Here is a 71300-nt window from a genome sequence, read left to right on the forward strand (position 1 = left end):
AGATCCACATGAAGGAGTTCCAGGGGCCTTGAAGTAGATACTATGTTCTTGGGTGGGTGCTTTGATTGATGTTGCTTCCCAGCTATGCATGCACTACACACACGATCTTTCTCAAAAGAGACATTGGTTAGTCCAAGGATGTGATTCCCCTTTAAGAGATCTTGAAGATTTCTCATGCCGACATGGGCTAGCCGGCGATGCCATAGCCACCCCTTGTCAGCCTTGGCCATTAGACAAGTTGCATGGAATGTGCTCTCTTTCGAGAAATCAACCGTGTAAAGGTTGCCATGCAACTCTCCAACAAAAGCCACTTCGAGAGTATCTCTCTTAAAGACTTTCACATCCGTTAGTCCAAAAAGTGTATCATAACCAACAGAAGCCAATTGGCGAATAGAAAGCAAATGGTATTTAAGGGATTGGACAAGCATAACATTTGCAAGAGACATGTCGTTTGTGATAGCCACCTTGCCCAACCCGAGTACCTATCCTTTTGAACCTCCACCAAACATAATGCTCATGAATGGTTGAATAGCTTCCATGAAATCGTAGAGCAATTTGCTATCTCCGGTCATATGATTTGTACATCCACTATCAATCACCCATTTCACTCCATCGGAGAAGCTTACCTACACACAATTAGGACTTGGTTAGAGGCACCCATTTTACAATGGGACCTCTCAAGTTAGTTACAAGGGTCTTAGGGACCCAAATAGCATAGAACCAGAATGCATTTCGAGGACCAACAAATTTTGCAAAAACTTCTCCATCCTTAGTCTTACGAAGTACATAGGAAGGAGGCATGAACTCTTTAGGCTTGTTGAGAGTGGGCATGCCCCTTGTGGCCTTCCCACTCACAACCTTACCTTTCTCCTTGTGCCCTTCTCTTACAAATGTTCCATTTAGAGGAGTTGTGCACTTTTGGGAGGACGTCTTCTTCTTGCTTGTGCTCGGGTCAAACCCAAGTCCCTCTCTGGCAAACACCTCATTGTGTTGGCTCAAAATCTCATCAAGGTTCTTTTTCCTTTGAGCACATGTCATGAGACCTTTCTCAATTTGAGCCTTGAGAAAACGATTTTCCTCAAGAATAGATGCTAGATCACTACTAGAGTTAGTAGCACAAGCATCAACATTTATAATAGGGGAAGAGTAAGCCTTGGCTAAAGTTTCAAGATAAGTAAGTTTGAGCGTCTCAAAACTCTTTCTAAGAACGGTGAGCTCTCCTTCCTTAGTCTTGAGAGACACGGATAGAAGCTCACAATCCTTAGATAGAGAAGCATGAGACTTCACAAGCTTACTTTTATCATTCATTAACTCTTCGCAAGAGTCAATAGCCTTTTTCAAGGAGGCAAGATCATTTGTGTGAACATCAATATTTGCACCAATTTTTAAGCATAGTTCATCATTTCGTGCTTCCTCATATTGGACTTTCCGCTCAAGGATTTCACACTTTTCCTTTTCCTCGGTGACGAGGGTTTCGAGTTCCTTAATGGTGATGGTGTGCTTACTCACCATCTCCATAAGCATACGAAACATAGTGAGTTTCTTTCCTTTGAGGGAGCACATGAACTTATTAAGTTTAGCAGTCATAGGATCATCTAGATCATCATCCTCATAACTATCCTCCGCATCAAGGTACTCATCACTAGAAGTAGAAGGTGTGAAAAGAGGAGGATTTGATCGTGGAGTTACCTTGACCTTGTCAGAAGAGTTTTGGTCCTCTCCTTCTTCAACCATGGCCTTTGCCATTAGGCACTTGTGAGTGTTGCCCTTGTAATCTTTCATGTAGTTGTAGGTGACCACGTCACCACTCTTGTTTACTAACCTCAACGTGTTTTGAGAGTCTTGAGCAACTCCGGCAACACCACTAACATCATCCGGATCAAATTCTTCTTGAGCAACCATTGTCATCCCATCTCTCTTCTTAAGCTTGGAGTTCAAAGGATTTGGCAACTTCTTCTTGGGAAGGGTCTTGGGAAACCTTGGTTTATCTTCTCTCTTCTCATAAGGGCACTCGTTGGAGAAGTGATTGGTTTCTTCACAATTGTAGCATTTTCTTACTTTCTTCTTTTGAAATCTTCCCTTGAATTTTCCAGCGCTTAACTTTTTGACAAAAAGAGCCATGTCTTCATACAAAGGGCCCTCATTGGATTCAATCTCATTACCATCTTCATCATCCTCATCTTCTTCTTCTTCTTCCCTTTGCTCATCTTCACATACTTGCTTGGCCTTCAATGCAAGATTGATCTTTGATGATGGTGAACCATGCATGGCAAGGTGTTTTGTGGCATTGGCCTTTGACTCTTCAAATAGTTGGAAGGTGGATATGATGTCATCTATAGTCATTTCCTTGAAGGTATGGTGTTGTCTTATGTCCCACACCATTTGATGATGATATGGAGCAAGAGCATGAAGCAACTTATCCACAAGAAACCTCTTAGTCATATTGAATCCATCTTGTGTCTTGTCACACTCACATGACTCAATATCCGCAGTGAGAGTCATGAGACGCTCAAGGAGTTGATTGGGGGTTTCACCTTTTTCCATACAAAAGTTTTGCAATTGCCCCTTGGCAATTTCATATTGAGCACTCCGGAGGGTAGAAGTGCCAGTCCTAGATCGTATAATACTTTCCCATAGTTCCTTGGCACTTCTGATGTGTATGAACGGTCTCCTTTGCTTTTCATCCATACCCCTCCTTATACACATGATTGCCATGTCATTGAGGTTCTTGTCATATATTTCTCTTGGTGTGGGGTTCTTTGGATCAACCACATGGTAGCCATACTCTATAATCTCCAGCATCTCATCGTTTCCATGTCGAAGATGATCCCGCATAGCAACTTTCCACAAAGCAAAATCGGAAGTAGCAGAAAGTAAAGGAGGTTTGCCTTGAGGATTATATCTTGGTTTCTCAACCTGAGGTCTTGCATAAAGCCAAGGAACACTGGCGTGTTCATTGCTAGGAGGTTGTTGACCAAGTGATGATGTAGGCACGGTTGGCCTCAAACCCACACCACTTGAGTGTGGTGCAAGCACCGCGGACAACGTGGCTAATCTCAGTTGGACCAAGGCCTCAAGAGAAGCATAATGCTCCTCTTTTTGCTTAGCAAGGGCCCGTTCTAGATCCTGAGACGTAAAGGACTTGACTTCATAGGAAACCTCGCCTTTATCCTTAGGATCTACAACCAGGGGGGTCCCATCTGGGTTCATCTCGCTCTAGGGCGGTTAAGCCACAAGAATAGAGCACGAGGCTCTGATACCAATTGAAAGGATCGAGATGGACCTAGAGGGGGGGTGAATAGGTACAATTACAAATTTTAATTGTTACTTGGCAATTTTAGGCAATAATGCGGAATATGAAGATGAGCCTAACAATTGTACGTGAGCACAAAGTACTAAGCAAACAACACAAACACGTAAGTAGGCAGGCACAATATAATGTACGTAAGTGTAACGAGACAAGTAACCACAAGTAGAGAGTTAGGGTTAGGAATAACCGCAACTCCGGGAGACGAGGATGTATGCCGATGTTCACTTCCTTGGAGGGAAGCTAGTCACCTTTAGAGGGGTGGATGTTACCACGAAGGCACACCTATGCCACGAAGGCTCACCCTATTCTCCCTTTGAGACAACACCACGGAGGCGTTTCTCAACCACTAGTGGTAGACCTTGGGGTGGTCTCCAAACCCTCACAAACTTTTCCGAGGGTAATCACAAAGTTTGATTCCTCTTCGAATGACTCCTACCGCCTCGCCCCTGGCCCATGACCATTAGTCCCGGTTTGTGCCACAAACCGGGACTAAAGGGTTGGTCCTTGTTGCGCTCAGAGTTTAGTCCCACCTCGCCAACCGAAGGGCGCTCACACCGGTTTATAAACCCATCCCTCTCTGCCTTGTTGAGCTCCTCTCAAAATGAAAATAGATGCCCCTATACAGGGAATTTGACCTAAATTCATAGTGAATTTCTCTGAAATTCATAAAAATTTATTATGAATTTAGGTTGAATTTTCTCTATAGGCGCATCTATGTTCATTTTTTTAGTAAAGTTAATCACAAACTTGTGATTCACACAAATTTCAAAGAATTCAAATTTGAAAACTAATGGCACTAACAGAAAGTTTATAATTTTTCTAAAACTAATGGCACTAACAGAAAGTTTATAATTTTGCTGACCTAAAAGCAAAAAGAATTAAAAAATAAAGCAAAAAACAAAAGAAAATAAATAATGCAGAAAACAAAACAAAAAACTGGAAACAAAATAAAAATAGCGACAATAAGTATTTTATTGTAAGTAGAAACAAAATAAAATAAATAAAGCAACAAATAAAACAAAAAACAAAAAAGTGTTTTCAAATTTGAAAACTAATGGCACTAAAAGAAAGTTTATAATTTTTCTAAAACTAAAAGCAAAAAAGAATTAAAAAATAAAGCAAAAAACAAAAGAAAATAAATAATGCAGAAAACAAAACAAAAAAACTAGAAACAAAATAAAAATAGCAACAATAAGTATTCTATTGTAAGTAGAAACAAAATAAAATAAATAAAGCAACAAAGAAAACAAAAAACAAAAAAGTATTTTCAAATTTGAAAACTAATGGCACTAACAGAAAGTTCATAATTTTTCTAAAACTGAAAGCAAAAAAGAATTAAAAAATAAAGCAAAAAAAAAGAAAATAAATAATGCAGAAAACAAAACAAAAAACTGGAAAAAATAATAAAAATAGCAATAATAAGTATTTTGTTGTAAGTAGAAACAAAATAAAATAAATAAAGCAAGAAAGAAAACAAAAAAACAAAAAAAGTGTTTTCAAATTGGAAAACTAATGGCACTAACAGAAAGTTTATAATTTTTCTAAAATTAAAAGCAAAAAAGAATTAAAAAATAAAGCAAAAAACAAAATAAAATAAATAATGCAGAAAACAAAACAAAAAAACTGGAAAATAAATAAAAATAGCAACAATAAGTAAAGAAAACAAAAAAACAAAAAAAGTGCCTCCTACTGGGCCCCCACGGCCTGAATACGACTAGAAATCCAACAATGGGCCAGGACTCAGGCCCGTAGTAAGCCCAGTAGGCCCACAGGCACATAGAGACAGATTAGGCCCGAAAGCCTGCTTTAAAGAGGAGCTCGAGAGGGTTGGTGCATCGCATCTTATAAACAGGTGTGGTTCTCTCTCAACTAGCGAGGTGGGACTAAACTCCCACCACCACGCCGTTGTGCAAGGCCCATTGGTCCCAGTTGGTGGCACCAACCGGGACTAAAGGGGTGCATTAGTCCTGGTTCGTGGCACCAACCGGGACAAATGCCCCCTTTAGTCCCGGTTGGTGCCACCAACCGGGACCAAAGGCCACCGCTTCCCCCCGGTTGGTGCCACGAACCGGGACCAAAGGCTTGGGTATATAAGCAACACTTGCCAAAAATTCCATTCAGTTCCTCATTCTCCCCGCCGCCGACGCCGCCCTCTGCCCCGACGTCCAGCTCCTCGTCATCGTCGCCCGCTCCCGTCATCGCCGCCCCCGTCGTCCCCGCGCCCCGCGCCGCCAAGACACCATCGCCGCGCCCCACGCCGCCCCGATGTCGCCCGCGCCCCGCGCCGCCCCGAGCCCGCCGTCCTCATCGCCGGACTCCAGCCATCACTGCCGCCCTTGAAGTGAGCCCCCCCCCTTTCCCATGGTCCCGAGCGCCCCTTGCTCTGCCCCTGCTCCATGGTCGCCGCCGGCCCCGACGCATTAAAGAGCAGAAGGAGAGAAGGAGAGGAGAGGAGAAGTAGAGAAGAACAGAAGGAGAGGAGAGGCAAAATTTCAAAATTTTTGGAATGGTTTAGGAAAATTTAGAATATGCTAAATATGTCAAAAATGTTTTTTTGTTCGTAGAAAGTTTTTTGTTCATATATAGAAAGTTTTTATATATGACTATGGATATATGAGCAATGATGATCCATGGATGTATGCATTGATATATATATGAGAAAGGATGTTCATAGAATATTTACCAAGTATATATGTATTTTTTTCATAGCATTTTTTTCCATTTATATATGTATGTGGCTATAGATGGATATATATGAGAAATGATGATCTATGGATGATGCATTTTTTTTTCAATGATGATCCATAGATGGATGTATGTATGTATAGATGTATGTATGTGGATACATGAGGGGGGTCGATATACCCCCTCTCCGATAGCATTTCCTTCTTCATATGTTGAGTTGGTTGATTTAGGTTAGTGCATTTTAGGTTAGTTGATTTATAGTGCATTTTAGGTTAGTCGTTGTTAGTGCATTTTAGGTTAGTAAATTTTAGGTTAGTCTCTATTTCTTCTTCTTCGAGCATTTTTGTGCCTTTTAGGTTAGTAAATTTTTTCTGTTGTAATTTAGTTCGATGAATGTTTTTTGTTAAAACTCGTATTAAGTTTGTTCGATGAATGTTTCATGGGAGGGAGGGAGTAAAAACTCATCAGACATGAGGGGGAGGAGTCCCCCTCCGGTTCCTAACTCTCTCGGGAATTCAACATGAGGGGGGGGGGGTCGATACCCCTCCCCGATAACTTCGACATGAGGGGGGGTTGATATACCCCCTCCTCGATAACATTTTTTCCATGTATAAGCAACACTTGGGAAATATGTCAAAAATGTTTTCTTGTTCATAGAAAGTTTTTTGTTCATATATAGAAAGTTTTTATATATGACAATGGATATATGTGCGTATGTCGTGTCGATATAAACTCCCGATAACTTCAACACGTGGGGGGGGGGTCGATCGATATACCCCTCCCGATAACTTCAACACGTGGGGGGGTCGATATACCCCCTCCCCGTTACTATTATTTTCCCATGTACGTATGTCGTTGTTGTCGATATAAACCCCTCCCGATAACTTCAACACGTGGGGGGGGGTCGATATACCCCCTCCTTGACACTACAAGAAATCTGTTAATCGATGACGGATTTTTGGTGACGTTCTAGAAATCTGTCACGGAAACCATCACCAATTAGCAAGATGCATTTGGGCCCAAGTAGGGCAGCCCCCTCATGACAGACGTGGAAGTACCGTCACGAAAAATGTCATGGATCGACCAATCGGGACTAGTTAATTTTTCCTTTATACAACATCATGACCTTGCTCCTATTGATGTGGCGTCACCATTTGAGTTATATTGTAATTTTAATATGTAATAATGTTAAACAAGAAAGAATCGTAATGAGATTAAATAGCACCAATTTGAATATATTAGTATGGAAGACACACGTGAGGACAACATGAAGCTCGGCCAGTATCAAAAGGGTAAAGATACCAAATTACCAGATAATACATGTATTCCAGAAATTTTAAATGCTGTATAAAATCCTAGTACCCCTTAAAAAAAGTTTGAAATAGGTTTGAAGGAATGCGCGCGGAGAATAAAACATTCAAGTCGTCTATTAGCGCTGTGAAAAAAATCGGAGCCAGCCCATTTATATACACCTCGCGCCTCCCCACCGCAAAAACCCTATCCACCCACAGGGGCCGCCACCTCTCCCACTCTCCTCCGGCTCTCGATTTAGATTCGCCACCCACCGGCGCCCTCACATCTCATCGCCGGTGTCCCCCAAGCCACCGTCCTCCCACCGTCTCCGTCTCCCCCTCCCTTCCCTCCCCTCCCCTCCTCAGAGAGGAGTGGGAGATCGACCAGCCATGGCGGCGGCCTGGCGGCAGCCAGATCTGCGATGGCCGCAGGCACCTCTCCCTCCTCGCAAAGTCTATAGGCTTTGCCGGTGTGGGACATGAGGATTTCTTCCTCACGTTGCTTCTGCTCGGTCGTGCGTGAGGAGGTGCGATGGACGCTGATGTAAAGCTCCGCTGCTCTGCCCCCCATCCAGATCGGCCCCCTTATCTCTTCTTCTCTTTGATCTGCCCTTCTTCCATTTCCTTCCCTGAGGCATGCATTTTATCTTGTTTCTCTTCCTCACACAGGCACCTGCACCACGAACTCTATGCAAGGAGAGGAGTGGGGGTGCTGCAAGGAGGAAAGGGAAGAACGGGATGCACCTGAGGAGCGAGGGTTTGCCATCTTGGTTCCTGCTCGACCATGTTGCTTATCGTATGCCTCTGCTACTTTCCCTCTTTACAATTGCATGCCTCTGTTTGCTGCTAAAACAACAACCTAGGCCACCAATCGCTTGTTGTTTTGTTAAAATCTTTAGATCTGTATGCCTCTATTTTAGTACTTACTATAGTAATTGGATCTGGTTGAACTGAAAATGGCGTTGGGGACATCAATTGGTCATTTGGGTTCTCTGGTTGTATTACAATTGGGACTGAAATGGACACATTTTTTTTGCTTGTAGGATGGTGAGAAGAAGGAAGGTGCTGCAAGTGCCAGGGGAAGGGGTCGGATGCTGCTGAAACCCTTGCTGTGAGGGTCTCTGTATAGTTTTGCACTCAATACTCTACTTACTTTCTGAGAAATACCATGCATAACCGAGTAGCTAATTCTGTTTTTTTAATTAGACCAAGCACCTACGGGTGAGGGTGAAATGGACGTGAACCTTCAGAAATCAAATGTTTGGCGCCGGCGCGGCTCCGGCGCCTGCTGGATGGTGCTCCTGGAACAAGACGGCGCGGAGGCCCTCCTCTCGCAGGATGTGCTGACGCGGCGCACGCAGCAACATGTTTGGGACGAGCGCGAGCGCGATGGCCTTGTCCCACGATGACGGCGGCGAACATCGGTGCTCCTTCTCGTCCTCTATCTCCAAGGACGCGCGCTGGTACAGCTCGGGCAACCCTGCCCCGAACGCCGACCACCCATCTGGCAATGTACAGGTCGTCCTCACGTGTGTGGATTCGCCTCCTGCTAGACTGAACACTTGCAATGTGGACATGGTGATCCTCCTTTTCCCTCCCCCCTCTACCCAAAATCTGGATGGCATTTACATCTGTACATACATACATATGTTTTAATTTTGACTGAAACAATCTGGATGGCGCCTACATCTGTAGATAAATGTGAATAAGAACCATGCTTTGGTTCAGTTTGTACGTATCAATTTGGTTTAACTTTGACTGAAAATATATATGAATAAATTTTGGTTTCTAGGCCCTTGTAATGATGGGCTTACTGTTCGACAGTGTTCATTTCTTCAGTTATCCTTGTTAGTCGTGACCCCTTTAGCTAATCTGTTTGGAACAGGTGGGTGGTACATTTGCATGTTGTTTGATCGAAAGGCGGAACCGTTAGTATTATCATGTTTGCTTTCCTTGGGAATGATTCAGCTCTAGGAGCAAATTATTAGTTTACTGTTTATAATTTGTATCATTTTGTAAATTATCATTCCCTGGCTCATTTTAATTTTTTTGCATTCCCTGGCTCATTTTAATTTTGTTCCTGTGGTGGAGTATAAATGTTGTTGTTTTGCCTGTTAATTTAGTTGACTTTCTCCTGAAATCTAGCCAAACGCAGAAACAAACACACTGGCGTATCTGTACCGACAAGGTCTCTTTTCACACCATCTAGTCCAAAACCAAAAGCTATTGTATTCTCTGATGAACTTCAAGGCAACGAAAATGCAGCAGATATATGCAAGCTTCCTTGGGTACCTGCACAAGATATACATGACACGCAAGCAGAGCCATATTAATATAGGTACAGCGTACACTACACCTTTACACTAAGTATTTACTTTGGGCAGCTTATCATCCATATTCTTGCAGCTTTATGTTCCATCTAATATGTATAGATATCAATGTGTATTCGTAACCAGACGTGTCATTAGCTAGTTTAAATCCTCACAGTAGGCAATATAACTTGCCAGCACATGCCAATTTGTTTACTTAACCATACCTTAAAATGGGTCAGCTTTTGTTCTACACCAGACAACCACGTAACCAAAATCTATTCCACAGCAGCAACAAGTCTGTTCCGTGCTACCAAAAGTAGGTTACTTTTAGAGATGTGCATGCGAACTTGTTCACTCAACAACCATTTATCTAGGTACCGGCAATAAATGCACTTTGTGAGAAATTCCAGTTACGGGATTATGCTCATGTCACAAGCATACTAAGGGGTTCTCTACAACCGATTATCTTCAGCACGGAGCCAAAGAGGGCCAAGCTAGGGTCGTGTTCACTACATCAACACTTGTAATATTTCCCTATACGTAAATTCAATTGTTATTAAGTTATATCATCTTCCCAAAATTGTTACAATCATCTTCAGCACAGAGTATATAATATTTTTGTAGATCTGTCGGTCAGGTTTATAACATGGTTGTCCGTACAAAATTGTTGTAACTTCTCATCAGTATTTCTACGTACAATTTTCTAAATCTCTTTGTTCTTCCAACGTACATACAACTGAAACTTGATAAAATGACACCCCTTTGGTTGGTTCTAACAAAATTACTCATATCTAAAAATGTCTAATGTTTGTTCTATTTTTGGACAGATATATTAATCCTACTTGTTGCTGCCTATCACAATTGGCACTAAGATGATAGTTGCCATGAAGAGCGTCGATTTCAAGAAATTGAATAAGAAACTTTTATATACTTTGTTGAAGTAAATTGGATTGTCCTGGTCCTAACCTTGCTATGTGTTGTATTTTGTCAATTCATGTTGTAAATTACCATTTCATGGAGGATTTTGTGAACTGCTATGTTGTATGTACTGGTGGATGGCTGCATAAATACAACATGATTTGTGTCTTTTATGGCACTTTGAAATATTTTTTCTTCATCCAAGTTGGCACTATGATCTATGTAATGTATTATACTAGAAAAAAATGCATTGGCTTGAAATTGCATAGAAAGAAATGGCCTAATGTGCTCAACCATGACGAATTTTGTGACGGAAAATAGTATCCACGTAGGCAGCCACGTCATTTGAATTGGTCAATCAAAAATCCTATGTGGTGTTAGTCGGTGACGGTCAAAAATCCTATGTGGTGTTAGTCGGTGACGGTATGTTCCGTCACAATGGATTGGGCCTGGGCGGGCCTGAGGCAGATCCATGACGGACAAGAATCGTCATGTAAGGTACGCTGTCAAATTATGACGCGATATACATGACGGATTGCAAGTCCGTCATGGATGGTAACCCATGACAGTTTTCCAATCATCCATGACGGATCAGAACTGTCACGTATTAACAGATTTCTTGTAGTGCGATAATATTATTTTCCCATGTACGTATGTCGTCATTGTCGATATAAACCCCTCCCGATAACTTCAACACATGGGGGGGTCGATATACCCCCTCCCGATAACTTCAACACATGGGGGGGGGGGGTCGATATACCCCCTCCCCGATAACATTATTTTCCCGTGTATGTATCTCGTCGTTGTCGATATTACCCCCTTGAAGCGTTGTCGAGGCCACCCCAAACCCTAGAGAAGCAGCGTCGAGGCCACTAATTAATATGATTCCTTACTGTGATTAGCTAGCTAGTTCTATGTTTGCCACTAATATATCCATATCTGTCATGTTTGAATAATAATTGCCATATTGTAAATATTTGTAGAAACTATGGACACCCCCCGAGACGACGCAACAGAAGCGATGTTGGGGGAGATAATCACACATGGAAGTGATGCCATCTTATCGTTTTTGAACGACACCGATGGTCTGGAAGGACATGGTGAAGAAGCAGGCTATTATGATGGCTCCTTTGACCCAATGCCGGTGCAAGAAGGAGACCATAAGAACGGCTCCGGTGACCCAATAACGGTGCAAGAAGGAGACCATGATGATGGCACCAGTGACCGAACCGAGTCTGGCCAGGTATATATATTAGTTAAGCCTATGCTGACTAGCTAATTGATGCATTCATTGTTTTGGTATATGTACACATATTAATTAACTCTCGTCTTTCTTTTTTTTCTAGCCCTCCGGATCAAGCACAACTTCGGTAAGGAGACAAGGCCCGAAGAAAAAGTTGAGCTCGGATGAAAGGTTTGAGATCACAGCAATCGCGCGCGACGGTGAACCGATTGAACCCATCCGGACAAAGAACGCATTTGCTGCTCAGTGCAGGGTTCTTGTTAGGGACAAGATCCTGATCAGCATCCACCAATGGTATAAGCCTAAGGAGGAAGACCCTTAGGTGTCTTATGTCAATGATATGCAGAAAGATGATCTTTGGACTGAGCTGAAGGCAAATTTCACCCTACCGCCAGAGGAGGATCCGGAGAAGCCAGTTAAAGAGCAATTAATCAAGTCTTGCGCTCTTAAGAAGATGGCAGGCCTATTAAGGAGGTGGAGGAAAGAGTTGGAAAAGTTTGTCGACAAAGAAGAGACACCAGAATTCATCGGCAAATATGAGAAGATCGGAGATCACTGGCCTGCATTTGTGGCCCACAAGACATCGGAAAAGAGTAAGAAGATGTCGGCGACAAACAAGCAAAATGCTGCGAAGAAGAAGTTTCACCATCGCACGGGGTCAGGTGGCTACCTCAAAGCCCGGCCTAAGTGGTCCAAGGCTGAGAATGATCTGCTTGATAAAGGGATCGAACCAGAGACAATGAACTGGCCAGACCGTTGCCGGACTTGGTTCTTCGGGGCTGGCGGAATCTTGGACCCTGTATCAGGGAAGTGTCGTTGGACGGACGAGCAACTGAAAATACCAGTCAACAGGCTTCAGCACTATATCGATGCAGCGCAGCAAGGGACGTTCGTTCCAAACAGGGAGAAGGACGAGCTTACAATGGCCCTCGGGAATCCTGAGCACCCTAGACGGACACGAGGCACGTCAGGCTCCATTCCGTGGAAGGTTGGTTTTCCGGACGCAGGCGGTTACAAATGCCATGAGAGGAGGAAGAAAGTGGAGCATAGCCAACTGGAGGCGCTGCACGCAAGGGTACAAGGGCTAGAGGAACGAGAAGCAGATCGCAGCAAACGACCTGCCGAAGCTTCCCCCGAAGCTACCCCGCTATCTCAGCAGAGAAGCAGCGTGGCTTCCACCAAGATGCTTCAGCCGGAGCATGTCTTGACGGCTCCTTCTAGCTACCCCGTGGATTTTATCATGGAGTCTCAAAATTGCCACCTTATGACGCAATGGCAGAACTTAAAAGTCAAGGCGGCTATCAGCCAAGTTCGACCTTCTGAACCCGACGCAACTTTTCACTGTCGTCCGATTCCAGAAGGATATGCTAGGGTGACGGTGGACGAAATAACAGAGGGATTTGAGGACCTCCAGCTTGACCACCCTACCGGTGAAGGGGAGACTCGGCTGGGTTTTGCTCTGAAGACTCCATGCCTATGGCGGAAGGAGTTCATCAAGCTTCCGAACTGGACGCCTCCTCCTCCTCCTCCGGCGAGTCAGGGCACTCCGCCTCCTCCACCGCCTCCTCCTCCGGTGAGTGACGATCAGGGCACTCGGCCTCCTTCTCCGGTGCGTGGCGGCACTCTGCCTCTTTCTCCGCCTGCGCTGGCGCACCCGAGCAGCCAGCAGCCTCCTCCTTCTCCGCCTCGCCAGCAAGGGCGGAAGAGACCCGCCGCTGCCCCGGCTGCTCCGGCACGTCGTAGTCCTTCTCCTCCACCTCGTAAGCAAGCACGAAAGAAGACAGATGCCACAGCCGCTCCGTCTGCTCTGGCGTCTAGCAGTACAGCCAGCAGAGGCGGGAGGCAATACAGATACGGTCCTTCTCTCAAGTCTCTAGAGAAGTTACAGTACGAGAGGACCGAGGAGGAAAACGCGAAGATCATGCAGACCGAAGCGAAAGACTTCTTTGAAGGGTTGAAAGCAAAGAGACATCCACCTCTGGAGGAGAAGGTAGATCCGGTGAAAGCAAAGCGCACTAACGATGCCCTGAGGAAACCACCAAAGTCTCCGCCAAAAAACAACTATGAAAGCATTACTTCAAAGACATATCTCGAAGCTAACCGGTCGGGAAGTACTGTCAGTGATAAAAGGTTAAAAGAACAAGCAGCTGGGAAAAAAATTGCCCAGCTCGGCGAACAAGCAAAGCAATCGTGCCCCCCACTCAATGTGTCTAGCGACATCGTCGCTAATGCTCCGGGGACGGTGCCCGGTTATAACAATCTTGGAGATTACCTGCCTGATGATGTACATTTTGATTTCTTGGAGGTGGACGAACACATTTACGAGTACGGGAAGCCTCTCGTCAAAGATGAAAAATCTCTAACAACGATGATGCGAAGATTCCATAATTGGTACATGAAAACCTGCAGAGAGTCTGGGGGGACGAATACTTTGTATCTGAGAATTAAAGAGGAGCACGACCTCGTTGGAACTGATCTGTTGCCTGTTCCATTTGAGGAGTACTTCGAGTTCCTCAATCAAAAGGCCCTCGATAAATTAACGGTCTTTTGCTACTGTCTGTAAGTACTATTTCTGTCATTAAGTCTCTATATATAGCTAGGCTCTTTCATTGCATGTATTTATAATTAATTATCCTCACTATATTATGCAGATTGAAGATCGTCGAGTGCAAAAAACAAGAAATGTATGATATTGGGTTCATTAACACAAATATCATTGATGAAATTCAGGTTAAAAAGCACGCCGAAGAGGCCGAGGCCAACTTGCTACAATCGTTGATCAAAAATCAAAACAAAGATTTAATACTCTTTCCTTACAACTTCAAGTGAGTGTTACTCTCGTGTGCATATTCAGTTTCCCTTATTACTCGAGCGAGGTTATAGTAATGTAATTGATGAGTTATGCATGCGTGCGCAGCTTCCACTATGTTCTTCTGGAGATTAAGCTTGAGCGGGGAGTAGTAACCGTCTTAGACTCGAGACGAAAAGATTCTGAAACCTATGCGGACATGACTAAATTGCTCAACAAGTAAGTTCAATCCATCATTATCGCACCATATCGGCAACTTTTTGTTCATTTCCTGATATCTCAAGTAATAATAATTATTTTTTTTGTCTTGTAGGGTTTGGAAACAGTTCACCGCAGAAGCTCCGGGACTGCCGAAGGAGCTGCGATATACATACCCGAAATTAAGTACTACTAACTAGCTAGCTAGTTGCGCGCATCTCCCATCGATTTTATAGTTATACTTTCATCAATGCCATTTATAATGCTTCATTATCAGTTTGATTGATCTCTATTTCTCGTAAAGTGCTTGTGGCAGGAAGAAGGGAATAATTTCTGTGGATACTACGTGTGCGAGTTCATCTACAACGCGACTTTGAAAAATAAGCGGGGCTACTCTAAAAGACAATATGAAGTGCGTAAGCAATAATATTCACAATTTCATTTTATTACACCATCATTTCTGTTGAGTTTCATTCATATATGTATTAACCCCCTTCTTCAAATTAGACGTGGCAGATGCGGAATGAACTCCTAAAACAAGATCGCATGAAAGCAATTCAAGAGGAATTTGCGGGATTCTTTCTTGACCACGTCATCAATAAAGCTGGAGAATACCATGTGGAAGTTGATTTCAAATGCTAGGGGATTGTAAGAGATCTTACATATTATATATGTATGTAGCCAGTAGCGTCGGATAGATAATACGAAAACTTGTTGTTCGACCAATCTCTCGGAGAAGGAGAGGTCGATCGATCACTTCTCTCGGTATGCATGACGAACTTCTGTACTTAATGGTTCCCTTCATTTTCTTACTAGCTAGTGTGTCGAGGGCCTCTCTATGTACAGTACGTAGCGTCGACCAAGCACAGACATAAGAGAGGACACTTCTCTCTATTAATTAGCTAGCTAACATAATATATGAAACATCTAAATTAACCCCCCAAAACCCCCAACCCCCCCTCCCCCCCTTCAAAAAAAACAAAAACCCCAGCCACTGAAATGCTGACGTGTGGATGCCTTTTGGTCCCGGTTGGTGCCACCAACCGGGACCAAAGGCCCTCCTGCCTGGGCTCGGCGCACCGGCCACGTGGAGGCCCATCTGTCCCGGTTCGTGTTAGAACCAGGACTAAAGGTCTAGGGCATTAGTAACGACCCTTTAGTCTCGGTTCAAGAACCAGGACAAAAGGCCCTTACCAACCGGGACTAATAGGGGTTTTTCTACTAGTGCTTTGGCAGAGTTAGGCATGGCTGTATAAGTTCCTCCCTGGCGAGAGGAAGTATTACATGGAAATCATAGCTGCTATTTGTTGGGGGATTTGGTGCACTCGCAACAAGGTCACGTTTGAGAAGCGTGTTGTTCGTACACCTGTTTTCACTATGTGCTCTTTCATGATGTATTGATCAGGTTTGATGAAAGGAGATGACAAGGCGAAATTCCAGGCTGGGGTGCAGATGATGGAGTGGCGTCTCTTGCTGATCGATCTAATTCACGTGGCAGACTCGCGCTGGAGCAGGGGAGCTGAAGTTTTGAGCTAGATGTGTGTGCTAGCTTTTTGGTTTGCTAGGTACTCACTGGGGTTTGATGCCCGCTCAGGTTAATTTGTCTCCTGTTGGGTGGTGTCAGTAGTTGCCTTATTTTGGTCCGTCTCTTGGATATATTTTGGTGCTTGATGGTTAGTGCCAGTAGGTTTTCGCTCCATGGTGGGCACTTCGTTTCAGCAGTGCTCGCAGTAGGTTTCCTGCTGGTGCTCCAACTCGCTACCCCCTTTCTGCCTCATGTTGCTTTGACTCTAGTAGCCATTTGGTGCGGTTTTAGTCCAGTAAAACAGACTGCTACTGTTGTATTTCCATTAAGCAATTAATGGAAAGGGGTGTAAGCCCGGTTGGATGATCATGTGCAAAAAAAGAACAATCACAATTTAAAATTTTATTTGTTCTCTTGCTCCTGTAGGGCCAAAACGCCGTGCCCTCACCAATTCGTCAATAAATGACCAGTCGGATGAACTGAATCACCAATCAGTCGAAACCTAATCAAAATTGGAAAAATGATTGGTAGATGGTTATTTGTTTGTTTGGAAACTGAAAAAAAAATAAGCAGAGAGATGAGGAAAAAATTAAATAGCAAGATGATGACGAACCTCACCTTACAGAAGGTCGCGTGAAGATTTGTGACTGCGTAAGAGACTGAAGGGTTCAAACATGATGACCGGGCTTGAGAGCAGCATGCTTTTCGCTGGGGTTGATCGTGACTGCCACGGTGTTCCTGCAACACCTCTCTTCTGTTCTCGCAAAAAACACAGTAAATCTTTTGACACGAACGAAACATGATCTCGGCATCAACATTGCGCCTATCGGTGTATCACTGCCATGACTATTGCATTATAAAGGATCTTAGTATGTACGTAAGAAATATTGAAACAACAATTGAATTCTCGGTGTGTCCAAGCGAGTTAGCTACTGTAGCATCTTCAGAGACAATAACAGTAGCTTATTGCAACTAGGTCCATTTCATTTTCGTGGCGTCTTCACAAACAGGAAAGGGCAAAGCAAATTTACTTGGGTCTTGAACTTCTTGGACTGAGTCCAGCACTCCAGCTCCACACTCTCACGCATGAAGCCTTCACCAAAAATGTCTTATTGGTTCGTACATGCAAAAAGTGTAAAAATCTAGGATTGATCATGAATCCTGAACTTGCGATGCTCAAGAAATCTCAGTTTATTTACAGCAAGCCTACAAGACATATTAGTCATTACAAACAAGCTTACAAGATAGTACACTGATTGACTTCGTAAACAAAAGTAAAGAGCTAGCGAAGCTGCTTGGGTCTTGAACTTGTTGGGCCCGGCCACTACTCCCCTGCCATGTTGGCTTGCCTGCCCCTCTGGCCTCTTTAGTCATCGTCGTCGTCGAAAGCACTCGGAGGCAGCGTGAACATCTTCATACACTTTGGATCAGCAACGCCCTAAAGAAATAAATACACAAGAAACCATTTACAACCAACCAAGCAGCATTTCTGTTGGTCCAACTAACGTCATAGTTCCAAAGAAATGCCATTACCGTCAAACTAAATCTTATCTTTTCTTTCTTAGCTTCCATCTGCAAAAGAGGGTGAAACACGTGTATAGTTAACAGCAAAGCAACAAGAATGATAAAGGCTCGGCCAAAAAAATAACCATCGTATAGTTCATACATCTTCGTCGTCCGAGTCGCTGCTCCAGCCTACATAACAATGTCCAAAGGGTGAACCCACCTTCAAGTGACCAGCAAGGTATTCACCCGCACTGTTTGGGGTGCTTCAGATTGACATCCCCATCCTTGGTACAACCATAGCAGTGTCCTTTATTAACAAACACAAGAAAAGAGTTAACTGCAAGGTAACCAACAAGCAGGCACCAATACTACATCATAATTGCTGACTATTATCAGTACTAAAGTACTATAGCCAGACACACACATTTATGGGTATATGTAAGAGATGCGCTCAAGTTGGTGCCACACCCACAAAACAATACTCAAAATCTAAGAAAAAGGTAGATTGTACCATTATCGGTAGATTCAATCACGCGGAAGCAGCTGACCAACATTTCCTCTTCTTTTCCTTGTCGCACACATTTGACTTCCGCAAAGAAAAGGTTTTCGATGCGACAGTTAGAATCACCAGCTCCTTTAGTCATAGTGAAATTGAGATGATAATAGTTTATACGCCTCTCACAAATTGTTTTGCAGTGCACAACATCTTTAAGTTCATATGCAAGATCCTATCGTATAAAGCATAGGTCAGATCAACAACTATTGGATGGATAAAACAATGGGAGAGAGGAAGAGAGAGAGCACCCCTAAAAGACTATGATCCTCATTATGCTTGTCCACCAAAGCTTGAAGTAATCGGCGCATTCGATTATGAACTTGCTGGATCATATACGATCTTGAACGCTTCTTCCTTCTGCCATCAGGCCAATAAAGAGCTTTTTCTATAGAAATCTCTAGTGAAGGAACCCCACCTTGATTCATTAACCTAATTTAGATCGGAGCATTGTATATGGTCAATAGCTTGTACTTTCTCAAAAGTGGACAATAAGATGTTATACCGGACTACGATGAAGGTTGCACACTGGCAAGCCAAGAACAGAAACAGAACAAAACAGGATTGTTCACAAGCCTATAAGTTCTCGGACCACATGCTTTAGAAAAAGCTATCGCTTCTTTGATTTCAGATTGCACACTGTTTTGACTAGTTACTAGAGCGCTATCACAATTAATTGACGGAAACAGAGGTGGGTGTGTGGCACTTTGTTAGTTTCAGCTATATTTTTTATGATTTATACACTATATATTTTAACAACGAGCTGTCTCAGAAATAAATTAACAAAGATATACCATAACCTTTCAGTGGCACAAAAACAGGAATATACAAATCATTGTAGACTAGTGTTTTCCACAACGAATTTGTCAGGTTCTGTGGAATCTAGCTTAAAGTCATTTGATATTAATTTCCCTATCCATGTGCTCGTCTTTCGTGGGCACAGAAGCACGTGGTTAATTTATTAGAGTAACCCTGTTTGGATATATATATAATCAATAGCAGATATGCACACAAAACCAGGAGTAGTCGTAGGAATAGTCATCTACGCTAGAATTGAGTTGAGGAAATTTACAGTTTTGGATCCCGATGTTGATGAAAATAGCTATCCATAGCCTTGTCAACTTCCTCTAGGCTCTGAAACGGCCCGCCGGCATATGGATACGTGTGGAAAGATCCCCCAAGATCAAGCCTGATGTAATATCCGAACCCCCAGCCATGTCGTTCTCGTTGCCAAATGCGTGACCCAGGACCAGGAGGTGAGACCCCTGATGATGGTGAGGCGGCCATAAGAGAGGAAAATGATTTCTCCTCCAATGTTGTAGCCTTGAGCGACTCCTTGAGGGACGAAGACACATCTGCAGGTTCGGCACGGTCCACCACGAACTCGAACTGGAATATTTCGTCGCTGGAAAAGAAATCAGAATTTCCATAGATCGATCGGTGATGTAATAAACTGGGATAGAAGATTGATGGCGAAGCGAGAGAGAGAGGGGAAGATGGCGGTGGATATGCACACGTTGAAGACGGCGGCGGAGACCGACGCCTGTTCCGGCGATGAGCGGAGATGTACTTGCCGGTGTAGAACGCACGGACTGCGTCCTTAAGAACCTCGAGGTCTCGGCACGCCCGCCCACCCTTCAGGTACGGATGCCTGAGGAGGTAGTTCCCGTCCCCATCCACACGTACATAGACTGTGATCGGCTCAAAGCCGCCGGTGGGGCTGCGCCGGGGGAGGCACTCCCGAGGAAGAACCTTGGGCGCCATCACAGCGGCCGCCATAATTCGAGGTGGGGAAGACGGTTAGGGTTTGACGATTCCGATTGGGGACAAGGCACAAAACACAAGACGGAAAAAAATTATATGAGACCATATCTCATATAAAACAGGTGAGACCCGCCCTGATGGATGACACGTGGCATTCACAAATCACAGCCGCCGGCTCCTCTTCCCTCTGCTCGCAGCTGGGTTGGGGAGCCCCGGTTCCTTGGCTCGTGTTTGTCTAGGTTTAGTTTGTTCACACGACGTCACTCTGTCGATGTCGACGTCTTCGCCAGGAATAAAAGTTTCCGGACCACCGCCTTGACGGCATTCTACGAAGGCGTCGAGGAGTCGCGGATGTGTTTTCAGGCAAGGCCTTCAAGACGGCGGTGGAGGTCTTGCTGAGGGTCCTGTTTCTTTGGCTTCGTCCATGTCACGTCAGCGGTTCCTCCTGCGCTGTCACGAAGCCAAAAGTAACTGGTGTTGGAGGTGGCCGGCGTTGCGGTGGCGGTCTCGTCCAAGGTATGGTGCACTTAGAGTTTCTTCAAATGTGGAAGATGGTTGCCGGTTCTGGAGCCCCTCGGCGGCGTTGCTGCATGAAGACTTCAGAATCATGATCCAAGTGGAGTGGAGATTTGCTCCAGCCGACAACCCACAACGACAAGTGTGGCGCCGTTCGTGGCAACGCCTGTTCAGAGGCTCACAACGCCAGTTTTGCTGCTATGTCTTTCTCTTGGATCTTGGCTTGATGGAGACTGTTTCTTCTCCTACCCGACAGACGCTTCGGCGACGACAGTGGCTGAAAATTGTGGTCATTTGGTTGGTGGTTGCAAGGGCCAGGAAGATTTTTTCTGTAAATTTTCTTTGCTTCTTGTAATTTCACTTGGTGTGCAGTCTCTTTGGATTTCTCCTGAGATTTGCCATGTATGTTGTAATCTGCTGATGTTAGTAATATAAACGTGGCACTTCTCCAAGAAAAAAAGGCACCAAAACTGGTTGGTGTGAAAAAAATTGAGCACCACAAAGTGTTTTTTTAGGAAAAGCACCACAAAGTGTTTTGGTTCATCGCTCGCTCGCTCGATCTTTTATTTCTCACACTATCATTTTTAGAAGAACCCCATTGTTCTCTTATGGGTTTGAAACAATCACGATTTCATAAAATGTTTATGGGTTTAAAAATGTTTAACTCAATTTCTTCTGCAAATTAAAAAAAGTTCATGTGTTTAGAAAATGTTTGCATATTTGAAAAATGTTCAAAAATTTGATATAAAATTCACAGATTTTATGAATGTTTGAGAGTTTTAAAAGTCCACAGATTTAAAAAATCATGAGATTGATAAATATTTCATGGATTTAAAAAATATTGTGAATTTATTTATAGACAGGGAGAATAGAAAGTGCGACGCACCAGAGTTCTCATGTGTTAAGCATTTATTTAGCACAATAAAACTGAGTCTAAACGCAGTTTAAAAAACTGGACCTGAGTCGTTTCGGCCGTCAGATCTTGCATTAGACTCGTTTAAAAAACTGGACCGGCAATCGAGCCGGTGAGCCTGTTGGCTCAGTTTTTTACCGCTCGGACCGCTGGTTTACGGTTCATCTGCTGTTTTTTTATCATAAATATTAATACATGTAAATATAGTACTAAAGACTGGTCAAATAGAAAGATTTCCTTCAACAAGACAACAAAGAAGCTCAACCGTAGTGGTTATTGTGCCAATGTTAGATACAACCCACCACCTAAGTGGCCTAGGTTCGAGTCCCAGTTCTTATAGGGCCCCTACGCCTGAAACATTATGTTTTCAGTGGTTTGCATGAACGACATCTGAAAGACGGATCGTGTGTTGGGTTTGTGGTTGGTGGCTTGCAGGTATGGTTTCCCACACGTCTTAGTCGTGCTCGGGCGATGAGGTGATCCGTCAGTTTTTCCTTTGGTGGTATTAGAGGCAGGCGGCGGGCGTTAGTGTCAAGATCGGGGATTCTTCGGTCTTGATTGTAATTTCTTTATTGGTTGGCGTTCCTTTGTGCAAAGTCTAGCGATCTGTTGTCTTTTCACGTGGCTTGTGTTATGATCTTTATGATATAAATGAGACATGTATTATCACCAAAAACGAACGGCTAAGCCATATCATCTTTATTAACCTAAATAACTAACTCCTCCTAACTAAACACCCCTCGCGCCGTACTTTTTTAATACAGTACAGACGTAAGCGTTCGTATATACACGCATACACTCACCCTATGACCGCACACATGCACATCATATCCTTATGAGCACCTCCAAGAGACTGAGTTGGCATATCATCTTAAGATTTACGAAGTCACAATAAGCACCTCGTAGTCGACGGAAGCGTCTTCTCCAACTGAGGGCGCATCACCGGAAATCCAAAAATAAATCCAGAAAAATGTGAGCACCATGACTTGAAACCTGTGGTTGAATGTTTAGAAGGACGGCATTGGTATCCCCCGACTTTCAATTGGTGGTCCAGCCGACCCCCGTCTAAATCCCTGTAAAATGCCCATTGATTTTTTTAACCACCCCTCAGGCCTTATTAATCAAACTTGAATAGTTACAGGGATGACAACTTGAATAGTTAAAAGAAACTTGTATTCAAAATAAGCCTAATAATTGCTTGCATTATAAAGATTTCGAAATAAGCCTAATAATTGGCACTACAAAATTGCTTAGAACGTATAGGCGAATAAGATGCTAGGGCAGAGAGCCCGACAGTGGACATTTTCTTAGTCTCCGAGAGTCCAAAGCATGCTGCCGCTGCTGCGGAGAAGGCCCGACGCGCTATGGGGCCTGTGAAAGGTTCCTCCATTGCGTCGCTTGTGAGCCTCCCGTTCACCTGGTGTGCCGACCAGCGTTGGTGAATGCCACAACATGCGCCTACTTCGACGACCGCATGGTAGAAATGCAGGGGCATCACTATGATTGATTAAGCACGCTTAGGAGTGGAAAATTCTTTAGTCATGTAGAAGTATGCAAAGTCAACAATAATCTATGATTCCTTAGTCATGTATAGAAGTATTGCATACTTAACATGCTTAACATACAATCTATACTTATTTACAGTAAGCAGGCGCAACATTCACTACAACCAAGCTTACAAGATAGTCAACCCGTCGACTAAGCCAACAGAAGTAAAGAGCCAGCAAACCTGCTTGGCAGTGGCGGAGCTTAGTGGAGAGCAACCTGGGCCATTGCCCCCCCAGCCCATGAGAAAACTAGCATATATCCCCTAGTATTCAGCCCATATGCTCAGTTAAAATCAGCCTAAACTCATATTTCTTGCCCCTCCAGCCCATTTGCCCCTCCATAAAATCAGCCCAAGCTCCGCCACTGCTGCTTGGGTCTTGAACTTGTTGGACCCGGCCACTTGCCCCCTTCCATGTTGGCTTGCCTGCCCCTCTGCCTCTTAGTCGCCGGCGTCGTCGAAAGTCATGTTGTCGGCGTCAAAAGCCCTCGTAGTCGGAGGCCGCATGAACATCTTCAACACGTTTTATCAGTAATGTCCTACAGAAATAAATACACGAGAAACGATTTACAACCAACCAAGTAACCAGCAGTATTGTGTTAGTTGTACTAATTGACGTCACAGTGCCAAAGAAATGGCATTACCGTCCAAATATACCTTACCTTTTCTTTCTTAGAATGGTACAAGGCTCAGCAAAAAAATTAAACATCATATCGTTCATACATTTTCGTCGTCTGAGTCGCTGCTCCAGCCTTCATAAGAGTAGTATCCAATGTGTGAACCCACCTTCACCTGACCGGCAAGGTATGCACTGGCACTGATGGGGTGCTTCATATTGACATCCCTATCCATGGTACAACCATAGCAGTATCCTTTATATTAACAAAAAACACAAGAAAAGAGTTAACTGCAAGGTAACCAACCAGGCACCAATATTACATCATGATTGCTGACTATTTTAAGTACTAAAAGTAAAAGATTTTCTTTGTACACATCAGTAATGGCCATGCATGAACCAGTTTGAAAATGTTCACAAATCTAAAGCTCACGGATCTAAGCAAGGGGCAAACTACCAACTCACGAAACAAAAGATCAAGTGCTGTAGTCAGAAACACATTTATGGCTATATGTAACAGATAATCTCAAGTTGGTGCCAACCACAAAATGCATTTCAACAATACTCAAAATCTGAGAAAAGGGTAGAATGTACCATCATCGGTAGATTCAACCGGGCAGAAACAGGTGACCGAGAATTCCTCTTCTTTTCCTTGTAGCACACATTTGACTTCCGCGAAGAAAAGGTTTTCAATGCCAGAGTTAGAATCACCAGCTCCTTTAGTCACCGTGAAATTGAGATGATAGTAAAATGTAGTACGCCCCTCACAAATTGTTGCGCCGTGCAAAACATCTTTGAGTTCATATGCAAGATCCTATCGTAAGAAGCATGGGTCTGATCAACAACTATTGCATGGATAAAACAATGAGAGAAAAAGAGAGAGAGAAGGAGAGAGAGCAAACCCCCGAAAGGCTGTGATCCTCATTATGCTTCTCCACCAAGGCTTGAAGTAATCGGCGCATTTGATTATGGAATTGCTGGATCATATACGATCTTGAACGCTTCTTCCTTCTGCCATCAGGCCAAAACGAGCTTTTTCTATAGAAATCTCTCGTGATGGAACCCCACCTTTATTCATTAGCCTAATTTAGATCGGAGCATTGTATATGGTTAGTAGCTTGTAGTTTCTCAGAAGTGGACAATAGTAAGTTATACTGTACAAAAGTTAATGTTATATATCAGTAGGACTACGATGCACTAGTTTGGACAGAAGGTTGCAGACTGGTGAGCAACAAGAACAAGACCTGAAAAAAAAACCCAGGATTGTTCACATGTCTATAAGTTCTCGGAGTGTTACTGTTAGAGAAAAAGCTATGCCTTTTCTGATTTCAGGGTTGCAAACTGTTTGGCCTATAGTTAACTAACATAGCTGAACTTTCTGGCAATCACCATTAATTGACAGAAATAGAGGTGTGTGATACTATATTAGTTTCAGCTATTTCTATGATTTATACATACATACATACATACACCATTTAAACAATTGTCTCGCAAATAAATTTACAAAGGTATACCACTAACTTTTGGTGCCATCGAAACAGGGATATACTACAAATCATCATTGTATACTAGTTGTGTTTCCTACAATCAAATTGTCAGGTTATCAGAGGAATCCAGCTTGAAAAGTCATTTGTTATTAATTTCGACATAACAAGTCAATAGCAGATATGCACTATGGTAAGAGCGATGAACATTCATCCAGAATTGAGTTGAGGAGATTTACAGATTTGGATCCCGATGTTCATGAAAATAGCGATCCATAGCCTTATCGACTTCCTCTAAGCTCTTAAACAGCCCGCCTGCATTCGGATATGTGTGGAAAGATCCCTTATGATCAAGCCTGATGTAATATCCGAAACCCCAGTCGCGTCGTTCTCGTTGCCAAATGCCTGGCCCAGAAGGTGAGGCAAGGCAGTTCCCTGATGGTGGTGAGGCCATAACCGTGTCCTGATCCGGCTGCTGCCCAGAGGAAGAAGAGGAAATGGCTCCGTTGCCGGACGATTTCTCCTCCAATGTTGTAGCCTTGAGCGAGTCCTTGAGGGAAGACACCTCTGCAGGCTTCTCATCAAGAAGCTTGTCGGAACCGGACGATTTCTCCTCCAATGCTGTACTAGCCTTGAGGGACGACACATCTGCTGCAGGTTCCACCACGAACTCGAACTGGAATATGTTGTCGCTGGAACAACAATCAAAATAAATTGGAATTTCCATTGATCGATCAGTGAAATGAAATACAGTAGTAATAAACTGGAATAAGTAGAAGATAAGATTCGAGAGGGAGAGGGAGAGGGAGAGGTACACACGTCGGAGACGGCGGCGGATCCAGGGGCCACTTTAGGAGGCGACGGGCGATGTAGATGCTGGTGTAGAATGTACGGACTGCTTGTTTAAGATCCTGGAGATCTCGGAACACTCGCCCAACTTTGGGGGACATATACCTCGGGCGATAGTTCCCCTCCTCGTCGACACGGACGTAGACCGTGATCGGCTCCAAGCCGCCGGTCGGACTGCGCCGGGGGAGGCACTCCCGAGGAATAAGCGCCTTGGACGCCATGAGAGCCGAGCGGCCGGAGGAAGACGGCCAGGGTTTGCAGCCGATTTTGATTGGGGATAATCCCCTCAGATTGAGATTGAGATTTTTTTTTTTTTGAGATGTCTCAGACTGAGAATGAGGAGAATATAAAAGAACGGAGACTCGATCTTTGTTTTTTTTTTACACAAATCACTCGATCTTTGTTTTTTTAGAAGAAACCGCTATTGTTTACTTATGCATTTAAAAAAAATCACGAATTTAAAAAGATATCCATGGGTTTAAAAATATGTTTGAGAAATACATTTTTCTACTCTAATGGAAAAAATGTTAATGGATTACACATTTGAAAAATGTTCACAAATTTTATATAGCATTAACATATTTGAAAAATGGTTGACAATTTAAAAATCTCACGGATTTTAAAAAATCACAAATTTGAAAAAACTGCTCAATGGATTTTTAAAATATTTTTGAACTTGTTCATGAATTTGAAAGAAAATCATGAATTATAAAATGAAAATGTAAAAAACTGTAAATATAAAGGAAAACAAAAACCTAGCAGAAAAAAAACTGCAAAGAAAAGAATCCATCCGAAAGCTTCCTAGTACCGGTGCAAAAGGATTGCGAGCTAGTCTAACTTAACAAAGCTTTTATAATTTTCTAGACATACTTAACGAAGTTTTATGTGTGGGCACTCGCTTATGGGAGAGTACTTATGTGCCAAATAGAAAAATTCACATGACAGCCTGGGATGCAACACGGCATCTAGAAGGCCCACAAAAGTGACCACCCAATACAAATTTAACTAACCCCACTATAACTCATAATATTTCATAGTCATTGCTTCTATGAAAATACTAATATAAAGGATGATAGAGTACCCGCCCCCTTGGGGCTTCGAGGGAAGAGTGCCCTAAGAGCCATATGTTTCCAGCTCGCATGTCGCGGGGGCCTCCCAAGGGCTCTCTGTGTCGTCTAATCTGCCTGGACGATGCAATTACGGAGTCAAAATCGACATATCTCGGATAGGGGGTCCCGAGCGGGTAGTCTTTGCCAAATGGTAACATGAGACAAGGGGACACGATGTTTACTCAGGTTCAAGCCCTCTTGAAGAGGTAAGACCCCACGTCTTCCTTTAATTATATTGTTGAATGGGGTACATAGTACATGTTGATCTACTTTGAGATCATATATATGTGATTGAGTTGACTCTACGGTCGACACCCATCGGCTTATATAGACACCGGGGATACCTAGGGTTACACATAGGCTGGTTACATCTAAAGATAAACAAGACTAAGATTGCCTTTGTGCCTTGGAGTATGCGCCAGGTCTTCGAAAGATTCCTTCTAGCTTCCTTCATGGGGCCTGACGAATGTGGCCCATTAGCTGGTCATTTTGGGGGCCCTCAGCCCAACCCACTGGATCCAATGTGGTTAGCACCCGGCCCCCTTATCGAGGACACTATCAGTAGCCCTCAAACCGGTCTTCAAGCCGAGGACTATCCTTGGACGACTGCCTTCTATCTTTGATAATCAGCCTTGCAAACTGGTTCAACAACTTCTTTGCATGCTTACTTCAAAGTGATCAACATCTTGCCTGAGGAATAACATACCTCGGATATCCGAGGAGCCCCAATCGAGTTTCCAAAGAGGCCACCATGTACTGTAAAACCGAGCGGTCCTTTCAAATTTCATTATAGCATTTTAGCACAGCTCGAGCCCACAACCATTGGCACGTCTAATCAATAAAGAGATCATGCTCCGGATTTACAGCGGCGTTATCAGCAAACCCCTCGATCCGCGCACGCATGTAACACATATCGCATAGGGAACCCGCGAAATTACTGCCACTCAGTATGCCCCTTTGGTGTTTTTACTAGCCAATAAAAGGCACACGATGAGCTGAATCAATCTTCATGCCTCCCTTCTTGCTCCCATCACCTTCAAGCTCCAACGCCTGAAGAACAGAGTCCAAAAAAGTTTCTGATCCCCTTTTCCATTTCCGAGCGATGGTTGGAAACTGAACTCGCGCCAAGGATGGGGAAGGATTCACATTCACTGCGGCAGGGATGCAAGCGGACGCATCCGCAAAGCAAAAACTAACCTAATTATTGCTAATGCAAAATTGATTGATGCAGACACTCACAGGATTCACGGGCGCGTCCGCCTGCATGCCTACGGTGCGATGACCGGACTCGCTTCTCATGGCGGCAGCAAGAAGCTCCAATGGCGAACAGAGGATAGACATGAGAGAGATAAAAGGGCAAAGGATGGATCGACCCTAATCCTCACGAAGCCCACCTGCCTTTGCTGGCCCATCCATCAAAATAATTGTTCACTGCACCGGCCATAATATTCCGGCGTCTTTTCTAGGTTTAAGGACGACATAGAGTACAGATCCAAATGATGTTTCTGTGACACGACGCCTCACCTAACTAACTCTCCAGCGCATTTAACTTTAGAGTACAGCTAACTAACTTTCCAGCGTGTTTTTACTTTAGGCTACAGATCAACTTTCCAGCGTCTTTTTTTTCTTTATGACTCTCAGATTGCTCATGGTCGCGGGTGGTCTATACATTCCGTCTGATCTAGTCATGCAATTCATACTGGACAGACGATTGCTGAACAAGAATGTCCGCGATGTACTCCAAGAAGCGACCGCGGAGGCGTTGGCCATGCTTGCCTTTCTCACCGCCGGCCACCAGCGTGCCTAGCTGGGACACCGGCTGCGGCAGTAGGAAGGCCACCGTGAGCGTTGTGGAGCACTACGACAGCGTAGTGGCCACCTACGTCGGCGACGCCCTGCTTGGGCACGCCTCCGCGCACCCCAAGGTGCGATACCTCCACAGGCCGGAGGATCTCTCCGAGGACTACCTCGTCGCTCTTGCCAACGGGAAGGGTTAACTGGACCTCGTCGTGGGGGCAACCGCGATCTACTGGTTTGACGTCCCGCACTTGTGCACCATGGTCAAGCCCGTCCTAAAGAAGCCTGGTGGCGTCCTCACAGTGTGGGGTACAACCTCGACATCCACTCGTTTGGGAGGAGGCTGCTCCGGGAGCAGCTCGACGCAACCATTGGCCCGTAAATCAGCCCATGGGCTCAGCTGGCCCTGGACATGTACCGCGAGCTGCCATTCCCGTTCGAACCCATCGGCGTGGGCTGTGACGGGAAGCCAGCCGACATGGACATCGAGGTCGAGATGCCACACAACGACCTGATTGAGTTCCTGGTGACCTTCAGCGTCGTGGCAATGGCGAGGAAGAAGGCGATGGTAAGTGATCTTGTGAGCGTGGTGGAAGGCGCATGGGAAGATCTGCTCACACGGTGGCAAGGAGACTTGTCTTGAAGCCTTCATGTTGGCTGAAAACAGGGAAGGCCTTTAGCGTGGTATGATGCGATGTCCTGATGAAGGCTTCCCAGCTAACATAAAGGCCTTCAAGGCAAGTTTCCTTCCTTCCCACAGTAGGGTCCTCTTCGCATGCCTTTGTCACCCGGCTCATGACATCATTTACCACTGTCTTCTCCCTCGCCTTCCCCAAGACGCTGAAGGTCATCAGGAGCTCAATCAGGTTGTTCTGTGTCATCTCGACCTCAATGTCCATATTTGCTGGCTTCCCCTCTCAGCCCATGCCGATAGGCTCGAACGGAAATGGCAGCTCGCGGTGCCGATCAAGGGCCAATGGCCACGTTGGGTTTCTCCTGGAGTTTGCTACCAAACTGGTTGATGTCCAGGTTGTAACCACACACTGCAAGGACACAGCCGGGCTTCTTCAGGACGCGCTTGACCACGGCGTAGAAGAGCAGGACGTCCAACCTGTGGACCGCGGTTGCCGCTGCAATGAGGTCCAGCAAACCCTCACCGGCGACAAGGATGATGAGGTGGTCCTCGAAGAGATCCTCCGACATGTCAAAGTACCGCACCTTGGTGCACGGGCAGCGTGCCGGAGCTGGGCACCGCTCAGGTTTGGTGGCCACCACGCTGTAGTTCTCTGCTACGCTCACGGAGGCTTGCCCACTGGAGGATTTTACAGCACAATTTATTTACTACTTCCAGAAGGGAGTAGTATTGAACAAGATCAACCATTGATTCACGAGTCAATTACACCGGTGGTGCTTGAACTTGGCGTAAACACCCACTTTGGTGCTAGAACTTGTGGCATACATTGAACGGGTGCCATAACTTGGCTCAGGTATACAAATACAGTGCTAACCGCACTTGGATACGAAATCAACGCTGGCTTGGCCACCAGCGTGGCGTGGGGCCCTTAGTCAAAGACTAGAAATGTGTGGCCTGTTTTTTTTTTTTGCAAAAAAACTTCGAAAAAATTTATTTCTCACAAAAAAGACCATGTGCACGCGGTAGATGCTATTTTATTTTGTTTGTTGTATGACAGGTGAGTCCTGATGTGAAAATTAAAAAGGGAAAATGTTTTTTGGCGGGAATTAAAAGGGAAAATGTTAGATTCCTACACTCCAACACGTGAACTTTTTTTTGAGAATTTAACATGCGACCTACTGTTAGGGAGCTCGCGCTCATAGCCACTGCACCAATTACATTCGGATGTCTAACAAGGATAACAGCCATTAATGTAGTATAAGGATGATACACATGGGGTTTAAATTGGCTGCAGATAGTGCAGCCCATTTGCACGCGCTGGTTCTTTTTGAAATATCTGTGAAATGTAAGTAATTAAAATAATGTTCAAATATTTGTTTTTTATAAATATTATACATACAAACAATGATTAGTAGATAAAAACATTTAAACATACTCACGTCTATTATATAAAATTGTTTATTAAATTCAGATATTTAAAATGTTTATTTAATAGAAAAATATACATGTGCTGCTTATATTTAATATTCAAATTGATGAATAAAAAAATTTATCTAAAGTTGTGAAGACTGAATGGTGTAGCAGCCAGACTGTGACATGGGCAAGGGTCGTTCGAGACGTGGTGGCCTCCTTTTTTCTTGTTATTAATTCTCAGTATGTACAGACGGAGCCCACTGGCCATAGAGTCGAAAAAATGAAATGCCATCTTCCAACCTTGACAGGGCCTTTTTGTGGGGAAAATTAATTCAAGGTGGTTTACGTAAAAAAAAAGAATAGTCACACGCCCTCCTGTCTGCCTTCGGGTCACTGACGGCGTACCGATGCCATGTTGGCGCGCCTAATCAGCGGCTCGGGCATACACAGCCGAGGTTTACACCGTATTTGCACGCCCGAGCCAAGTTGTTACACCAGTTCGATGTATGCCGCAAGTTCTAGCATCAAAGTGACCGTTTGCGCTAAGTTCAAGCAACATCGTTGCAATTGACTCTTGATTCACTGGGTATTCCCCTGCAGTCTCTCTCTCTCTCTCTCTCTCGCATTACAGTTTTCTAGTAAATGCTATTTTTTTTAACTACATCTGTCCAAATGTTGGCTGCGTGTACAGGTGCCCGGCCTAGGCCATGGTTCTCTTGCCCAGGATGGAGACAAGAAATAGAACAGGGCATTGGGGATCCACAAAACATTAACCGTCAAGCCTGGAAAGCAAGGGGTTCTTCTTTTTTGGAAGGAAAGCAATGGATTTTCTCCAAGAAAAATACGGGATTTCTTTTGTGCGTGTCATCCTGTTCTTCCCCTTCACAAAGTACTACTCACGTTGAGATGTAGTCAAGCTTTTAAATAGCGGCCGCTACCTCACTATTGCGGACACAACAGCGATAGCGTCACCCTACCAGTTGTCAGACCGCTATATCGTCCGCTATCCACAACATCGCTCGCTATAAAGTGTGTAATATTTTGTTGTGTAATTTATTTGTGTAAATGTGTCTTGCTTACATGGTTGCACCTTGCATGACCAAATATTGTTTAATTATACTTTATATTCTTATATAAATGATGAATACCCAAAAGTAAATGTCAGATTTGTTGTCAATGATCTAGAAATATTGACAACAAATCTCAAATTTATGATTGTTTTTTCTAAATCCGCTATGAGAGCATAGCCCGCAGTCCGCAATCTGCAACTAGTCTGCAATCCGCTATTTAAAAGCTTGGATGGATCTAGTCTGCTGGACGACCTGGAATAAATGGTTAATATTTTGGAAGGTACCATAGAAGACCTCCAGATATAACCATTAAAAAATTCTGTAAATCTATATACTAAAATCAATATATACAACACAAAATAGTGGAACATGCTTACCGTCTAGAGCTACTACCTTCTTTTTGCAGGGATGCATGATGTTTTCCATGTGTCATGGTTGAAGTGTTTGCAAGAGCCTCAGAAGCAAGGAGCTATGGTGGAGATAGAAGTTCAGCCAGATTTGACATACAATAAATAGCTAGTGAAAATCCTCGGAGTGTCTAAACCGATTATGAGGATATCTTTAAGGAGTAATCGATCTAGAAGAAGAATGCCTAGGACAGAAGAAAATTTTAGGGCAAAATTTCCTATAAGCCTTGGTGCTGGACCAAAGTTTCCTAGGGAGCTCTTCGGTTGGCCTAGGACATGCCTCCACTAACGGGTGTCATTGCCTGTTAGTGGTGATGACCTACATCATAGAAACATGTGGCTAATTACGTTCATAGACCTCTTCCAACTAAAAACCTTGTTATTTTACACATGACCAAAAGTTATTTTGTTAAATATAAGTACTTCTGTCAATGTAAATCATCACTGGTATTGAGCATGCCACTTGATTGAACTACCCGTCCCCTTTGTGAGGGTAAAATATACTTGAATGCCCTAAATATGTAGGTTTGAAAAAATAGTCTTGCTAAGTCTCAGTTGACCAAGACATAATGAAGTCTTAGTCGATGATATATTCGTTATATCTTACATTAAGATTCGTGCAAATTTTCTTCTCAGTTTTTTTCTTTTTCTCTATTGCATGTTATGTCACTTGACTGAGACTTGGTTAAATCTCAGTTGACTGAGACCTAGCCACATGCCAAGTAGGGCCATTCAACGGTCAGAGTACAATACCTATGGGTAGAACGGGACGGTCAAAGTTTCAACCTTTGGATGGCGGTGTGCACATCTTTCCGTGGTTCAAAAGTAATAGCACTAGGGATTCACGATAAATTCCAGAAAGATACAGACCATAAAGGGGAGAGCTAGAATCAGAAGTTGTCACAAACTCAAGAAGAACATGCAATGGCACAGTGAGGTTTACTAGGATGTGAATATTTGGTCATATATGACTGCTCTGTTGTGAGATGATATTAAGAAAAGGTAGAAAGCGCACACCAAATGGTTGGTGTGATAGTGTAAATTTTCCAAAGATTATTCATGGAGACTCATATTTATGAAATTTATAAGCTTCTACGTGAAATCAAGCATGTAAACTCTCTGTGAAATTGATGAGGAGTTTGTGTAGTTGTTTTCAATGTTTTAGAATTATTCAACTTACAACCAATGATTTGCCTAAGAAAAGGGTAGCCACATTTTTTGAAACAAAGAAGGAAAGGGTATCCACTAATGCAACTTTAAGTACATTTGGCCCAATTTCCAAAAAAAAGTACATTTGACCCAAAAAGAAAGAAAATTTTATGTTTACGTTTGCACTTCCTGTTCTGATAAACGTGATACATACGACATCATCTATGTGAGTGGGTCAGTTATAACCAGAACAATTTAAAATTTTATCAAATCTACTGTTGCCATAATTTTATGGAATATTTGATGGCATAATTTTATCGAATATTTGTATGACTTCTTTCTCAAGATGGACGGGCGTGGCAACGCGCACGTTTATGTTGTAGTAATGCAATTTGTGGTGACTGCTAATTGGATCAATTAAGCGTAGTCAATTGAGAATTAGTTAATTCAGGGTATCTCTGATTCTCTGTTCGTAAACGAGTATTTTTTTTTCTAAACCGGGTGAGCCCGATCGAGTGGCACTTACTGAGCAAACATCGGATGCAGTTTCGTGGAAATTAAGAAAGGACCAATGTGTGTAGGATGCAGTTTCTGGATCGTTTGATATTCGTCCTCGCATACTACGGTCCATTGCTTCCGGCAGTGCATTTCATCTATCAGCCATGAAAGCGATCCAACCATTTGCTTGCATCATTCCTCGATCGTATTCCTGATGTACCCAAACACCTCATCTTTGACCCATCTTCATCTTCTCCCCCCTACCCAATCCAACGTCTCCAGTTGTATTATATGACGATGAACTCCACTCCGTGTGGACAATCGCAAAAAACAAGAGAAAAGAGGCCACGCCACGGCGACGGCGACGGCGACGGCCGGTTAATTTGATAGTAGTAGAAAGTAAGTAAGAGGCCTCAGAAAGTAAACAACTGAAATTACGATGGTGATGCCATGGCGGGGAGTCGTCGAGGGGTTTCACGCGGATACGCTTACGCGGTACGCCGAGCGGGGGCCTACCTACTCGTACTGGTAGGCCCTTGGCCGGAGGAGAGAAGAGGAATCACACAGCGACGACCGACGATCATGGCCGGGATCGTTTCCTCCTCCACCGCTTTTCTTCTGCTCCTCGTCCTCATGCCCAAGAACGGCAGCGAGGCCTTGGCGGCAGAGATGTGCTACTGCTATCAGAGGAGCGCCGTCGACGGTGAAACCAACAAGCTGACAAAGACGATCGCGCTGCTCTCCGTCGGCCCCATCGAGCTGCAGATAAAAAAGACGATCTCGCCGGTGAGCGGCTGCTCGAGCGCAGTGCCGACGCCGTCGAAACCACCGCCAATCCCGGCGGACACGCGCGCCCCTACACCTCGAGCCCCGGCTGCTTCAGACAAAAGGGGCTTGAGCTGGCGGGCCCAGGCATGGTGCTGCTTGGGCCTCACTGTGGCAATCGTGATCGTCGTCTTCGCGGCGGTGAGGTGAGTCCGGTTTACTTTCTCGCGCTTTGCCGGCCATACCGGCGTCGGGTGTATTATGTGTAGACTAGAAAAAGAAAATTCCATATTACAATCTGAAGTCTTCCAGTCGTCCAAGATTTTACTGTAAACCCTAAAGCCGTCTAAGATTCAACTTTGAACTATCAAAACTAGCTAGAAATTAATCACTCTCTCCCCTAAACCGGGGGACGAAGCTAGAAGAAAACTTTAATGGGGTCATAGCTACTACTCTCTTCGTTCGGAATTACTCGTCCATGTATCTAGATGTATTTTAATTGTAGATATATCCATTTTTGTGACAAGTAATTCCGAACGGAGGGAGTAGTATAATAGTGGGACCAGTTTCTATATAAATGAATAATGATTAGTACTAAGATAGTGAAGGTATTTATAATCTTATTGGGGTCAATTGACCCCAATGCTTACAAGTCAGCTCACGTGGTTTTCGCTAAGTAGGCCTGGTTTTTCCTTGTTGACCGTCCAGTCAACATCCATCCATATGTGATTTCCCCTCAAATTTCATTTTTCACTCTTTTTGGGTCAAATATTGATAAAGATAGAAGTATCCCAAAAAAGTTTGAAACAATTATGTAAAATCAAGAATAGCATATTGATCGTTATGAGAAAGTTTCCGTAATTTTTTCCAAACAAACAATAACCTTAACTTTAATTTTTATCCTTTTTTTTAAAACCCAAAAAAATAAAAGTATCCATCATTTTTGTTGTCAAAAATTGTAAAATCAATACTAGTATACTGATTGTTCTGTGAAATTTCAGTAATTTATCTCCAACAAAGTTAGAAATACCTTTAAATTTTATTTTCATCCCCTTTTTGGCCAAAATTTTAAAAAAGTACCCAGCAAACTATAAAAATATTAAGTAAAATCAATATTAATATCTTGATCGTTCTGGGAAAGTTTTAGTTATTTTTGCCAAACATTTTTGAAAATATCCTTAAATTTAATGTTAATCTTTCTTTGTCAAATTTTGACCAAAAATTGGAATTATCCAAAAAAATTGAAAAACATCAAGACTAGTATACTAGCCTTTCTGCGAAAGTTCCGGTCATTATTTGCTGACCAGATTGTAAAATACCCTTAAATTTCAATTTCTACCCAAGCATTCCTCGACGGGCCATTCGATGACTCAACCAGGTGAAGGGGAGTGACCCAGATCACCAGATGGTATGTACCACTCGTCGTGAGTGTTAAGCCTCCCATTGCTAAGTAACGTAGGAGACAGGCCAGCCCATTAGGAGAAAGCGAGCAAGCTAACTAATTATGTCCTTTCGATTTATTCGGTTTGCAAGGTTTGGTTATATGATTTTTTATTAATATTTCCATAAATATGGTATGAAATTATATGGTTCATTTTTGGTATATACCTAATTATTTCAGTATATACCTTAATAACCAAAATTGACACAAAATTTGAAAATGACATAATAATAATTTACAAAATTTTGACTCAAAACGCATATGCTTTATACAAACATTATAACACGATATAAGAGTATATATGCATATATAGATACATGCTTAATATTTTTGTAAGAGAAAAATGAATACATTGCAAGAAAAACGGATGTGCTCAGCAGGGAATCTGGCTCATGTACCACAAAAAATGACTACTTGTATGGTCTTTTACCTCAAGAAATATAAAGATATATTTTTTACTTCGGTTAACCATTTGGTTTTTATGTATATATATCGTAAAAACCAAAATTACAAACGGTATGGAAAGTTCATACCATACCGAAACTAGAAACCATAAAAACAGTAAATTTGGCTCCGTTCGGTTTAGTTTCAGTATGCTTTTTGGGTTCGGTTTTCAATGCATCAGAGCGAGAGCAAATGTCACAACCTGTTTTAGGAATGTTCTGGAAAGTTTGTGGCCGGTTTTGGCGAACCTTCTGGAAGGCTCCTAAACAGATTTATTGTTGTTCTTTCTGGGTTTTTTGTTTTTCTTTTCTTACATTTTTATAAAAAAATTCGCAAATTTCAAAAAATAATCTCCAGAGATTGTTCGAAATAATAAAATGTGTTGTTCGTGTCCTTAAAAAAATGCTTGAACTTCAAAAGTGTCCCCGTTTTTCAAAAAAATTCTCCCCGTATGAAAAACGTTCACAGTATTTGGAATATGTACATCGTATATTAAACATTCTTCAGTATGTATTTCAAAAAATGGTTGCCATCAATTAAATTTTTGTTCGGTGTGCATTTGAAAAAAATATTCACCATATATTTAAAAATATTTAGTGTCACTTTCGAAAAATCCTCGAGTTTTCGAAGAAGTCACCATATATGAAAAAAGTTCACTACAAATAAAAAAAGTTCATCATATATGTAAGAAAAATATTGACCATATATTTTAAAAAATTACTGTATTTTTGAAACAATGTTCACCATATATTTAAAAATGCTCACCACAATTGTTTTTGATTTTTTTCTAAATTATTGAACATTTTTTTAAATTTTCGAATGAATTTTTAATTCGTGAACATTCTTTAACTTGGTGGAAGAAAACTTGAATCATGATTCTTTTTTGGAATTCACGTGAGCATTTTTGAATTCGGAACATTTTACGTATTCTCTATTTTTTTTAGCAAAATGAATTAAACTGGCCGAAAAAATGCGAAAAACAGAGACCGCTAACTCTCATCGTGCGTGCCGGTGCAGGCCCATATGGCACGAGCGAAGCCAGCGACGCGAGCCGTAGTGGTGGCTACGAGCGACCCATATGACCTCCCTGGAGAGAACGGTTGAATCCAATGTCGGAGCTTGATGAAGATTGTTGAGGGGGCTAATCAGAGTGGATGGGCGAAGAAGATAAATTATGCATGACCTCTAAAAAAATCTTTGATATTCAAACCTAATAATATTAGGAGTACACTTGAGAGTTTTACTAGAGTAGATATTCAAACCTAATAATATTAGGGGTACACTTGAGTGTTTTACTAGAGTAGGGTGGGAACAATGGCCTCTTTGGCCCTCATGAAACTTCGCCACTGGTTGAATCCTAGCCGCTTTTGATAGTTCGGGTTGAATCTTAGACGGTTTTAGATTGCGGGGTTGAATCTTAGAGAAATGGTAGAGTTAATTAAGGTTGTAATATGAACTTATATCGTCTATAAACCACCTCATCTCTGTACTACTCAGGCCTGAAACGTTCATAGTACCGTCGCGCATGGACCCCTTGCTCACCGCCGGCGGCGAGGGAGATTCGCCAGTTGACGGCAACGAACATACCACGATGGTCCGCGTGGCCGCGCAGGTCCCGACTGGGTCGCGTGAACCAAGGCGAGAACGTCGGTCGCGCCGGATGCCCCGGCCCCAGCTGCAAGAAACGTTGATCATCGATAGCAATGGGAATTCACGGCTGGACACCAACACCGGCGATGGCAATGAAGATTCATCGGCGGACGGCAACGACGTCGGCGACGGTAAGCGCTTCTACTGCGCCAAGTGCATGCATGTGGTGCCATGCGCATGTATACGGCGCAGCTTCACCTCGTGCGCCCATGACTTCTGCTCGAGCTGTGTTTCTCGTCGACTGCAAGCACGGCGCGGCGACGGCGGCAAGCACTTCTACTGCACCAAATGCATGCATGTCGTGCCATGTGCATGTATACGGCCCAGCTTCACCTCGTGCGCCCACGACTTCTGCTCCAGCTGTGTCGCTCGTCCAACTTCCCAAGCGCAAGGACTGCGCCGCCGAGCCGGAAAGATGCCACAGCATCAGCCCCCCGTGGACATGTTGCTGTTAACCGAGGGCAATGGAGATTCGCCGGTCGACGGCCACGGCGAGCTCTTCGACTGCGCCATCTGCATGGAGACGGTGCCCGGCGCCCTCAAGTTCATCATCAACTCGTGCGGCCACGCCTTCTGCTCCAGCTGCCTCGCCCAATACGTGGCCGCGAAGCTGGACGACAATGTCTGTCCCATCGAATGCCCGCAGCCAGGCTGCGAGGGCGGCACCGTCGAGCCGGAGAGCTGCCACGGCATCATCCCCACGGACCTCCTCGACAAGTGGGGTTTGCTGCTATGCGAGCTCGCGGTCGGCTCCAAGAGGATATACTGCCCGTACCTAGAGTGCTCGGCGCTCTTGCTCGCCGACGGCGAGGCTGGGGCGGCGGCCATCGCGGAGGCGGAGTGCCCGCACTGCCACCGGCTTTTCTGCGCCCGGTGCGCCGTACCGTGGCACGACGGCTTCGGGTGCGACGAGTTCCAGAAGATCGGGCAGGACGAGCGCGGCCGGGAGGACCTCTCGCTCCGGCGTCTCGTCGGCAGGGAGGGCTGGCAGCGGTGCCCCAAGTGCCAGATGTTTGTGGAGAAATCGGAAGGGTGCAATTACATCAAATGCAGGTACGCAAATCCATCATCCTATTCCTATGTACGTTCTCCTTCCAAATTACGATCTCATCATGCATGCATGTAATTTGAGGTCATCCCGTGGCCAGCTTGTTTGATAATTTGATTTTCTCCGGCCGATTGTAGGTGTGGATACAGCTTCTGCTACCGATGCGCATCCGAGTTGTCCGCGCAAAACCATTACTGCAACAAGTGCAAGCGCTAATAACGATCTGGTTGGCTATGGAGGGACGGTTCTTAATTAACACCAAGCAGGCCACACGAGTTCATCTAGGCCATGCATGTTACCTCAAGCCTTTATCCAAAAAATGTTTCCTCAAGCGAAAAATGGAAATCTATTCAGGAGAGAACCTTGATTAATTAGGTTGTACAGCTTGTTTGGTATTAATTTAATTCTCCACTTGTAGGTGTGGATTGGTGAAAATAATCTTGCCACTTTCGATTTGTAATTAGCTAAGGTAGAGTCAACCATGCCTTGGAGCTAGCAATCGCCGTGTTTGTTTTACAATGTCAGTATCATTTAAATGTCTTTGAGCTAGCAATCACCACGGCGGCGATCATTCGGTTACCACTAAAAATGTCAGTATCATTTAAATATGTTCACACGTTGCAAAATATGTTCATGCTATTTCTTAAAATATTCATAAACATGTAAAAATATTCATAAATATGTTCTTACCATCCCTTGCCTCATTCCTTGCCAGCCACAAGCCGTAACAGGCCTGGATCATCGTGGCTCTCTCCTCCTCCCCCGCTTCCGCGAACCACCCAAGCAGCCATGACGACAGCGCGCTCGAGGAGTCGATCTGACACGGTGGGGCTGCCACCATAACTCCTTTCTCCGAGCGCAACATCCTCCAAAACAGGGCTGAATGTGGACATGTCCAAAATCGGTGGAGGAGGGTCTCTTCTCTTCCACATGCCACACAAAACACCCCCGGTTTGATATGACGACGGTGGAGCTCCGTCCCAACAGCTAATCCATTTCTCATGAGTCTCCACATATGAATTTTAGCCTTATTAGGGGCACTAGCATCCCACAAAGCGAGCCAGCCCTTGTGCGCATTGACCGAGGAGGAAGGGCCCGGCCGTCCGGACCTCACCCCGTTCAACGCCATTCTTAGATGATAGGCTGATCTCACCGTAAACTGCCCGTTCTTCGTGAAGTTCCAGGCTATGTAGTCATCCATGTTAGGCCCACCAATAGCTATCTGCTTGATATCCTTCGCATCATCTGGCGAAAACATGTCATCCACCAGCTCCTGATTCCATCCCCTTCCATCCGGCGTCATGATATTCTGCACCTTGATAGCCCCCGGAACAAAAGATTCTCCAAGCGGCTTCATGCTCCCTCGTCTCGGGATCCAATTATCGTGGTGGACATTGATCTAGGACCCATCACCTATACGCCAGATTGTGCCTTCCCTTAGCAGGTCCCGCCCGTATATCGATTTGAAATTGTTAGAGTAGAGTCAACCATGTCTTTGACCTAGCAATCGCGGTGCTTGTTTTATAATGTCCGGCTTGCACGAACTATGCACACTGCTACTCATCACCGACCGACACCTGGCTAGGCGTCAGTGACGAGGGTCTATGTTCAGTTACCGATATATGTCAAATATATCTATATTTTTTTTTAAGTATCCATGCTATATTCATCATTTATACATGAGCTTGGCATATTTTTCATTGATTTTTATTGGACTAATATATTAATCTATTGCATAGAGTTTGTTGTTGTTTTGGACTTTTTTGGGTATAAAATTTTCAAAGCCAAAAAAATAAAAAAATAAAAATAGGACGCTAATTTTCAAGCCAGAAGAGCCACTGGCCAGAAGCTCTACTGGAGGGGAAGGGGGCACAATCTCCATGCGCCCCCCTTGGCGTGAGCTAGGGGCATGGGCATCGCCTCTGCCGCCTTTCGACGCCCTGGCTCCATATATCCTAAAAAAAACATCTAGCGTAATTTAACCCTAATTGCTCCGCCGCCGCCACTTCCAGGTCCAATGCGATCGTGGTTTTGGCCTTATTCCAGCACCATGTCGTAGGGGAAAGTTGATCTTCATGAACCTCTCCAGCATCTTTTGTTGCCCATGGAGTAGAACCCTCGAGTTGGAGGGTTTGTATCAGTAGTTATGTGTTCTATCTCTCCCTTGATCATGTAAGTTTCCGATCTTGATTGCGATCAGTTTTGTTAATGGAATTGAATTATGTGATGTATCCCCTCATATTATTTTTCTGGTGAATTGAACCTTCTCATGCTATGGGTTTCTTTATATGTTGGATCGAAACTTTTTGGAACCAATGAGATCATGATGCATGTCTAGTAAAATTTCCGGAGATGCCCATAGTGGCATTGGGGTGACTATATGGATAATAGATAGAAACGATAAAGATCATAAGGTGATTTTTAGTATAACTTCCGGGGTTGTCTGAGGTGACATTGGGGTTGTCCTATAGATCAAGATTAGGAAGATAAAGTTGGATGTGTGGCCATACCTACATTGTCTCACCCACTTTGATATAATAAAATGGGGAACTCTGGAGTGATTATTTACTGCACTTTTTAAGGATATATCATATTGTTTAACTATGTTAATGATGTTTAGAGATGACGCTACTGAAAGTATTGTATGATCCCTATGCCTTGTTTTCAAGAATTTTGACACTGTTCTACTCACTATTGCTATTGTTTACCTTGATGTTCTATTTTATTCCAAAATGCTCCCATCCAAACCATCAGTCTACCATCCAAATCATTAGCCTTTTCATCAAACTCGTGCACATATATAATAAACAAAGATGGCCCTTGTTGAAGTTACGGTTAGAGATGTAGAGGACATCGATCATGCAACCACTTCATCTATGGTGAGAATATATTTACATTCTCTTACATGCAAACATAGTGCAAATTGTAGATTATAGTCTAATATCTTCTACTATATTATTGGAGGCATTTTATCGTTATCAATTGGATCTATGAACGAAGGATGTACACATGGTACAACAACAGTCGGAACGGATCATGTATCGTATTACAGATGTTCTACCAAGCTCAAGCACATCAAAGAGAAAGCGGGTTGAAGCGGTGAGTCGAAATACTTTTAAGAAAAGTCTATTTTTCGACACTCAACTCTTGGCAAAGTCTAGATTTGGTCCCTTAACTCCGAAACGAGACGAGTTGCACCCTTAACTCTTCAAACCGGATAAGTTTCGTACCTTGACTCAGCAAAAGCAGTTTTCATGCTAGCTCGGCGTGGTTTTGACCGGTCAGCGCCCATGTGGCAATCTTCCCCCCTCTCTCATCCTATCTCCGGCCAACATTTGGTCGGGCAATTGGCATGCGCCTGCGGCGCCACCGGCACCGGAGACAACACGAAGGCACACCTGCAGGGCAGCAACTGCGCAGAGCGCCACGAGCAACCGGGATACTGGTAGGGCCAGAGTGGAGCTCTTGAGCAGCAGCACAAGGTACCAATGGCGGCATGGACCTCCGGAACACCTCCATGCTAACGGGCGGCAGCGACATGCCCATCTCCACACCCACGACGCGTCTCTTCGCCGCCTCCGCAGACGAAGCCTGCCTTGGCGCGGGTCTTTACTGCCTACTTCGCACGACTCGCCGGGGCGAGCGGGTCACCGTGGTGCCATGGTCCCCACAACGGTCAGGCTCATCTCGGGCGGACGGAGCTGGTCCTGCCGGATCCCACGCACGTGCACCGGTAGCTACGTCGACAGTTCTGGCTAAGCGCACCACGCGCCACAATGGCCCGGGCCGCGGGAACGGACTATGACGAGGCGCCATGGAGCTTGCACGCGGCTCAATAGCCACTCCCTTCAACATAAACATGGAAGACACGTAATTGTAATCATGCAACAACTCATGCTACTCGTCTCCTCTCGCCAGAACGGATCGAAACGATGAAGGCCATGTACCTGCATGTCTAGGCGGGCGGGTGAATCGGTCAGCTAGACGGTGAGCAATCGTCGATCGGGGCTGGTCGGTGAGCACCAGCACATGCAGCGCTCGCTTATGCCATGCTCACCATACTTCACACGCTTCTGTAGCCTCCGTGCTTCGCGCCGCCCCGCCACGGTCTATCCGCACGCAACCACCATCTGTGGTCCTACCGGCCACCGTGCTGTTGGCTGCTCCCTAGAATGGTACCGCGCCTTGCGTGCAGAGCCACCGCGCTGCTACGGAGGCGCTGTGGCTGGGCTCCGACGGAAGGGCTGCAAGTGCAGCCAACGAGGTGGTGGAACCGTCCAAGTGCAGGCTCGCTGCAAGTCCTCGTCAAAATGTGTGTGTGTGTGCGCGCGCGCGCGCGTGTGAGAGAGAGAGAGAGAGCAGCAATTTAAATAATAACCTGGGAAACGAACAAAGGCGTCATCCGCGCTCAGGAACAAACTCGCAGCAGGCCGTCCACAGCCTCATCGCCGGCTTCTACGAGGAGGCGTTCGACCGGCTACCCTGCGCGACCATGCCGGGCCTCGCCCGCTCCCTCGCCACCGCCGGCTTCTGCCTCGGCCTCCTTGACCCCGTCTCCAACATCGTCCTCAACGCCGTCTCCCTCCTCCCGGACGAAGACGTCGATGGAGCAGCAATCGTCGGAGCTTCTCCACCAAAAAAGAAGATGAGAAAAAACAAGGACCTCTGGCACAAGGTCGCATGGGCGTCCTTGCACGGTCTGATCGATTTCATGATGAGCTGCTTCGGATGCCTCACCAAAGAACAGTCCATCCGCTACCTCCGCTGCGCCGGCGCCGACCTCGTGCTCGCCGTCATGCTCGTGGAGCACGACCTGTACGCTGCTGCTGATGGGCAGGTTGACCTTGGGTCCGCGAGGACGCAGGTCGCCCTCAGGTCCGCGGCGCTCCTAGCAGGTCACCCCGCGCCCGACACGCTCGTGCAGCTCATGACGTCCCCGCTCCCCACCTCCGCCGCCCCCTCGCTGCAGCTGCTGGTTAGACGTGGCCGGCAGAGTCGTCTCACCTCCGAGAAGGTCGCCGCCATCCACCGTCTGTTACGTCGCCAGAGCCGCCGCCCCTGTGATACCCACGTGACCTATGGCCAAGGTGTCGTCGTCGTCCGTGTTAGTCGGGAGGTCAGCGATGACGTTGTCGAGACGACTTCCGTCGACGTCTCGGACGACGGCCACACGACCACCACCACGACCACGTTCCGGCGAGCCGGCGAGCGCATCACGTCGCTGCGGCATGCGGGAGACATGGCTGCCATGATGTCAGCCTGCTTGACGAAGGCAGAGGCGGACGCCCAAAAATACGGCCTGGACACGACGAGCCCGTGCGCGCTCGGCGACGCCTGCGAGTACGTGCAGTCCCTCAAGATGCGCCTCCACGACACCATACATGCCTCCTACCTCAAGGCGCTCGCCCTTCTGTTGCCCTGCACTGCTAGCACCGGCACCACCGGAGGCTCGCTCATGCGCAGCATCCTCGTCGCCGGCCACTGCTACGGCTCCATGGACCCCGTCTCCAACATCATCGTCAACTCAATCTGGCACCTCATGCGCCGCCCACTCCCGGAGCCCGACCGCAGCATCATCGAGCCGTACACCGACATCTTGGACACGCTCTCTCTGCTCCGCACGGAGGTCCGCTCACTCAAAGGCTTTACAGAGCTTGTCCATTTCGCTGCCGACCCCGCGTCGCCTGCCTCGGATCCTCGACGGCGTGGCCTCTAGAGACCCTCTGCCGTACACAATGCGACCTCTTTGAGATGTTATCATCATCAAGAAATCTTGCCAATAACCATTTCCAGGAAGCGGCCATGGCCGCCGGACATCCTCTGCCTGACGACCTAGCATTGCTCCACCAGCAACTCCTGCTGAGGCCTCGTGTTCTGGGCGAGCTGCGTGCCCTTACGAGCCAGACGAGCTCCATCGTGTCCATTGATCACATAGCCTCCATCCTCGACAAGGCGCTCAGATCCCGCACTCCAAGACTAGTAGGGCAGATGGATCTTGAGGCTCCTGAAATGCACGCCAAGGCTCTGAGCGCGGTGTCAAGGAAGAGATCAAAGTATGATGCCCGGAGGAGCTTCCTTCGCTCAAAGCTTGAGCAACTGCTGGAGAACTATGCCTCGCAGCATTTCTGGGTACGTACCTTTGTTGTTGTGATCATTGGTTCACTCGCTCTACATATGTGTTCTTCAGATCGATCGCTACCAGCTGCTTCATCTTTGCTACTTCTGATGACCCTGCTTGCTGCCTGTTGTAGGAACCAAGATATAGGGTGAACTTCATCTGTGGCGTGGAGGCACTCGGCGGCGGCTGCACGGCATACGGCAAGCGCTACGCCGTCAATTTCATGGCTGCTTCTGAATCACCGCTTCAGATCAACACGCTCTTCTTCGCTGAATTCGGGGAATCCGAGCCCGGTCATTGGTTTGGGAACCGTGGTCCGTATGCTGCTGAGCCAAAGCCAGATTTCTGCTGCCCTCTGCCCCCTCCGTATACTGGCAAGTTCTCTCGTTCCAGCAAACTATGCAATTTCCTTTACCTTTTTTAGCCTTTTAGTGAACTTTTTCGAGCATGCGCTCCAAATTTCATACTCCCTCCGTAAAGAAATATAAAAACATTTAGAGTAGTGATCTAAATGCTCTTATATTTCTTTACGAAGGGAGTACATTATAGAAGTCTACTGTCTCTTTTACTGAATCAACAATCATCAATGACAATTTCGATTTTCGATGTCAGGTCGATGCTACTACGGCACGCATTCCGCGAGGAAGCTCGTGTACCCGAATCTCGCGGAGTATCTCAAGGGCGATATTACCGCACATGGAACCGATAATGTGGCTGGCATGGTAGAGACAGATCTTGTCTATTTCAGTTCTCACAGAGACGTGGAGTTAGCAGCAAAACTCAACAGCTACTATGAACCATCCTCTCCGGCGTCATGGAGTCGGCCACTCATACTTGATGACGAGGAGAGTGCTCGAAGACCACTTTTCTCCTCCATCTTGCCATTCTGTAAACAGCCGGAGCTGGCGTAAATCTTTGGGACGGCAATACCACAGTTATAGCATGATATTCTGTAAACGACCATCGTTCGGTAGCATGATATCGACCACCGTTTGTCAAATGTGAAGTGATCGACCCTCTCCTCTCCCTTGCCGCGTTAGTTTGCTTCTTAAATCCATAGACAAGCTAAGCTTTTACCTTTCGATAATAGGTCGATTCTGAAATATCAATTGTGGTATTACTGCAACTTTTGCACGTTGAACCCTATTTTTAAGTGCTTTGAGAATGATTTTTTATTCAGTTTTGCTAGAACTCATCTAGATGAGATATAATTTGGTCTCATTCACCTTTTATAACCATCGGATGTGATGCTATAAGATGCGTGTGTGCTGACGTGGGTTGTATCTGTTCTTGTTTTCAAAGTGAATGAGACCAAATTATATCTCATCTAGATGAGTTCTAGGTACTCCCTTTTTTATTATGATGATCTTCTATTAGTTGCGGCAAGAGTGTGCATTTTGCAAAACATACTCACAGCCAGATCCCTCACGTCCACACCAAGGCAATTCGCTGTTGATACCTTCAACCTCCATCGTTGTGGTGGTCCACGGGGGGTGAGCTTCGGGTGAAAGCCTGACTCGACCTCGGTCTGCCGGTGTCGACAACATCCTAGGACGTCGTTCCTTCTTTGGATGCGTCGTCGTGGATCCACTTCATCTCCATCCTGGTTTCAATCTTGGGTTGTCAAGGTGAAAAATTCAAGCTTCAACGTCGCTCGAAGCGGGCATCGGTGGATTTCCCCGACGCTTCCTCCTTGAGGCGATGCCTTGCAGATACGTTCTTCCATTGGATGTCGGTGACTTACGTGGATTTCTAGTTCGTCCCAACTGCGTGGCCTCGGACCAGTGTGAAAATCAGAGCGGTGGCTCCAAAATCTCATGCGTGTAAGGTTCGTCTTTGTTCACTTGAGTGGGGGTGTCGTAGGCTCTGTTTTTGCAAATGTAGTAATTTTCAATGTTCTTTATTAATAACTGACCAATTCTTTTCTTTTACTTCAATAAAATTAAAGAGCTCTTGTCGGTTGCTAAACGAAAGAGTGTATATTTAAGGTTTTGTAGTGCTTCCTAGCCTTGTGAATAAAGCCCAGAAATAGTGTGCTAGATGGAGTAGAAAGATTTGATTTCGTTTTGAGTTTTCATGCTAGAGGAAGGCTAACCGAGAAGACATGCGAACGTCCAAAGCCGCATACAAAACCGTTAGGACTCGCACAATGCAAAGTAGGAGTATTTAGAAAGGCCGGGGTACATCCTCTTTTTCTAAAAAATAAAAAAAACTTAGTAAAATAAACTTTGTCTTCTAACACACTAGGGGATTATTCTTTATATGAAGTGCCTAATTACACGTCTACCATTTGAATATAGACAGGGCAGGCTTAAAAAACAAATTTATTTTTTGAAGCATCTCTCCTAATCACCTTGCATTGTACTCCGTGGCAGCTTGCAAGACGAGAGGAGGTGCTCATTTGTTCTTGTAGTCGGCCGTGGCAGCTTGCACCAGCTGCACCTGTAGCCGGTGTGTGGTACTCTGCGACGGAGCACTACGTGTGAACAGCGCCGCGGATGTCAAACTCAGCGACGGCGATCTCAAACAAGAATACCTTGGTTGGTTGTGCATGAGTCCCATGCCCATAATTTAGTAGTGGATTGTGTGATGCGACGAAGACCCTCCACAATAAAAGGAGGCATGTGCAGCGCCTTGCCAGAAATATAACAATTCGGATTCCCTGTCATGCCAACAGAAAAAGGTCCCACCATGATTTAGAAGGTAGCCTGTTGTGACATGTCAATATGTCATGCAGTTTATTTTCATTAAGTTTATATAAAGAATATACTAATTTATAAACATTTGTTGGTAATAATTTGGGGCTGCCAAGCAAGGGATGCTTAGGTAGGAATAATGTTCTCCCCGTCTTATTTCGATTTTGTTTGTGTGTTTTTCGACGGTAGAGGGCATGTGAAGTGTTTGGCTGACAGGTCTTTCGGGAATCAGTTGGTATAGGTTTTTGGTGGATCAGTTTGGATTTCGGCTGGTTCTCGTGGTCTTCCTGGTTTCTACATGCCCTTCTCGATGGTTTTTTTTCGCCGAACTGGCGATGTGCTTCGTAGATTGCAGCCGTCGGCGTCTCCTGGTCTCTTAGGTTTTAAAAAGTTCGCTTAGCCGATGCGAAGGTCAAAAGACGGCATCGATAATTGCTCAAGACATGTCACCAGTGGATACATGGGTAGAAAGACTTCAGCACCCCAGAATTTTGAATGTATTTCTATTTCTCCGTAAATTTATTTTTGCAAGGATCTGTGATACTTCCTCTGTTTCAAAATAAATGACGTTGTTTTAGTTTAAATACTTAATGTGACGTCTTTGGCCTTTTCATAAAAAATAGTTTCCAAAACATAGCTTCCACCACTAGCTTCGAGGACTATTTAGAGTCTCCTGTGCCGCACGCCGAACTGCACAAAGGAAGCAATGGTGGGCGTGGTTGCGCTTGTGCCTTGGCTAGCATGGCTTGTCGTCGCTTTCCTCTCCTTCTATCTTCTTAACCTCCTCGCGCACGCGCGCTCCGGCCTCCCGCCGGGCCCCCGCCCACTGCCGCTCATCGGCAGCCTCCACCTTCTCGGTGACAAGCCGCACCGTTCCCTTGCCCACCTCGCCAAGATCCACGGCCCGCTCATGTCAATCCGCCTCGGCGCGGTCACCACTGTGGTCGTCTCCTCCCCCGCCATGGCCCGGGAGTTCCTGCATAAGCATGACTCTGTGCTCGCCACCCGGTCCGTGCCCGACGCCACCGGCAAGCACGCGGCGGGCTCCGTCCCCTGGCTTCCCCCGGCGCCCCGGTGGCGCGCGCTCCGCAAGATGATGGCCACGGAGCTCTTCGCGCCGCACCGGCTCGACGCGCTCCACCACCTCCGGAGCGACAAGGTGAGGGAGCTCACGGACCACGTCGCGCGGCTGGCGCGCGAGGGCACGGCGGTGAACATCGGACGCGTGGCCTTCACGACGAGCCTGAACCTTATCTCCCGCACCATCTTCTCCATCGACCTCACCAGCCTCGACGACATGAGCAGTTCCATGGAGTTCCAAGAGGTGATCACCGCCATCATGGAAGGCCTGGGAACCCCGAACTTGTCGGACTTCTTCCCGGTGCTCGCGCCCGCCGACCTGCAGGGCATGCGCCGGCGGCTGGCGCGGCTGTTCGCGCGGCTGCACGCCGTGTTCGACGCCGAGGTGGACCAGAGGCTGCTCGGCCGCGACGCCGGCCAGCCCAGGAAGAACGACTTCCTGGACGTGCTGCTCGACGTGGCGGCGCGTGAGGATGGCAAGGACCTGCTCGACCGTGAGACACTGCGCTCACACTTCACGGTAAACATACACCTTTCTTTCTTACTCTTTGATTCCATAGATCGCACATGAACCCACACGAGCCTTGCTGACTGAGCCTGAGCCTCTCCCGGGGATCAAACAAACAAATGGTGCCACATGGTCAGCCAAAATGTTGCATCCAGATATTAACTATAACGTGGTACAAATTTCATATCCAACTTTGACTTTTAGATCAGGAAATGAAAATTAGAACTTGATACAGATTGTAAAGATACCAATTATTAGAATGAATGAATGAATTATTGCATATATGATGCATCCATACAGTATCGCGCGCTATGTGCAGTTCAAAACAATTTTGATCCTTTTAGCACATTTAGCAAATAATCCAGTGTACTCTGCATGATGCTTGATTAGTTTATCTTAATGGCCACATTTACTAGACTATATTCATGTAATAATATATTTGCATGTTAGGATTTGTTTGCTGCCGGTAGTGACACAAGCTCTAGCACAGTGGAATGGGCAATGACTGAGCTTCTGCAAAACCCATCATCAATGACTAAGGTTTGCAACGAGCTTGCGCAAGTTATCAGCGCAGGAAGAAACATTGAAGAAGCTGATATTGTTCGGTTGCCCTATCTCCAAGCTATCATAAAAGAGACTTTTCGACTCCACCCTCCTGCACCACTCTTGTTGCCACGCCAACCAGAGACGACGGTCAAAATAGCAGGTTGCACAATACCTAAAGGTTCACGCGTGTTCATAAATGTATGGGCGATAGGTCGGGATAAAGATGTATGGACTGAACCTGAGAAGTTTATGCCAGAGCGGTTCTTGGGTTCAGCAATTGACTTTAGGGGTGTTGACTCTGAGCTCCTTCCATTTGGTGCGGGGCGTCGGATCTGCCCTGGAATGGCATTGGCAATTAGGATGGTGCATGTGATGCTCGCTTCATTATTAAATCAGTTTAAGTGGAATCTCCCTGTTGAGCTGGAACGGGATGGAATTGATATGGAAGATCAATTTGGCCTGACGCTAGCGAAGGTCGTGCCCCTTTGTATTATAGCAACACCCATTTGAGCCAATAAGGAAATGCAACATTGTTGACAATGGTGTTGTTGATGTGTAATAATGTAAATGTATCAGCCTTGTAGTTTATACCAATATTTATGTGAAACTTTTCATATTCTCTCAGAGTATAAACCTTTCATACCTTCATTAGTCAATGATTTTTGCCAAAAAACATGAGCAAGCACAAATTTTAAATTTTTTGATATTCAAGCCTAATACGAAAAACCACGGTGGCAAACTAGAAGCGTTGGCAAGCAAATTTTGGATCTTCACAATATAAACCAAATTTCCAAATTTTAGTATATAGAAAACGAACAAATTGTATTGAACAAATTCTAGATCTTTGACCAGAAAATATATGTACAAACAATTTTTGATCCACATCATAATAGATTAGATGGTCAACTAGGCTATAGTGCTTTTGGATTGTGACCATGATGTCAGGATAATATATTTGGTGGTCAACTAAGCTATAGTGCTTTCGGATGGTGACAATGATGTCTAGGGATGAAAACAGAGCAGAAACTTTCTGGGTTTCCCCCAAAAAGGGAAACAACGAGAAAAATAGGAAACAATAATGGAATTTCTTATGCAGAAACAGTAATAAAGAAATGTCATTTTCCCGTGGAACAACAACGGAAATGCAATATCCGTTTCCATGAATATGAAATGTTTCATTTTTGAGTCAATTACACCGGTGGTGCTAGAACTTGTCGTGAATTGTCATTTTGGTGCTAGAACTTGCGGCATACATCGAACGGGTCTAAAAACTTGACTCGGTCGTGCAAATACGGTGCAAATCACGTTTGGACACGAAAGCGGTGCTGACTAGGCTCGCCTGCATGGCACGGGTCCTGCTGTCAGTGACTGGAAGGCAGGAAGGAGGGCGTGTGGTGTGTTTCCACAAAAACACTCTTCTTCTTTTTTTTCTCTTTTTTTTGCACATAAGAGCTCCCGCTCACTTGGTGTTTTCGGCCTCTGTGAACCGTCCGTCCCGCCTGTTAGTACAGTAGGGAAATTTGAAAGAAAAACTCGAACTTGCTATCATATAGGTGGAAACAACCGGTCATAGGCACTGCACCAACAACGTCATCACACCTATAGTTCATAAGTCCTTTGTAATGTAGTAGAACAAAGTCGCTCCTGGAGTTTCTCTTTTTTAGAAATATGTAAAGGTATGTAAAATTTAATCTCACTAATAAAAATAAAGTTTAATTATTCTTGCACTATAAATAATACATAAAACAGAAGAAATTCTTTAGAAAATAGTTCATGTATTATTTTAAATTATGCATATATCTAAAATAATATTTACAAAATCTAAAAATGTTTTTATACCGTAAAACAATACAAATAAAACCAATTTGCACTATTTTTTAAGAAATTTGTAGAATATATATATAAGTAAAATATAGTACTATATTATAAGTAATATACATAAAAATGAATCACATTATAAAATATTGATGTATTAATTTAAAATTTATCCATATGATTACATTATAAAGTACAGAAATATTCATGTAATAATATGCATATAGAATAAAATATGTCAAAATTATTTTACATTTTCCCGTATATTTCAGTAAATGCTCATAATATGTTTATAAATGTTCAGAGTTTTCACAAAATATTGATTGATGTAGTATATAAAAATGTCATGTTTTAAGATTTTTTTAATATACTTTTAAATATTATAATGGAATGCACTTCGTGCGGCCCATTTTGCACTATTATTTTTATAAGTTTATGTAATATATGTAAATTATTTAAATAATATATTCGAATTATAAATTACAAAAGTATTCACATTATTATTTGCATAATTAACAAAACATAAAATTGATTTTTATTTTTATTTATTTAATAAATGGTCATATATGTTTGAAATGTTCACAGTTTTAATAAAATATTCAGGCATATAAAGTATTCATTTTTATAATTTAATTTATTTTGGTAACATATATTTTTTGTAACACATGATTATAATATAAATAGATTTTGTAAAAAAATATGCAAAATGGGTCCCACCAAGTGCAACCCACATAGGACGTGAAGGATATATACATGACGTAGGTTAACCATTGGCGGAAGCTAACAAACCTACACGGTTCGATTCCCATGCTTTTTTAAATAATTATGGAACCCATATGGCCAACATTTTCACACGTGTCAGGGGTTATTTCGTGAGGACAAAAAAATCAAGTTTCTTTTTGGTAAAATAATAGGCCGCATGTCATCTGTGGTGGCTGACAGCGGGACCTGTGCCATGCAAGTGAGCCTGGTCAGTGTCGCTTTCGTATCCAAACACGATTTGCATCGTATTTGCACGACGGAGCCAAGTTTTTACATTAGTTTGATGTATGCCGCAAGTTCTAGCACCAAAGTGACCATTCATGACAAGTTCTAACACCACCGGTGTAATTAACTCTTCATTTTTTTACCATGGCGATATTAAGACTCAATCCGACACTCAGCAAAACTCATACTGTGGCCAAAAGGACAACACTAGTACCTAACATAATCCTCAAGTCCAGGAGCCTCCATGTGGTGCAGTTGATTTATGAGTTATGCAACCGGCTTAGGAGTCATCGAAAGATGTTCTAGTCATAGTATTTGAAATAGTTTGCTAGTTTTCTTGTGATTTTCTCAATTGTTCAAGGGTTTTTTTGTTCACACGAACATCTGATTTTGTATCTGCCCTGCACCGTTTTCTCTTTGATTTTTTTTGTAGTATTTGTTTCCGTATTCATTTTTGGGGATTTCATTTTCATTCCCATTTGTGAGAAAAATATGAAGAAAATAAAATCACGGCACTTAGATTCGTTCGTTTCCGCTCCATTTTATTAGGCGGTCAACTAGACGGCAATGCTTTTTGGATGGTGATGGTGACGTCAAGATAATATATTAGGGAGTGAGATCCACTAGAATTCTTTTGTATGGTGATGGACAAAGATACGCAATGTTAAAGTGCTTCTTAAATAACGGGATGAACTAAGTAACCACACTTGAGGAAGAGGAAGAAGAATAAGGTGAATATTTTCATGAACTGACCACATATTGCCAAAGGCCAATACCTCGGCCACTTAAGATTCTCCAAGTTACATTCATCACATCCAAGTCCCGCCACATCTTTTCGTACTCCTAACTATGAACGGCACAAAGATAACACAATCTAAAAAATGGCGGTTTAACTTTTAATATTTTTTAAGACTCCATAGCAACGCACTAACATTGTGCTAGGACCCAAATAAAAACTATAGTTATGGTTTCACACTCAATCTTGCCCATCAGTTCGCTTGTGTTTTATAGAAGTTGAGTTGATTGTTGAAACCATGTTAATTGTGAAGAAAATTACTTCTTGATTGATGAGTGATATTTTGGCACTCATTTCACCATTGTTTCAACCGTATAATCCCGGAATATGCGAGAGAATCAGTTCGATATTTCCAATAATGACTAATGAACACAAGAAATTTAAAATCCTTTGTTTAATGCGTTTCTACAAGGAATGGACCCCAAACATAAAATAAAATCATCACATGGAAGGAAACACCAAGTGTGGGAGTCAAGCCAAGCCAAGAAAGATGGGGTCACTAGGAAGGCAACTGAGCAAAGGATGATGCCTTGTAAGAGGGCGCTCGCTTGTACCAGCAGTCGTACTCACCGCCAGGAACTCCATGATGTCCAACCAAGCACACTTTATAAAAGGGCTCAGGTTTAATATGCAATAGAGGCATCAGGAAACATCGCAAAACGCCACCAATAGCCATTCACAAACCCTAGCCGCATCCATTTCCCAGTCATCTCCATACCCATCACCACCATCACTACTGTAGCCATCTCTTGAATTAGCTATAATTGTAACCACTGTATCGAAATTGGCAAATATTGTAAGACTATTCATCAATCAATCATTCATCTTTATGTCGTCTTCAATGATATCTCCTTGCGATCCAATCGTCATGTGTGAGTTATTCACTAAGGCAATGGGTTGTGGCACGGCTTTCCAACCCTATATATTTGTGTATGGGATTGTTGGATGACTTTTCTCAATTGGCGCTATTTGTGTCTGTGATTTGCAATGGAGTTGATTTTTATCTTCTTTTCACCCATAGATACTTGTGATTGGGCAACCGATCAAAGTCCTAGTAAAAAACGAGGATGTGTAGAATGTTACTTTGAAAATCAGTGACAGAATGGATTACATCGGTCCACGGATCCACGCCATGACGAGGTTCGCCGCGCCAGGGCATCCCACATCCCCGACCTGCTGTCGCCGCCGATGGAGCCAAATTAACTCGGTGTGCGGCGGCAGCAGTGGGGGACATGAGTGGCCAAGATATATAACTGCAACACCGAGAAGTACTTGACATGAAGAAAGCAGTAGCAATCAAACTGAATGATTATTATTCTAAGCTAACAAATGGGTCTTGTCCATCACATCATTCTCCTAATGATGTGATCTCGTTCATTAAATGACAACACATGTCTATGGTTAGGAAACTTAACCATCTTTGATTAACGAGCTAGTCAAGTAGAGGCATACTAGGGACACGGTGTTTTGTCTATGTATCCACACATGTATCAAGTTTCCGGTTAATACAATTCTAGCAGGAATAATAGACATTTATCATGATATAAGAAAATATAAAATAACAACTCTATTATTCTAGCAGGAGGGGGTACATATCAACCGAAAAGCAAATGACACTGGATATAGATATGCAAAACAGGCTAATGATGATGGTAAAGATGTGTTTGGGTAAATATACTCCCTCCTTTCTTCTCGGATGTATTCTGATTCATTGTCATCCTCCTGAGCAATTGATAAAGCCTGTGTCGATTTGAGAGAAAAAATATTAGTGAGAGAATGTGCACGTGTCTTCTTCTAGTCGGCCATGGAGTAGTACGTGTGAACCACCGCCCTAATGTCAAAATCCATGACGGCGCCCTACCGAAAACCTTGGTTGCTTGCGCACGAGTCTCATGCCCATTCTTCAATAGTGGATTGTGTGATCTGATGGAGACTCTCCACAATAATTGGAGGCATGTGTAGTCCCTAGCCAGTGGCCAGGAAAATAACAAATCGGATTACCTGTCATGCCACAAGGAAAAGATCCCACCTTGCTTCAGAAGGTAGCCTGTTGTGCTATGTCGATATGTGATGCAATTTATTTTCATTAAGCTTACAGAGTACTAATTTATAACAATTTGATGTTGTGGATGTTGGTCGTAATTTTTATCATATACAGGATAACTTTTTGAAATTGGTTTATTGTAAATATACAATTTTATATCCTCCATTTCAAAATTTGAGGTGTTCTAAAATTTCTAGAAGTCGGACTTCATAATGCTTAACGTAAATATCAAAAAGAATGCCAACTTCTACACTATTAATTAAATGAAATATTATATGTCATGATGGATATAATGAAACTAATTCAACGTTGTAGATGTTGATATTTTCTTCAAAAACCTAGATCACACGGAACTACCTATAGATAAGCTTGACTTATAAAAAATAAATGCACTTATATTTTAGAACAGAGCAAGTAACATTTTTGAAACGAATGGAGTACCTAAATCAGACTCTCTCTTTTTTTTTGGGTACTCCTTCCTCACATATCGGTTGGAATAAGGACTTGTATTATGAGAAGGAGGGGTACTATCTTAAAAGAAATAGAGTACAACTTATATACAGCTGATTGTCGAAAACAGAACTTTGACTATGATTTTTCAGTTTCTCTTCTATTTAGTGCTTCATGTGTCGTACGCCGTACGCCGAACTGCACAAAGGAATCAATGGTGGCCCTGGCTGTGCTTGCGCCGTGGCTAGCATGGCTCGTCGTCTCTGTCCTATCCTTCTACTTTCTCAACCTCCTAGCGCACGCGCGCTCCGGCCTCCCGCCGGGCCCCCGCCCACTGCCGCTCATCGGCAGCCTCCACCTCCTCGGCGACAAGCCGCATCGCTCCCTCGCCCGCCTAGCCAAGATCCACGGTCCGCTCATGTCCATCCGCCTCGGCGCGGTCACCACGGTGGTCGTCTCCTCCCCTGCCATGGCCCGGGAGTTCCTGCAGAGGCATGATTCCGTGCTCGCCATCCGGTCCGTGCCTGACGCCACCGGCAAGCATGCGGCGGGCGTAGCCTGGCTGTCCCCCGGGCCAAGGTGGCGCGCGCTCCGCAAGATCATGGCCACGGAGCTCTTCGCGCCGCACCGGCTCGACGCGCTCCACCACCTGCGGAGCGGCAAGGTGAGGGAGCTCACAGACCACGTTGCGCGGCTGGCGCGCGAGGGCACGGCGGTGAACGTCGGTCGCGTGGCCTTCACGACGAGCCTCAACCTTATCTCCCGCACCATCTTCTCCATCGACCTCACCAGCCTCGACGACCACGGCGGCTCCGAGGACTTCCAAGAGGTGATCACGGCCATGATGGAAGGCTTGGGGACCCCGAACGTGTCCGACTTCTTCCCGGTGCTCGCGCCGGCCGACCTGCAGGGCATGCGCCGGCGCCTGGCGCGGATCTTCGCGCGGCTGCACGCCGTGTTCGACGCCGAGGTGGACAAGAGGCTGCGCGGCCGCCACGCCGGCCAGCCCAGGAAGAACGACTACCTCGACGTGCTGCTCGACGTGGCGGCGCGTGACAAGGGCAAGGACCTGCTGGACCGTGATACGCTACGCTCACAGTTCACGGTAACACGCAACTTTCTTCTTTGCGATTGCAGCTGCTGTTTCAGTTTTCAACTCATATCTAGTAAAAGATCAAAATTAGTACACTCGATGTATTATACCGTTTGAGTGATTCCATGAACCTCTCCCGGGGATCAAAGCACATGGCCAGCCTTGCTGATTGAGCCTCTCCGGGGGATCAAACAAATGGTGGCACATGGCCACAGCCAGCCAAAACAAAAATGGCATCGAGATGGCTCAAGTGGCACAAAATTTCATATCCAGTTTTGACTTTTTAGATCAGGAATAAAAATATAACTTGACAAAGACTATAGAGTAGCCAATTTGTTTCTGTTGATGGTTGATTTTTTTTTTGGTTCCTTATTTCCCTATGCCTAGACCAAATTTTAATGTGGATATTTGTGGCATGTTATTCATCTACTGCTGTCAATAACTCCAAATAATTTAGAGTTTTTTCTAGAAAAAATTGTGCCTTGAGCGTGGTACCACTACAAGCCAAATAAGTATGTTGTCACCACTGCAATACCCCTGGAACTAGTAGTGGACCAAACCACACAAACGATGATAAAAAATATAGATGCAGGATGTACCATTCTAAAATCGGCATCTCTTGAGAAAGCACTTCAAATATTGTTTTACTCATTATACCATTTCAATATATATGGATCCACACTGATGGTGTCCGTCCTATCCTTTGAGGCCCTGTATTGCATATACCTTGAAATTTAGAAATACAACAACATGGAAGCACAAAAATTATAACGACATTCACTCTAGTATGCGACCAGAAACATGAAAACTGATAACCTGAAAAATACCATTTGAATACAAATTAATATGCATCTAAAATTACTATAGAATAGTATTGGCATGGAAATTTTATAGGAATCATGACATGCTATTCATGTGTTACAAAGAACCAAATCATGTAAAATTCAATATGAATTTCCTTTATAAGCACTGAATAATCCAAAACTCAAATTCTTTTTTTTCCGTTGTTTCAAACCAGTGATATTGCAGTTTTGCAGCATTTCCAAAATTTTCACCATAGCTCTCGTAAGATTGCACTTCAACATCGGTGAGTGAAAAAGGAAATATTGGGTCAAGAATAATAGCTTCTTCTACTATAATGCAATAAGATGAATATCAAATATCATGTTACATATGAACGGATTATTGCATATATGATTCATCCATATAGCAACGAAAGTGTAGTTTAGAGTTGTGTCGATTCTTCTATACCACATTTAGCAAATAATACATTGTACTTTGTGTGATGCTTGTTTAGTAAATAGCTACATTTACTAGACTATATTCATCTAACATTATATTTGTATGTTAGGATTTGTTTGCTGCTGGTAGTGACACAAGCTCTAGCACAGTGGAATGGGCAATGGCTGAGCTTCTTCGAAACCCATCATCAATGGTTAAGGTTTGTGACGAGCTTGCACAAGTTATCGGCTCTAGAAGAAACATTGAAGAAGCTGATATTGTTCGGTTGCCCTATCTCCAAGCTGTCATAAAAGAGACTTTTCGGCTCCACCCTCCTGCACCACTCTTGTTGCCACGCCAACCAGAGACGACGGTCAAAATAGCTGGTTACACAATACCTAAAGGTTCACGCGTGTTCATAAACGTATGGGCGATAGGTCGAGATAAAGATGTATGGACTGAACCTGAGACGTTTATGCCTGAGAGGTTCTTGGGTTCGGCGATTGACTTTAGGGGTGTGGATTTTGAGCTCCTTCCATTTGGTGCAGGGCGTCGAATCTGCCCTGGAATGACTTTGGCAATTAGGATGGTGCATGTGATGCTTGCTTCCTTGTTAAATCAGTTTAAGTGGAGTCTTCCTATTGAGCTGGAACGTGATGGGATTGATATGCAAGATCACTTTGGCCTGACACTAGTAAAGAATGTGCCCCTTTGTATTATAGCAACACCGATTTCAGGAAAATAAAAGGCACCATATTAAGAGTGTTTTAGACGTTGTTAATGTGTAATAATTCAAATGTATGAGCCATGTAATTTATATCATTATTTATGTGACAAATTTGATATTCTCTCAGAGTTCAAACCGTATGCGCCTTCGTTATCCACTGCTTTTTCACCAAGAATATGAACAAGAAGAAAATGCAAAAGTTTGATATTCAAATATATTTAGAAACAATGTTTAGATCCACATCATAATAGATTAGGCTATGAACCAGGCTACTTTGGGATGGTGATGGTAACGTCAAGATAACACATTAGGCTGTCAACTAGGCTATAATGCTTTTGCATGGTGATGGAAAGAAATACACAACGTTAAAGTTCCTGTTCAAATAACAGAATAAACAAAGTAAGTGCACATGAGAAAAAATAGAATAAAGTTAATACTGCCATGAACGGACTACATACTTCAAAAGGACAATACCATGTTCACTTAAGATTCTAGAACTTCTGCTACTTGCAAATATCTCCACGTCCTTTTGTTCTCCTTATAATAGTGAACCGCACAACGATCACATGACACCAACCACCAACATCTTTCAATACTCTCAAAAGGTCATTGCTTAATTAACTCCTAATATTTTTGAAGGCTTTGTAGCAATGCACACATGAATTGTGCTAGTGACCAAATAAAAATTGGGGTTATTGTTGAGAAGCGATTTATGGCAGGAACATCCTCGAACAACCCGGATTTGTGCTCACCCGGTTGTCTCGTGATTCAAAAATTAATTTGCTCTTTGCATCCGCGTTAGCCCTGAATTACCTTACATGGGGTCAATGCGTGCAGCTTTTCACAGCTCCACTCATCCCATCACCGTGCTTTTTCTTTTGACTTTCTAATTTAAATTTATTATATCTTTTGAACCAAAAGTACAATATTCGTGTTCCTTGACACGAGGGCTTTAAAACAATACCACTTTTGAATATATTTTCACAAGTTTTAAAAACTTCACCAAGTTACAACTACTAAAACTTAATTGGAACAAATGAATAAATTCACCAAGTTTGTAAACTAAAACTCAAACCCTAAACCCTAAGCCCTGATCTAAATCCTAAACGCAAATGAAACTTGGTAAAACTCAATACTATGACTACCAAGTTTTAATATTTGAAACTTGGAAACAAAAATTAAAGTTGTCAAATTTAAGAGTGGTCTTATTTGAAAGTCCTCGTCAAAAGGAACATGACTATGCAAACGAAATATAGATTGGACTTTTGATCAAAAGTTATAGTAGGTTCAAATTTGAAGATAAAATTAAAAGGCATGGATGTTGGTTGGATGACACATGCAACTCTGTCAAAAGCTAAAAAACGCTTGCATGGATGGACCCCGTCCTACAGTAATTAGAGGTCTATGAGTCATAAATTGTGCATTGTTTCCCGACAAATAGAAGTTTGCCGCAAAAGACAAAGTTAGGAAGCAAACTACATGCACCAAAGAAACATACATAAATAATACGGGACATGTCGTATTACAATAGTGATAACAATGACAACAACTTTTTTTAAAGAAGCAGGAAGTATAAAAACATTCTATCTAAGCAAGGGAGCATATGAAGTATAATTTGGAACACCATCAGTATGAAGCATGAAAATGTGCTATATCAATATACTCATTTCAGTTTGACGAATAGAAAATTAAACATGAAATTAACTAAGTGTGCCGCCAACATGGGGATGCATGTATGTCTCACCTACATACCAAATTCACCGGTTGAACTACGGAAGCGAACTTTCTAGACCAAAGAAGCATGTGTAGTACTCCCTTTGATCCATATTACTTGTTTTTAATTTGTCAAGATCCGGTCGTATCTAATACCGAAACATGTCTAGATACATCTATATCTAGACAAATCTATGATAAGTAATATGGATCGGAGGGAGTATTATTTTTGGAAGGTCCAATAGTAGAGTAGGAATGGTGAAAATAGTGATATCTCAATATAAGGTATCCAAGTAGGAAGCATATTTGTGTCATATTCATGCAAAATTCATGGAAATTCATTGATGACTTGGTGATCCACTATACAAAGGACACAACAAAGTTGAAACCCACTAAAATGGAATAAACCCATGATAGCACACAGAGATATGAAAAAATGTATGAAGATGAGAGAGTGCTCAATACCTAGATCATATGAGGACGGTGCTTGGGCATGGATGGGGGTGGGTCCTGCAGGTTGACATGTGCTGAATTTGTTCCACAACCGAGATGCCCCTCCGACGAGTGAACTAGAGGCTGCAGGGCTCGAACCTGGTGGAGATGACCAGGAAGACGAGGGGGGTTGGTCGCTCGCTCTTGTGTTGTCATGGACAAATGATGAGGGCAACGTCGGACGATATGTCACTGGCGCGTGGGAAGGGTTGGTTCCCGGAGAAGAGAGACAGTGAGAACTCAAGGATATAGCCGAGTCCGGGGCATGCGAGATGGGAATGGGGATGGGGAAGGTGAGACTAATGTCCGAGAAATGGACGAGGGGTTGCTGGTGGGAGGGGGGCGCAGAGAGAAAATAGGGCTTGATTGGTTTGTTCAGTGAGTGGTTTTGAAAGAATCTCAACTATGGAATGAAAAATGTATTGGCGTCATGAGAGTGGCCTGATGAATGCTTCCCGTTGGTCGGCAGATAGGAAGCGTTTCTCTTTCTTTTTTATGTTGCATTCATATGTCCGATCACCTTTCTCCCCTGTGTGTAATCCAGAAAAAAAAAAGGAAAGCCTTTGACGATTCTGGAGTTTGATTTTTCTTCCAAATATTAAATTTACCCAAAAAACTTGAATTTCTGAAACTTCATGACTTCAATTAGTTTGAAATTTCAAAAGAGTCCAGGAAGTTTCAAATTCTGAAAACTAGGCCTGAAATTTGTGAACGTCAGTACTGTACTCGAAAATTTACCAAAAACTTGAAGCTCCAAAAATAGAAACCTGATCAGGCAACGACTTTGACCCCCAATTAGCCAGCATCCTTTTTTCCCCGGCTGCAAGTTTCCTATACTACGTGGTGGATGGCGGGACTCCAGTCGCAGTTGTCATCGTGCTCGTCTCGACCGTGCGATCTGATTCGAATACACCTCAAAGTTGTCAGCGTGCGTCTCAGCCGCAGGATCAGATCACAGAGGTCGAAACGACTTGCACCAATCTACCTCCACGTCAATCAGAGAGGTCTCTATCACACACGTCAATCACAAGGAACCCGATCACAACTCCACGTCGCCACGGGCCAAGACCAATATAAAATAAGATCACCGGCCGGCCTTCTACCCAGAACCACAAGCGATCGAAACCAATGATCCCTGGTACGACGACCACGACCACGACCACGACGACAGCCTAAGCCGATCCAGAGAAGAGCAGACGCGGCGGCGGCCATGGCAGGTCGCGGTGCGGCCGCGGCCGTGGCGGCCTTGCTGTTCCTCGTCTTCTTCGCCGCCTCCTCGTCTGCAGCCGCCGCGCACGTCGACAATGTCGCGGACCATGGTGCGCGCGGTCTCACGCGCCGCACGGAGGCTGATGTGCGGGCGATGTTCGACGCGTGGCTGGCGCGCCACGGCCGCTCCTACAACGCGCTCGCCGAGTACGTCCGCCGGTTCCGCGCGTTCCGAGACAACCTAGACTTCGTCGAAGCGCACAACGCTCGTGCCGCGCAGCGCGGCGGGTTCCGCCTCGGGATGAACCGCTTCGCCGACCTCACCAACGCCGAGTTCCGCGCTGCCTACCTCGGCGCCGGCGCCGCTGGCAGGGCTCGCAACGCAGTCGGCGAGCGCTACAGGTACCATGCCGAGGACGTGCTGCCGGCGTCCGTGGACTGGAGGGAGAAGGGCGCCGTCGCACCCGTCAAGAACCAGGGCCAGTGCGGCAGCTGCTGGGCGTTCTCCACGGTTGCCGCGGTGGAAGGCATCAACAAGATCGTCACCGGGGACCTCGTGACCCTGTCGGAGCAGGAGCTCGTGGACTGCTCACGCAACGGGCAGAACAACGGGTGCAACGGCGGCATCATGGACGACGCCTTCGACTTCATCGTCCGGAACGGCGGCATCGACACCGAGGAGGACTACCCCTACACCGCCAAGGAGGGCAAGTGCGACCTCGCTAAGAAGGCCCACACGGTCGTCTCCATCGACGGCTTCGAGGACGTGCCCGCCGACGACGAGGCGTCACTGATGAAGGCCGTGGCGCACCAGCCGGTCAGCGTCGCCATCGAGGCCGGCGGGCGTGAGTTCCAGCTCTACGAGTCCGGGGTATTCACGGGGCGGTGCGGCACGGAGCTTGACCACGCCGTACTCGCGGTGGGCTACGGCACGGAGGCGGCGGACGGCGGCAAGGACTACTGGCTCGTGCGCAACTCGTGGGGTCCGGGCTGGGGCGAGAGCGGCTACATCCGGATGGAGCGCAACGTGACCGCGCGCGCCGGCAAGTGCGGCATCGCCATGTTCGCGTCCTACCCCGTCAAGACCGGTCCCAACCCGAAGCCGGCACCACCGGCGCCGGAGGAGAAGTGCGATCGCTATTGTTCGTGCCCGGCGGGGAGCACGTGCTGCTGCACGTACGGCGTGAGGAGCGTGTGCCTTGCGTGGGGATGCTGCCCGGCCGAGGGCGCCACCTGTTGCAGGGACCATGCCACCTGCTGCCCGTCGGAGTACCCCGTCTGCAACGCTGGGAAACGAACCTGCGGCAAGAGCAAGGGAAGTCCGTACAGCGTGGATGCGCTGCCCCGGACGCCGGCGAAGCGACAGAGGACGGCGGTCTCAGAGCTTGTTGATTCGATCTTTTCGATCTAGATCTACTTTAGGTTATATACGTTACAACTTTCATTCTCAGAGGACGGCGTTTTAGGTTACAGCTTTCGGTTCTCATAACGTAGCAGTCTTTCTTTTTTCGAGTCATTGCAAATACTTGTATATTATTAGCAGGAGTCATTCTTTTTCCAATTGTCATTGTAAATACAGTATAATTTTACGCGAAGTCATTGTAAAAAAATAGAGAAGTCATTGTATTTATATATAGTTTTTCTTCTCTTTAATAAGGAGTGGTATATAATCATGATCATAGTTCCTAATATGATCCAGGGTAAGAGCTCCCTCCGTTCCAAAATAGTTGACCCAACTTTGTACTAACTTTGTACTAAAGTTAGTATACAAAGTTGAGTCATCTATTTTAGAACGGAGAGAGTAGAATTGAGGGAGGTGAAACTACAAACCAGGAACTACCTTCATGAGCAATAGAGTTCGCCTCATGAAACTCATGTTCAATAACCACTTTGGCAAAATCTGAAGTCATGAAGTAACAATCGTTAAGCACTGCTACTGCACCTCCTCAATCTATTTTAACCAATTGAATCAGCAAGCAACAGTCCATTGTTCAGAGCCATAGCTTCTACTGAAACGACATCATATATCGCTGATAATTTAGAGTTTCTAGTGGCAACAAGAACGGCCGGCCCACTAATCCGCCAGTCCCAGGAGCCAGTTGATCCCATCTTTTCAATCTGGGCTTATTACTTCAACTTTCTAGGATATTTCTTTTCTAACTTCGCGAGTAATCTCGGAGCCTTGCATTCCTTCCGGTCCCTTTTAGTCTGCATATAAGTTTTGCATGAAGTCAAAGTATCTCTAATTTGACTAGAAACTTATACTCCCTGAATTTTGGTACCAATCAATATTCACAATACCAATCAATATCATTAGATTTATGATGGAATGTAGTTTCATATTATATATATTTAGTATTGTAGATGTTGATATTTTTAACATAAATTTGGTCAAACTTTTCAAAATTTGACTTGACATAAATCTTATATGCATAGTAAAAAGGACCGGAGAGAGATTAAGCCCTGATTGTTAAGTGCGAAGTTATGGTGCCTTTGAAAAAAAAACATATTTAGAACTTTCAAAAAAATTACGTGGAAACTTGTATTTCACTACGGTTGCATGAAATTTTGTTGAAGTGGGCACCTTGGTGTAGGTGCACAGAACAGAAAAACAGCTACCCCATAGTTTTGCTCTGTATTGATGCTCGGAAGGGCCGCCGTCGCTAGACCCAAACACTAAAACTAAATCATGGGTTTTAACCTTGACTTCTCTGACTTGACTTCATGCAATTCCTTCAAGAAGAGAACATTGTGTGGATGACGATATTACCAAGTTCAACTGATGAAGCTCGGACATAGAGTTTTCACCCGTGAAACTTGAGGTCGTGGACTCAAAGAGCACCACCAGCCGAAAACCACCTGCATCATCACACAGCCAGGCAGACGCACAGTCCTGACATAGACCCCACCACGCAGCAAGAACCACACATGTCGCCGAGCAATGCTCAGGGACATCCGCCATCACCACCAACTCCATGCCACTTAGAGACCAGGGCGCCCATACAAAGCCAATTTAGCCCAGTTACATGGGGCACCTTCGAAAACATATGCATCAAGCAAAAGTAGAATCGTCAAATCTATTGTTGCATACTACACCATGGGCCATGTCGAGCACTCCAAATGGTTGCAAAAAGTGGGGCCATTAAACCATCGGACCACGCCGTCGGGCAACCTCGGCGTGGAGACTAAAACACACCGAGTTTGTGCCCCTTAGAGAAGGTTAGCAACGCACGGTCATAATACTGAGAGAAAAAATGGATGCACAGGTTACCACACCAATCTGCAAATCGTCTCCTTACAGGGACAAGGTAGATGCATCGCTGCGCTATCAGGAAACGAGAACTAAGAAATTTTACCATCATCGCGAACAAGGGAACATGATATGTCTGATCAATAAATCTTAGTTGGAAAAAAAATTAGTACTATATTTTTCTTTCTTGCTTGAAAAGATAAATAGCACTCCCTCCATCCGGAAATACTTGTCAGACATATTACCTAACCATAGCAGTACGAATCAACAAGCCTTCAGCTTCAGTGGTAGCCCAGTAGGCCAACACCAACGGAGTAATGGATGGCGAGGAAATACCCACATTGTAGCCTCTGCATCTGTACCAGCCATGCATATCTAAGTTGATGGGAGCTAGTGCATCTGTACAAGACAAAGATCCCATGACGTATTGCGGAATCCACATGTCAGTGGCCCAATGGCACCATATGTACATGATGCACCAATATTTGAGCATTCATGTACCGAGGTGTAAACATACCTAGTTATGTACTCCAAACAAATCTGTCACCGTCCAAAGCAGTATTATAGCCTAGTTGATGGCTTAATTTATTATTATCTTGACATCACCATCTCATCCAAACACACTGTAGTCTAGTAGACCATCTAGTTTATCATTATCTTGACGCCAGTATCACTATCCAAACATAGTATAGTCTAGTTGCCGCTTAGTTTATTATGATGTAGAATTGAAATTTGATAGTTTGTTTATTTTCTTAGTCAAATATCTGAAATTTGTTCCAGCCATGTTAGATCTTCAATATGATTTGCTTGTTCTGTGCACACCAAAATGCAGAAATTTTGTTATGGTCATTACCCAAAATTTGGCTTGCCAATGATTTTAGTTTGCCACCGCGGGATTTAAAGTATGTGAGTTGATCATAAATTTTTTGAATTTGTGCTTATTGATATTCTTGGGGACAAATAACGAATAATAAAGGTACGCAAGTATTGAAATGTTGAAATATTTGGATTATGCTACATTATGAACTCTGGGATGTGCAAGAGATTTGAATGCGAAATATTCAGACAACAAAAGATTTCTGACCAGTGGAAAGTATCATTTTCATGGTGAAAAATTATGAAGTGTGAAATTTCAGAATCTTTGAGCGATATAAACAGCCCAAATGTGAAAATATACAAATTGTGTTGGCTTCCTTCGATAGCTTTTATTGTTCTTAAAAGTACTATTGCCAAATTAAGTTAACCATTTTTATTATCTAATACAAACCATCCACCATCCACAGTGTGTGACATATATGTTGTATTTGTTATACATGGATTTTGTGCAACCGAGGCTTTGCACAAACCTCAAGTTAATTTGTGTGGCTCGAATGGCATGTATGAATATATTTGTATTTGTCATACATGGATTTTCTGCAACCGCGGTTTTGCACAAACCTCAAAACTAATTTGGGTGGCTGGAATGGCATGTATGAATATCTTTGTAGGAACAACATTTCAATAACACAACATTGTTTAGCTTGTGAATCGCTAGAAAGTCGAGTTTCTAGAAGATTCAGTATCACTGTCACATAAATAATGATATATATTCCATGTGTGACACATTTGAGTTATAACATATTGTCAACACCTAAAACACTCATACAAATTATTATTATTTTTGACAATTCAAACCGGTGTTGCTGCAATACAAAGGGGAACAACCTTAGTAAGTGTGAGGCCAAACTTATCTTCCATGTCAATCCCATCACTTTCCAGCTCAACAGGGAGACTCCACTTAAACTGATGTAACAATGAAGCGAGGATCAAATGCACCATCCTAGTTGCCAGTGTCATCCCAGGGCAGATCAGACATCCGACACCAAATGGAAGGAGCTCAAAATCCGCACCTCTAAAGTCAACTGTGGAACCTAGGAACCTTTCCGGCATAAATTTCTCAGGTTCATGCCATACATCTTTATCTCGACCTATCGCCCATACGTTTATGAAAACACGTGAACCTTTTGGTATTGTGTAGCCTGCTATTTTCAGTGTTGCCTCAGGTTGGCGTGGCAACAAGAGTGGAGCAGGAGGATGGAGTCGAAAAGTCTCTTTTATGATAGCTTGAATATAGGGCAACCGAACAATGTCAGCTTCTTCAATTTTTCTTCTTGGGCCGATAACTTCTCCAAGCTCATTGCAAGCCTTAGCTAATGATGATGGATTTTGGAGAAGCTCAGTCATTGCCCATTCCACTGTGCTAGAGCTTGTGTCACTGCCGGCGGCAAACAAATCCTAACATGCAAAGTCACATCAATATAGTCTGGCAAATGTAGCTATTTAGATACTCTAAACAAGCATCACATAACATACAATCGATAATTTGCTAAGTGTGCTATATAACAATAAAAAATTGTTTTGAAATGCAAATAGATACTGTATGGATGAATTATATAAGCAATAATTCGCTTATTTTGAGCGTTAGATTTGATATTCCTTCCATTGCATTATAATAGAAGAAGTCATTGTTCTTGGGCTTATTTTCTTCCACGCTGGATGAACTGCGGCATGTAAGGGCTATGGTGGGAATTTGAAATGTGGCAAAATACAATAAGGCCAGGTTGAAAGAATGAAAAACATATGGACTTGAGTTTTAGATGATTCTATCCTTATATAGGAAAATTCCAACGGTGTTCCTTGTATCTCATGAATGGGTGCCATAATTCCGACAAAATTCCTAAGCAGAGACTACTCTATAGGAATTTTAGTGGCAGATATATGAGCTTTCGAATTTAGCAGCGTTCATTTTTTTTCTGTAGCAAACTTTAAAATATATTACTATCAATGGAAGTAAATGGCTACTTATCACCAAATTAGCATGCTTTTTTGACTAAAAGGGGTAATTTATAATCTCTACCTTTAATCTGCATCAAAATCTGTAAACTTTTCTAGGTGGTGTACCAAAGCAAAGTTTTTAGATACTTTGATGCTAACATTGAAAAAGAAAAGGTAATATCATGACTTTTAATTTTAAATACGACATCGTTTGTTTGATTTGATCCTCGGCCGGCTCAATCGCCATCGATGGCTATTGAATTCATGCTCTACCAACTCATCAGTCCTTAGACGTGGGATTTATGTAGGCCAGATAATCTCTTTTTAATACTGCGTTGACACGGTCTTGAATTCAAGACCTCCTAACTCGGATACCATATTGAATTCATGCTCCAAGAACTCATTTAAAAGTCTGAAATGATGGAGAGAGGGGGGCAATATATTTCCACGCTCGCCATGTAAATTTCTATCTCTTTATTTGTTGCAAACTGAAACAGCAACCGCAATTGGAAAACAGAAGAAGAAAAAAGTGTTGTTACGGTGAAATAGATGCCATATTTCCTACAAAATTCCTAAGCAGAGACTACTCTATAGGAATTTTAGTGGCAGAAATATGAGCTTTTGAATTTACCAGCGTTCATATTTTTCTGTGCAAATGGTTACTATATATATTCCATATCAAGTTTTTTTGTTTCATTTCTCGATCTAAAAATGATATTAGGATATGAAATTTGTGGCGTGTACCCCCCCCCCCCCCCCCACACACACACACACACAGCATACGCGAATCTTAAAGTTACTTGAAAAGCCTATCAACATATTAGCATGCCTTTTCGACTAAAAGGGGTAACTTCTACTCTCTACCTTTAATCTGCATCATAATCTGTAAACTTTTCTAGGTGATGTGCCGAAGCAAAGTTTTTAGATATTCCGATGCTAACATTTAAAAAAAAGCTAATATCATGGCTTTTAATTTTAAATACGCCATCATTTGTTTGATTTGATCCTCGGCCGGCTCAATCGCCATGGCTGGCCATGTGAATTTCTATATATTTTGGTGCAAACTGAAACAGCAACTGCAATTGCAAGACAGAAGGAAAAAAAATGTTGTTACCGTGAAAAGTGAGCGTAGCGTCTGGCGGTCGAGCAGGTCCTTGCCATCCTCACGCGCCGCCACGTCGAGCAGCACGTCGAGAAAATCGTTCTTCCTGGGCTGGCCGGCGTCGCGGCCGAGCAGTCGCTCGTCCACCTCGGCGTCGAAAACCACGTGCAGGCAGGAGAACAGCTTGGCCAGCCGCCGGCGCGTGCCCTGTATGTCGGCCGGCGCGAGCACCGGGAAGAAGTCCGACACGTTGGGGGTCCCCACGGCCTCCATGATGCCCGTCACCACCTCCTGGAACTCTCCGGAGCGGTTGTCGTCGTCGAGGCTCGTGAGGTCGTGGGAGAAGATGGTGCGGGAGAGCAGGTTCAGGCTGGTCGTGAAGGCCACGCGCCCCACGTTCACCGGCTTGCCGTCGCGCGCCAGCCGCGCGACGTGGTCCATGAGCTCGCCCACCTTCTCGCTCCGGAGGTGGTGGAGCGCGTCGAGGCGGTGCGGCGCGAAGAGCTCCGTGGCCATCATCTTGCGGAGCGCGCGCCACCGCGGCACGGGGGGCAGCCAGGGCACGGAGCCCGCCGCGTGCATGCCGGTGGCGTCCGGCACGGACCGGGTGGCGAACGTGGCGTCGTGCCGCTGCAGGATCTCCCGGGCCATGGCGGGGGAGGAGGCGACCACCGTGGTGACCGCGCCGAGGCGGAGGGACATGAGCGGGGCGCCATGGGTCCTGGCCAGGCGTGCGAGGGAGCGGTGCGGCCTGTCGCCGAGGAGGTGGAGGCTGCCGATGAGCGGCAGCGGGCGCGGGCCTGGCGGGAGGCCGGAGCGCGCGTGGGTGAGGAGGTTGAGGAGGTAGACGGACAGGAAGGAGACGACGAGCCATGCTAGCCAGGGCACAAGCACCGCCAGGGCCACCATTATTGCTTCCGTTCCCTTCTGCAACTGGCGGGCGGTACTGGACAGGCGTCTCTATTTATGCTGGCTCCATCTTGGACTTGGTATAGTGAAGTGAGGAATGAAGACCAAATCTAGATGAGATTTTGCATCGAGGAAAACCTGCAGCCGACGTGTTGGTTGGTGATGCCTAACGTCAAAGTAGCTAGTATGGAACGAGCACAACATCTTCCGGCGAGCAAATTAAGAACGATTAACACATTAAAAATTATTTCCACTAAACTAAAATC

The 71300-nt window shown here is 44.5% G+C and overlaps 5 protein-coding genes and 3 pseudogenes across 6 annotated transcripts; 5 read left to right on the top strand and 3 right to left on the bottom strand.

Annotated features, from left to right (window-relative positions):
• Positions 1-17448: 17448 nt before the first annotated feature.
• LOC123042655 (uncharacterized) lies at positions 17449-20176 on the bottom strand (annotated as a pseudogene).
• Positions 20177-23226: 3050 nt separating this feature from the next.
• On the bottom strand, positions 23227-26366 carry LOC123042656 (uncharacterized; annotated as a pseudogene).
• Positions 26367-28796: 2430 nt separating this feature from the next.
• On the top strand, positions 28797-29588 carry LOC123039622 (uncharacterized; annotated as a pseudogene).
• Positions 29589-34696: 5108 nt separating this feature from the next.
• Positions 34697-39913, top strand: LOC123042657 (E3 ubiquitin-protein ligase parkin-like). The gene is made up of 3 exons (XM_044465068.1): positions 34697-35087; positions 38264-39469; positions 39602-39913. The coding sequence occupies exons 1-3, from the start codon at positions 34699-34701 to the stop codon at positions 39678-39680; spliced, it is 1674 nt and encodes a 557-aa protein (XP_044321003.1). The 5' UTR covers positions 34697-34698; the 3' UTR covers positions 39681-39913.
• A 9054-nt stretch (positions 39914-48967) lies between these two features.
• Positions 48968-51036, top strand: LOC123047310 (geraniol 8-hydroxylase). The gene is made up of 2 exons (XM_044470829.1): positions 48968-49878; positions 50317-51036. Exons 1-2 carry the CDS (start codon positions 48985-48987, stop codon positions 50920-50922), a joined length of 1500 nt encoding a protein of 499 aa, XP_044326764.1. The 5' UTR covers positions 48968-48984; the 3' UTR covers positions 50923-51036.
• A 5606-nt stretch (positions 51037-56642) lies between these two features.
• On the top strand, positions 56643-59680 carry LOC123047311 (geraniol 8-hydroxylase). Of its 2 annotated transcripts, XM_044470831.1 has the most exons (3): positions 56643-57609; positions 58949-59269; positions 59367-59680. In XM_044470831.1, exons 1-3 carry the CDS (start codon positions 56719-56721, stop codon positions 59388-59390), a joined length of 1236 nt encoding a protein of 411 aa, XP_044326766.1. In that variant the 5' UTR covers positions 56643-56718; the 3' UTR covers positions 59391-59680. The 2 variants fall into 2 exon arrangements, with proteins under 2 accessions (XP_044326766.1, XP_044326765.1); XM_044470830.1 differs by having other exon boundaries at positions 58949-59680.
• Positions 59681-62794: 3114 nt separating this feature from the next.
• On the top strand, positions 62795-64632 carry LOC123047313 (cysteine protease 1-like). Its single transcript, XM_044470833.1, has one exon. The coding sequence runs from the start codon at positions 62961-62963 to the stop codon at positions 64368-64370; it is 1410 nt and encodes a 469-aa protein (XP_044326768.1). The 5' UTR covers positions 62795-62960; the 3' UTR covers positions 64371-64632.
• Positions 64633-67774: 3142 nt separating this feature from the next.
• LOC123047312 (geraniol 8-hydroxylase) lies at positions 67775-71045 on the bottom strand. Its single transcript, XM_044470832.1, has 2 exons — positions 70138-71045; positions 67775-68483 (listed from the first exon to the last, which is right to left on the bottom strand). Exons 1-2 carry the CDS (start codon positions 71032-71034, stop codon positions 67878-67880), a joined length of 1503 nt encoding a protein of 500 aa, XP_044326767.1. The 5' UTR covers positions 71035-71045; the 3' UTR covers positions 67775-67877.
• Positions 71046-71300: the final 255 nt, after the last annotated feature.

Source organism: Triticum aestivum, chromosome 2B (assembly GCF_018294505.1).
Source record: "Triticum aestivum cultivar Chinese Spring chromosome 2B, IWGSC CS RefSeq v2.1, whole genome shotgun sequence".
In the NCBI taxonomy this organism is placed as follows: Eukaryota; Viridiplantae; Streptophyta; class Magnoliopsida; order Poales; family Poaceae; genus Triticum; species Triticum aestivum.

Excerpts from the sequence above, each read along its gene's own strand:
- LOC123042657 (XM_044465068.1), top strand. The coding sequence starts at position 34,699 with ATGGCCGGGATCGTTTCCTCCTCCACCGCTTTTCTTCTGCTCCTCGTC. Across the intron at positions 35,088-38,263 it reads GTCGTCTTCGCGGCGGTGAG|GCCTGAAACGTTCATAGTAC; the intron begins GTGAGTCCGGTT and ends TGTACTACTCAG. Across the intron at positions 39,470-39,601 it reads TGCAATTACATCAAATGCAG|GTGTGGATACAGCTTCTGCT; the intron begins GTACGCAAATCC and ends GGCCGATTGTAG.
- LOC123047310 (XM_044470829.1), top strand. The coding sequence starts at position 48,985 with ATGGTGGGCGTGGTTGCGCTTGTGCCTTGGCTAGCATGGCTTGTCGTC. Across the intron at positions 49,879-50,316 it reads CACTGCGCTCACACTTCACG|GATTTGTTTGCTGCCGGTAG; the intron begins GTAAACATACAC and ends TTTGCATGTTAG.
- LOC123047312 (XM_044470832.1), bottom strand. The coding sequence starts at position 71,034 with ATGGTGGCCCTGGCGGTGCTTGTGCCCTGGCTAGCATGGCTCGTCGTC. Across the intron at positions 68,484-70,137 it reads CGCTACGCTCACTTTTCACG|GATTTGTTTGCCGCCGGCAG; the intron begins GTAACAACATTT and ends TTTGCATGTTAG.
- LOC123047313 (XM_044470833.1), top strand. The coding sequence starts at position 62,961 with ATGGCAGGTCGCGGTGCGGCCGCGGCCGTGGCGGCCTTGCTGTTCCTC.
- LOC123047311 (XM_044470830.1), top strand. The coding sequence starts at position 56,719 with ATGGTGGCCCTGGCTGTGCTTGCGCCGTGGCTAGCATGGCTCGTCGTC. Across the intron at positions 57,610-58,948 it reads CGCTACGCTCACAGTTCACG|GATTTGTTTGCTGCTGGTAG; the intron begins GTAACACGCAAC and ends TTTGTATGTTAG.